Here is a 66,408-nt window from a genome sequence, read left to right as displayed (position 1 = left end):
ACACAAAGCAAGGAAGGATTTGGGGGATGTATTAGATTAGCAGTGTCACAAAGGGTCGGTTTCATGGACACGGATTAAGCGGAGTTGTTAGTCCTTGAGTTTTGTATGGAGAATCTCCATTCAAAGAATGTTGTCCACGGCTACTGACTGCAAAAAGTGTTTCACAAAAGGGACTGGTTGGAAAAGCAGTCAAGAAAAAAATCTTGTAGAAAAAAATAATTATCTCGACTCACTATTGCTATGGCTTTTTTATGAGATTTTGCCATTTAATAGCGCACTGGGCTACTCGGTGCACAACAAGCAGTTATAGCACATGTGACTTCATTGTTATTGAATTCATTTCACAGCCACTATTAAAAGCAAGTGTGTGAACAATGCCAGCATGTGGGACAGGCAGATCCACTCACCGAATCTTACAGCAAACATGGCAGTGTCCACCAGGTAAGGTCTTCACTTACCTGGTGGACACTGCTCATCTTCTGTCAGCAACTCATGACTAGTAGTAGTAGTTTAAATGGAGTACAGACACTGCAGGAATTATGTAAGGAAGCGGTTCTCAACATCCGGTCCTGCCCATGTAATCCCATAACTTTAGCATTCATTTTGAGATGGATTATTTACCCTCTTAAAACGCATTAAGTCAGAAATGGTTATGCATGCCGCAGGAATAAAAATGCCATGTTCACATTGTGCTCATTGAGCTATATTGCGAATTATGAGAATGCCGGTTTTCATAGTCCTCTTGTACCTCTGCATCTGTAACTCAGTTATGTTTCACAGCTGAAGGCCATGTACCAGTCTGAGTGGTAGGAAATGTAATAAGCTGTTCATGCTGTGCAGAGTTGCTCAGATATCACAGGGTATCACAGGATAGTAGGTTACACCACGGTTCCCAGACTCCATCCTGAGTCCCCCTGTGTATGTTCATTTCAGCCACAATTGCAATCCTAGATTTTAAAAAGAGTTTTCATTTTCTTAATCCCTCTAAACATGAAAAACATCAAATTATGTGCCGCCTTAAGCCACAATAAGTAAGAAATCACTATGCATGCAATGAAGATTTAAATTCTCATGTTCCCATGTTATTCCGCAATATTGCACATAATTACATAAAAAATGTTTTTAACTGATCAAAGCTTCTGATATTGGTGAAAGTGTGGAACCCTGGCCACAAAATCAATCATCTGGAAGATTGATGAATTCAAGAGCCAAAACTGCATTGTGTTGATAAAATCACAAGAAGAAATTTGAAAGAAATTACAATTATTTCAAATTCTAAATACATATTCAACAAAATTATTAGGAGCTTATTTATTGACCTCAGTATTTCATTTGATCCAAAAAATGTACCTCTTATGTAATTGTTTGCAATACAGCAAAATATGAACAATGGAACATAATTTATGGCATATATATCTGACACAATGTGGCTTCAGAGGGCAAATAAGCCCTCTTAACATGAAAAGCAACCAATTAAGAAAAATTAATTAGTTTGTTAAAATTCTGAGATTGCAATTGGTTGGTTTGAAAGCCAAGGGGGCCCCAGGAGTTTGGGAAGCACTGTGTTATACAATAAATTAGATCCCCCCCTCCCCCACTGCACACACTGTTCTTAAATCCTGATTATCCTTATTATGTTGTTACTATTCTTAGAATGCTTACTTATCTTTTCTTTGTTTTGTGACCTTTCTGTTCTGTTCTCCATATATGAGTGTTTTATTTTTAAGTTTTTTACCTTTGGTAAGACACACACCACATGTTAGATGGTGCTAAATAAAAGGTACTACTTAATGTGTTTGTTGTAATTTGGTTTAAATTGTGGTTGGAGTATCACTTGACAGGTTTCTGTTTAGTTACCTAGATTTGTGCAAAAAAAAAGAATTTAAATAGGCACAAATGCAAATTTCATGCAACTAAGTGAACCGATGAAACAAACATAATAGAATACGGGACAGTGTCACCAATTAAGAAGTTTGCTTTTGAAAAAAGCACACCTGTAACCTTCAGGGAGGCCTGCGCTTATGTCCACCATTAAGTACCTTATACAGATGGACTAATGCATTCTGGGAATTCTTCAACTCGCTCCCCCACCACATTCCCCAGGGCCTCTCACCTCCACACAGGCAGTCCTGAAGTGTCCGTGGTTCTTAGCCTTCATCTGGGGCAGGAAGGCCTTTGTCACCTATGCAGACACAGGGAAAAGAGAGGTGAGCTCGGATAAAGGGACTGCAGACAAAGCAATCAATGTGACCTACAACTAATACCAGCTGTTCAAAATAAGCCTGGAGAGCTCTGTTCCCAATAGGGGTTATTAAGAACTATATCATAATGTGCAATTTTTACTTGTTAAAGCACATTTTTTGCTATTTTGTTACTACAAGAGAATCAATATTAAACATTAATTAGCTGTTAGGATCAATAACAGCTCATGGAAATTTAGATTAAACTAATGACTTGGGTCAGCCACAGTTGTACTAGTGTCGGTGTGATATTTTTAAGGCCTGTTGTAATTGATGATGTTTAGCACAACACAGAAAATGCTATGAGGTGTTGTTCATTGAAAAAAGAAACCTGTTATAATGGGATGAATGCCTGGCTTCCTTCTTGGTTAAGCCAGTCTGCACACAGGGGAAATCTTTCTACAGTAAGAGGATCGGGGGAAATCACGTTCCCCTATAATTTGTTCTTTGAGATGCACGGTCGTCTGCCAGTCAGAGAGTTACCAGTTCGATCCCCTGCCCTGGGTGTGTCCCTGAGAATGACAACCCCCAACGAGATGGTTGGTACCTTGCATGGCAGCCAGTTGCCGTTGGTATGTGAGTGTGTGTGTGTGTGTGTGTGTGTGTGTGTGTGTGTGTGTGTGTGAATGGGTGAATGCGAGGAATCAATTGTAAAGTGCAATATAAATGCAGCCCATTTCCCAAGAGGGTCAATTTGTCATGTGTCTTTATGACTATTAATCCCTCAACCATAACCCTTACTTATTGGAGTCATCATAGTTTCAGAATTTAAGAATTTGCTTCAAATAAATCTGAATAGACACTGCATTCTCTGTCATGTTCCAAATTTAGCTGAAACATAATTTGTTTCAAGAGTGAGCCATAAAATCACATCATCTTTAGTTTGTGTCATCTAATTTATAATGCACATCATGCAACATTGTGACCTATTGCACCCACACTTTATTATATGTACTTAATCATATCTCTTCACTCCACTGAATGAACCAAAGTCAATTTTTAAGTCAACGTCTGAATGACAAATTGGCATCATGTTTGCCAGTCTGCCATAGCAAACCTGCTATTGGACCGAATGCAGTGACCTCACCCAGAAAAGGCGCGGCAGTTGATGAGCAGGGTCCTCTCCAGCAGGTCACCGGGTCACTCCGCCGTCCCGCTACCACGCCGGTTACATCACGGCCCTCCTCGCTCCTCACCCACTCGCCGGTCTTGTAGATTGCGGTGCGGTTCTCCAGGTCACCCGTGTAAGTATGGGCCTTCAGTCCCATCTCCCTCACAAGCTTGGCTGTCTGCTCATTGGCGGCCGAGTTGCAGTCTCTGCGCCGCATTTTAAGAACTCCAGGGCAAACAGACACCCCAGTACCCCGGCGATGAGCACCAGCTCGACCTCCATTAGCCGGGGTGTCAGCAGGATACACAGCATGGAGCACAGGACGTAGTACACAGCAGCATCACAGAGGTCAACCAACACCATCATTGTGCTCACATTTCAGAAGGCTGCATTTTACCTATTTGACTACTTTCCCAGTATGAGTGTCTATGAGAAGCACCTCCAAGAATCCAGCCAGCTAAACTGGTTTTCTCCATCCAAGTCTGGGGCAAAGTCTTTCTGAATTCATGCACTCTTAGCTGACTGGATTAGTGGAAATTACTTTGAATAACCAATAGGAATCCACCTGTCAGATTAATGTGAGAACAGTTATCCAATAATCATTGGTCACAAAGTAAAAAAAGAATGTTTTAGTAATAATGTTTTTTAATATTTCAGTATTAAGGATAAATATGTCTCTACAATTTAAATGCTATGACATTCAGAAAATACTGTGGTAGATCATTAACTGCTTCTAAACACATGGAGATTTTGGTGATACTATAACTGACTGCAACAATTTACTATAAAATTACTTCAAATCCATGCTCAAATTATGAGAGTGTTTACTAATTTCTCACTGGAGAACTGAATAAAGAGTCTGAATATACAGTAATTACACTGTTTTTGCAGCAAAATATTTCAGTACCCCGCAGGCATGTTGTAAAATGTTCCCACATTTAGTACCACTGAAACTGCGATAATTAACAGAAAACACAATCTACTGCATATCTAATTACGTATTTTTTTGCTAATAGGATATAGGGATCACATGGACTATGTGTTTTTTAATCCAGCTTTTCAATTTGCATGGATTTACATCATAATGCCAATGAGACTAAATCCCGGGATTCAGCTGAGATTAGTGGGTAAACTATTACACAGATGGGAAGCCTACCCCTCTACATCAAAGTCTGGATGTTACTAAACCTTTACTTCATTTTCACATTCCAGGTGGCCACTGGATTCAGTTAGTTCCTCAAAGCTAGACTCACACCCCCACTGAGGGTTATTGAGTGATATAGGGTCAGTTTCACAGACAGTAAGATTAGTCCTGGACTTTTGTATGGAGAATTTCCATTCAAAATAAAATTTGGTTTAGGATTAGGCTTAATTTATGTCTGTTAGTCTAGGATTAGGTTTAATCTTTGTCTGTTAGTCTAGTATTAGGTTTAATCTATATCAGTGAAGCTGGCCCAGTGGCTGCAATGGGGATGTTAAATATTGCCTCTACAAGGACAAATATCACATTGTGTGGCAGTATTTATGCTAAAAGATAAGATGAAATGCATTTATTTTCTTAGAAAAATGATAGTACTGCTTCCTTTTCTAACAATATGTCTATGTAGTTTGTTACTTTTTTATTTATTATGCACAGACAATAGAAGTATCAAAACAATCCAACATTCTTGAAATTTTGTTATTGGCCCTGCATTTGTTAATTTTATATTACTTGGACAATGAGTTATCATCGCTAATAAAGCCAGGGACTTCTTAGCTCTTCTATAGCTTTTCAACTCTGCAATAATATGGTTCATTATTTATTGTAGATCAATAAATGTTAATTATGAGTCATTATATGTCTAAACAGCTTGCAAAATCATTCTTTTAACTTGGCTACCAACAATTTATTTACCGCAATTCACATTCCACATAGATAAATATTTTAGCCGATGAAATTTATAAACTATTTTAAAGTATGAATACAAACTAGCTCTCTTTGTTAGCAAAGATTGCCTTTGTCATGTTACCTTTTCTAAGCAGTACTATTCTGATCTAAATCTTGATCAGATTAAAAAGTTTATCTTTTATAATACTGTGTACCGTGATGGAATTAGTTGTTTTAGCTAGTTATGGGTTAATACAGTGCACACTGAGGATAGAAAATTATAAAAATATGCTGTGCTTCCCAAGACCTGGGCTGATGGGACTCCACTAAGAGGCAGCTAAGATCTGGAGACAGATCTTCCTAATTAACTTCCCTCTGTGCGAGAGGCCTCCTCTTAATCTTCTTTCATAAGAATAGCAAGAAAGCCAAGAACAAGAGAGGTGAATTCTCAAAAACATAACGGATAATTAGTGAGATGACTCTGGAGCTAAAAATCTTAGGGACAGCACTGCTAAGAAAAAGGATTTGTGCATCTGTAAATTCACTTGCTTCTAAATTCACTGATACTTGAATAAACACTGCTTGCTTTGTTGTGCCATCATCTTAAACATCTCATATGGAGGTTCTGTGCTTGTTATTTAAGCTCCAGAGAGGAGAAACTGAAATAAGCTCTGCCAATGCAGGTATACAAGGAATTATAATGTTTTGTTGTATTCTTAAAATAACAGATAAATATGTCTCAAAGAAATCCACTGTATGTCTCGATGTCTTTGAATGGTGGTGTCATCCGACATTGTGATGTGTTATTTAAGCATAAATATTAATATTTTAAAAATTCACAACTCATATCACCCCTTGGCGGGTTTATTTTGATTGTCAGCTGCTAAGAGGCCTGGCCATTGTAATTTATTTGTGCCTGCCAAATTATTTGATCCACAGTAGAGAGTGTGATGTACAGCTCCCAAGAATAACTAAGGATGAAATTATTTATATTTGATGGACAGACATAAAGAGTAACATATTTCATATAATTAAACATGTCAAGATATGAATGTGTTGGCTGGACCATAATTTGTTTGCAGATTTGAAGTCTTGCTCAGAATTAAACCTGAATGAAACAAATACTATTGGCAGATTGTGTTGAGCCATCAGATTTGCTGCAACAGGACAGGGTTTGAAATACTTTGGCCTGAATACAATTTGGCAAGTTTTCATGATGGCTAAGCTGACTATACTATTTTTAAGTGAAAAACAAATGCTTCAGATCAAAAGGTTCACATTTTAGTTGAATCTATACCCTCCTTTTACAGAATCTCTTTAAGACAATCACTGGCAAATACTGACGGTTATAAGAATGGTAGTTGGTGACTACAGTGCAGTTCCAGCAGATTGCAGTAGAAGGTGCTGTTAACACACTTCACGCATTTCAATAAAGCCCACGATGTGCGTGTGAAGCCATGGAGCAGACTGCAGTCTGACAGGTATGACTTCATACTTTTCCAAAGGTTGTTAATCTGATGATCCTTTCCTCTGAATTCAACCTTTCTATTGTCTGAGGGCAAACGTTACTTTTTGTTCATTTGCCATATAATGTATTAAATATAATTAAATATAATTAAATGTAATTTAAACCATATTAACAATATATGAAAAGCTATGCTATTTTTAGTTAAGGTAAATGAATGACTGATAATTACCCTTCAGTATAGTTCATAAATCTGAGCAAGGACAGTGACCATGAATCTGGCATTGTGGAATCAGATTTATGGTAATTAAAGCCATAATTGCGGCCCCTGATCCATAGGTCATTGCCAATGCAACTTTACACAATGAAAAGGAATGAAAGGAACCGGATATAACACAGCAAAGTGAAAACTAAACTAATTCAAGGAGGTTCTCCCTGCGCTAAGAGACATCTGCAATGTTATGAAATATAATACAGTCTAGAACAGGGGAATTATGTTTCTGTCAGGGAATAGAGGTGCCATCCTTCATTGAGTAAAGATTTCCCATCATCCTCCTGATGCCTGCCAGGATGCCAGGCAGACAGTGGAGCGGAAGAGCCTGGGATAACCTTCACGTTCAGCCCCAGCTGGCTCAGCCCAAACCAGAGCACCCTTACACAAGAACACATCTTAGTATCAACCCTGCCATTTGTAGCTAGGCAGTCCAAATGCAATCTCCAGTAGCATAACGCATCTGCCTGCAGCAGCTTGAATTAAAAGCAGCCCATCATATCATTCCCACTCCGTCACACACAGTAAGGGCAGGAGCATGGAAAAAATACAGTCAAATTCAGCAGGGATAGACATGCTATGGTAGCATTTAGCCATGCACCCAGTTTTACAAATCACAAATCACAGCACAAATCAAAAAAAAAAAAAAAAAAATGCCTGCCATTTACAGCAAAGCAGAATTCCTGATAGAAAATTGTCATATGACATTACATTACAGTAATGGCATTTGTCAGACACTCTTATCCAGAACAATGTACAGTTGATTAGACTAAGCAGGAGAAAATCCTCTCCTGGAGCAATGCAGGGTTAAGGGCCTTGCCCGAGGGCTGTGTGGATCTTATTGTGGCTCCAGTGGGGATCGAACCACCGACCTTGCGTGTCCCAGGCCTGTACCTTAACCACTACACTACATACACATGCACACACTACCCTAGGAAGGGTATGTGTGTGCATGTGTATGTGTATGTGTGTTGTAGGGACTACAACTTCCACATTCCCACAGGAAAATTCTGCGACGTCCACCACGAATGACGTCTAACTTGGTTCAGCCAATCCCGTAATGGCGGGAGCAATAAACGGTCCCGTATAAGAGCAAGACACGTTCTTGGGATCTCTCTTCTGGCTCTCTTCTGCTTTTTCTGCCTCTTCTGCTTCTTCTCTTCGACGCACCCTTTTTGGCCATTCGCTTCAGCTCATCTGCTCCGAGACTCGGACAGAGGCTGAATGCTGCACAGCGCACTACCAGGCCTACGGACACACCCCGTTACCTCGCGGTAACTTCGTGGCCTATAGCCAGTGGAAACTGGTGTACGCGGAACGCTACATCAGTTTACTCCTGCAAAGCTCACAACAACGAAACAGCAACGAACTTTTACACCTGGAAAAGGACCAGCGGATCAGACGACAACGCGCTGCTAAGACGGGAACACCCCAGCCTGCGCATCTCTCCCGGACACCATTCACAGCACCATCGCCTCTTCTACAAGGACAGCATGTCTTTTGGATCCAGCAATGCGTATGGACTCAGTAAGAAAACAAACATTCAGGCATAGCCAGTGTTTAGTTTAGTCTTAACTGTTTTTGTGAATCTGTGTTTCAATATTTACCATCCAACCATTGTAATGTGTTTGGTTAGCTACATTTATATGTACGTGAATTGATTCGCCGTCTTTTGCGCATATATAGAGTAAAACTACGCAAGTAGTCCCTTCTCACAGCTAACCCCAACTCATTACCACACCCAGAACTCTAGCGACACGCGCGCTTGCGCGCGCCACACACACGCACACACACATACCCAACTAAATTTCCTTACTAACTTCCCGTTAGTTTATCTGTTATGTGTTTGTATGTTTGTTTAATAAATATATTTTATTAAACCCCGGTGTCCGTTTTGGAATCGCATAGACATGAGAGCCGAGTTAAAGCAGTCTTTCGAAGAACTTCCAACCTTCAGGTTATCGGTATGTTTAATCATTAATATTGGTTATTTTAATTATTAATTAAAATACTAAATTTGTGGTTAGATATTCTGATAATAGTAATTTTATGAGACTGATTACTTTTTGCAGTTATACTGCTACACAACGTTTAACTGGCGCCCCGGTTTCGTAGAGAGTAAAATCCCTGCGTTATTTGGCGGCCCGTGCGAGGACCCTACATAATTTGGAGTCCCGTGCGAGGACCCCTACATATTTTGGTGCCCCGTGTGAGGAAGACTAGCTTTGGCTCAAATTTCATGTCTTGTGACTTCATAACGAATTCCCCATCCTAATTTGGAGCTCTGCGTGAGAAAGACGAGCTTTGGCTCATGTCACGTGCCTCCAGAACGAATTCTCGGCATTCTTTCTCAGCTAAATTGCCACCAGTGCAATCTTTTGAAAATACCGCTAGATGTCACCCTTGTACCATTTTTGAAAGCCTGCATGAGCCGCTTTCTCAATATACTGCCCCCTCGTGTAACATTGTGGCATTACATTCGTAATCTTACACGGTAGTTTGTTGATTGGCATTTACCTTCCGGTATAATACGTATTATCAATAATAGTATTATTAGCCGCACTGTATTATTAATTATAATTACTTGGTCAAAGTAATTTTAATAATTAATTGAATTTGACATTTAAATCCAAATTTAATTGTAATTTCAACCAATCACATTCTGGTATTTAGGATTAATGTGATCAGCATCACAGTTCCTATTTTACGGTCTGAATATCCGCCATATGTTTGTTCATTTTGCTGTTGTTGCATTGCAGTACCGCTAGTGCAACTCGAGTCCCTGTGTGATGCTATAGCTACCTTGTACTATAGTTATAGAGAATATTCAAAGAGCGTTTTAAATTCTTTATCCTTCATCACAACTTGTATGTTGGATTGTGATATTGGGAAACAATTCATTGCCAACTGTTAGGAGCTCAAGGCCCTTGTCAAATTGTTAACTTCAAGAGTACCCTCTTAAGTTACTGATTTTAGCTTTTAGCTTTATCTGGCTTGAGATATGGAACCCATATCTATTGATGAGTACCTTTCCTTTTTAGCCCAAGGTTTAGCACCTGGCTACATAGCTTTCCTGAATCAGATGAACCTCACTGATTGTAGGAAAGAAATGTTCTCATTAATCAACGAGAAAGGTCACTCCCCCAACCATTCAAAAGACCCAATTCTAAGTTGTCTGGTCTTGAATTTTGCCAGACAGATTAGTCTTGCTCTTCAGAGCAACAAAAACTTAGACTCAGAGATGGCATACCTCAGAGGACAACACACCAGTGTTTTACTTGAGCTTCAAACTGTTGGCAAGAAAGCAGTACAATACTTGCGTGATCTGCATTCAGCCGAATCAGATCTTTGTTCCTACAGAGAGGAATTATTTCAGTTGAAGAGTGGATGCCACAAGCTACCACATCCACTCTCTTCTGTAAGCCTGCTTTCTCAGGCTTGCCCAACTCCAGCTTCTCCTGCTTCCTCCTTACACCACAAGGCGGGGGAAGGGGGGTCACAAATTGATTCGGGTTTGTCAGATCCCGGTTCCACAGCTTGCTCTGATGGAGACTCGTCAGTCTCCTCAGATTGCAGTGCTGTTGACCACCCATGCAATGGTTTGCCCACCTCTTCCCTGGAGAGGGAAAGGGGGGACTCCATCCCAACGGTGGTCCATCTCCGCAAGGGAGAAACAGTCAGGCAAGTACAGGACTGCACCTTCCATGCCCACCCCTCTCGTGAGGAGGTCAGGGAACCCTCCCGTGGACACGGTAGAGGAGATCTAACATTATTAATTGGGCACACAAAAAGCAACGCTAATCCCGCTAGCTTTCCCTTTATAACTGAGAGGATAGGTGACAGCTCTGTACAGTACACTGACAGCGACAATTCATCTTCTGCCAACCATTGTGAGAATGACAGTTTTGTAGCTCCACCCTCTAAACCAAACCGAGGACGTCGAGCTCCGCATGAAACGCATTCACATTCAAATGTGATTTCAGGCTCTCCTTCTCCAAACAGGCAGACTAGTGCAACTTCACATGGTCTTCGCTTTGAGGAGCTAGAGGCCATGGCGAAGTATGTCCACACATTTGACCCCAAGGACTCTGAATTTAACATTCAGAGTTACTTGAGAGAAGTTGACTACTGTCTCTCGGATCTGCCCAGGGCAACCGATCGAGAAAAGGTACGACTTGTATGGAAAACCTCTACCAGAGAGATCCATACATTTATGGAACAACTTCCACCACAGGTTCGTTCCAGCTATCCCAAGGTTTGTGAAGCGTTGGTAGCTGAGTACCTGCCACGGTTTGATCAGGCCACAGCCATGATCAAATCTGTGGAGGTTAAACATAGCCGTACAGAACGACCAAAAGACTTTTACCAACGACTTAAACATGCATTTTTCCAGGGCAGAAACGGACCAGGCTTAGATGAAGATCAAGTCTTCAAATCCCTTTTTGTGCACAACCTGCACCCCTGCGTCCGAACTCATGTTTCACTGTTTTCAAGGGGCCAACACTCAGCCCTTGAATTAAGAAATGAAGCCCAAATGGTCTGGGACACTTTCAGGATTGTGCCCAGGAACGAGGTATTGGAAACAGCTAAGCACGTTGTTCCAACCAAGCCCGCCGGCACTTCCCAAGTGGCCCCATTAAAGTCTAATGGCTCAAAACAACGGCATGTGAGTAAGTTCCCGGTTAAGAGCCACCGTGGTCGCTTCTCACACTCTGATTCCAGCCGGAATTGGAGAGAAGACCGACCCGGTAGGCCCAAGCCTCAGAGTCACCAGCATGACTCTGATAGGGAAGATACCTTGTCTGAAGAGAGCTTCTTCAGTTCCTCTGAGGACAACTAAAGCCTCTAACCTTTGTTCAGTAGTGTGTATGCCTTGAGTAACCACTCCAAAGAGCTATCTGGTCTTGTTCAACCTCCATCAAAAGACTGAATAAGACTGATCTATAGCCGTGGTCTCCTCACAGGCAGACTCCCAGCTGAAGCTTTGACCACTTTCTTTTGCACACCTTTCCTACCAAAGGGGGGTGGCAAAATAAACAGGTAGTTTATAGCAGCCACTTAGATTTGCATGTAGCAGCAGCAAACGCAGATCGCAAGTAGGTGCTGTAGAATCAAATCCGACACCTGTTATAACTCGTAAACGTTCATTGCTTCATTCTACACCTACTGCACCATCGTAAAGTATTGCATGTAGAAGCTACAGTGTAATCTTTACAAGTATATTGCCACACCCCAGTGTGCCTTACTCCACCTCTTCCCCAAGCAAGACAAGACCACTTGTGAGCTTACCACATCATTTAGAAATGAGACCACCTCTCCATTTCCTTCCTGATTACACAGCCATAAGGTTGGCTGGACACCATCCAATAACTAACAAAACACCTGAACTAACAAAACGACTAACCCTTTCACCAAGGTTTCTCATGTTTTGTGACAATGTATTCACTGTTCGACCTTAGTGTTTCACATTGTTTGTATCATGTGTTTTAGACCAGTTTAGTTAATTGTTGATAAATGCCTGGATGTTTGTCAGTCAATTGTGAACTGTGTTACCGACCCAATGTACTTGACCTGTGGACTGTGAACTGACTTTTGTGCTCTCGAGGAACACTGGCTTCAGCCGCATCCTGAGACCACAGGGGGGATGTAGGGACTACAACTTCCACATTCCCACAGGAAAATTCTGCGACGTCCACCACGAATGACGTCTAACTTGGTTCAGCCAATCCCGTAATGGCGGGAGCAATAAACGGTCCCGTATAAGAGCAAGACACGTTCTTGGGATCTCTCTTCTGGCTCTCTTCTGCTTTTTCTGCCTCTTCTGCTTCTTCTCTTCGACGCACCCTTTTTGGCCATTCGCTTCAGCTCATCTGCTCCGAGACTCGGACAGAGGCTGAATGCTGCACAGCGCACTACCAGGCCTACGGACACACCCCGTTACCTCGCGGTAACTTCGTGGCCTATAGCCAGTGGAAACTGGTGTACGCGGAACGCTACATCAGTTTACTCCTGCAAAGCTCACAACAACGAAACAGCAACGAACTTTTACACCTGGAAAAGGACCAGCGGATCAGACGACAACGCGCTGCTAAGACGGGAACACCCCAGCCTGCGCATCTCTCCCGGACACCATTCACAGCACCATCGCCTCTTCTACAAGGACAGCATGTCTTTTGGATCCAGCAATGCGTATGGACTCAGTAAGAAAACAAACATTCAGGCATAGCCAGTGTTTAGTTTAGTCTTAACTGTTTTTGTGAATCTGTGTTTCAATATTTACCATCCAACCATTGTAATGTGTTTGGTTAGCTACATTTATATGTACGTGAATTGATTCGCCGTCTTTTGCGCATATATAGAGTAAAACTACGCAAGTAGTCCCTTCTCACAGCTAACCCCAACTCATTACCACACCCAGAACTCTAGCGACACGCGCGCTTGCGCGCGCCACACACACGCACACACACATACCCAACTAAATTTCCTTACTAACTTCCCGTTAGTTTATCTGTTATGTGTTTGTATGTTTGTTTAATAAATATATTTTATTAAACCCCGGTGTCCGTTTTGGAATCGCATAGACATGAGAGCCGAGTTAAAGCAGTCTTTCGAAGAACTTCCAACCTTCAGGTTATCGGTATGTTTAATCATTAATATTGGTTATTTTAATTATTAATTAAAATACTAAATTTGTGGTTAGATATTCTGATAATAGTAATTTTATGAGACTGATTACTTTTTGCAGTTATACTGCTACACAACGTTTAACTGGCGCCCCGGTTTCGTAGAGAGTAAAATCCCTGCGTTATTTGGCGGCCCGTGCGAGGACCCTACATAATTTGGAGTCCCGTGCGAGGACCCCTACAGTGTGTAGTGAAGGGCTATTTTTACATCCTTAATTAAGTATGTAAGATGTAACAATAGCCTTGTGTCAGCATTAATGTGAATCCATTGTGTCCTTATATGGTCATGCTGAACAATAAGAGCCAGCACAGTGGCCAATCACAGTGGCCATTGACAAACGAGCTGGTTCCCATAGCAACGTATGCTGTTGACTGAGCAAATTGGTCAAATTGTTTCAGCTCCTTACAGAATATGTGCACGAGTTGAGTGTGTGCCTCTGCACCAAAGTCTATTAATAATCTTCTGTTCACATCCAGCTGTACTGTCACCATGTCTTCTCTTGACAAATACAAAAGGAATACATGAAATAGGAATAGGTGTTTGACTGTTAAGCAATGTACTGCTTGTCTTGTTTTTCATAGTTAAAATTGGGGTGAACAAGTGATAGCATCATAATGCTAGGCAGCAGCCTATTTATATGTAGCCACATGCTTTCTGGAACAGCTCCAGGTAATTAAGCAGTATATGCAATTGCTATGGGTTAGTTAGCAGCACACCAGGTGTTGAGTTCATGACCCTTCAATCATGATTCCAACACCAAGCACAATCCCCTACACTGTGTCCCAAATTCAAAGCATTAGTGTCACCTGTCAATTTGCAGCAATGTAAGCAATATTTCTTTACTCCGACCAACAACTATTCATCTCCATTTCAAGCTCTCAGTCAGTATTTTGTTGTATCATTGCTTCGAATGTTAAACTATTTTTAGCAGCAATTCCACGAGGGAAAAAGGATACTTTATACTGTTTATGATTTCTTTATATGTGTATCAATTACACTTAGGTTTGCAATATACAGTATTTCTGTGCAGTGGATTGAACGTGTCTATATAATAATTAATAATAATTTGTTATTTAGCTGATGCTTTTATCCAAAGTGATTAAGTTGATTAGACTAAGCAGGGGACAAGCCCCCTGAAGCAATGCAGGGCTAAAAAGCCTTTCTCAAGGGCCCAACAGCTGTGCGCATCGTACTGTGGCTACACTGGGGCTTGAGCCACCAACCTTCCGGGTCCTAGTCATGTACCTTACCCACTAGGCTACAAGCTAGTAGTCTGTAACCTTTATTACACATGAATAATTACACATTATTCATGTGTAATTAAATAAAGCTGTGTACAAGTAAACCACAGCTGTGCTTGACAATTGTAACCTCAGTGTAAGTTCATTAGAGTATTGTCAGGGATGTTTGGACCCAAATCTTTCACATCCAGATCTGAAGCTTACACAGTGCATTGTGGGACAGGCTAAAATCAGCATACTGTATGTTCTTCTCGGTTTCATTATAGGCTCTGATTTCAAGACTTCCAAGTTTTACAAAATCAGTGCTAATACTGGCCAAAAAAATATTGAAATTGATCTGTATTGATCTGGTTAGGTGATCTTGGAACCTAGAGAGAAAGCTGAGGATGAAGAAGAAGGCACCCAGACCCCCCTCCTTCAGGTATTGATGAGCAGTTGGGATAGTGTCAGTAAGTGTAGTCCTGGGGGATTGTGGGAATGTGTTATCCCCTTACGAGAGTTACATTTCCACATGTTAACAGGTAGTAACTGGATTTGATGGTGGTTGGGTCCCAACTAGCACCAGGGCTAGCCTGTCATACATATGGATGTGAAAAACAATAAGCCCCAATATCAACTTCAATTATTTAACACAATACATACGCAATGTTGCCTATGCTTGGGCACTCAGGGGCTGCCCATATGAGTAATTCTGCTTCTGGTCCCAGCACTGTGGGAATGGTGAATGCTGATAGTGTTCACCGAAGGCCATGAGGCAGCAGAGCCTTCTCAGTGGACAGTACAGTGTGTCTGTGTTGTGGAGGTTGGCCGGTCGTGTCAGGGCCTGGGAATCTGTTGAATGGCCATTCCTGCAGCTACACTGCGCTGTATTGTTGTTTCTGCATGAATAGTTGTGAGCAGGAATTAAATTAATCCACCCTTTTCACATATTTGGACACAAATGGGCAGTCAAGCCGGCTGCTTAAACCAACCCAGTTAAAAGGGAAGGGCCAAGTAAAGCAAACAGTCCATAGAAACGTGTATTAATTCAGCAGGCAAAAATGAACGTGTGGCCCCTCTGTGTGGACCATGGTCCTGACAATGCTAGACAGGGTTTAGAAAAACACTCCAGTGGGTGAGAGGCCTCTTCAACTAGACTGGAAATCTGCACACATATACACACATACTCACATACACACACGTGCACATACAGGACACTACTACACATATGCGTGAATGTATGTACGTTCACATGCACTCACACACTGTATCTAATTAGAGTTCATTGTTGTTATGAGCAAATGTTTTATAAGATTATTTAGCAGTCAGAAAAAATGCTATATTGCAGTTAAATGCACAATTTCTGTTGTCTTGGTTGTACTGCTTCTAATCCAGCACATTGAATATTAAATAAAATACTATCATATACAGACTATCAGCTTTCATTATTTTGTTTTTACATCCATATCGGGTAATCACAGTAGGAATTACAGTAGACCTACAGGCCGTCTATGGGCAGGTGACATATATGGGTCACAGAGTTCAGGCAGTCATCTGATGCAAAGGATTTTTAACCAACTATTAAATATGAATACTTTATTACAAATGAGTGATTAACTTGGTAAATTCCACTCTTTGTGCCTGAAAATCTTTTAAGTTAAAGTAATCTGATTTATGATGAGGTTGATACAAAATGTATGAAACTTTCTTAAAATGAATAAAGATTCCAAAACTATCTCAAATTGGATCTAGAGCTTGGACACCTATTTACAACATATTTACAAGAAAAAAATATGTATATAAGCCTTCTGTATGACATTCATGTTCTCAAAAGTTCACTTTCATCTTCACTTCAAACATCAATTTTGTCAATTTTAAATGAAATCTAAAACACAATAAAGTTTCCAAAATGTGCAGGGCTCTGAATACTGTAAGCTCCAGACACCTTTGAGAACATGAATGCTATGTCATTACATTACATTACATTACATTATTGGCATTTGGCAGACGCTCTTATCCAGAGCGACGTACAACAAAGTGCATACCCATAACCAGGGATAAGTTCGCTGAAAGACCCTAGAGGTAAGTACAATTTCAACTGCAATGTCATGCAGAAGGCTTTGACATTTTTTGACATTTTGTCAATATATTGTAAATAGATGTCCGCTCTAGATGTGACGAGGGATAGTTTGGCATAAGACTAATTCGATGTCAAATTAACCTATCATATCAACATAACGTTTGTTGATAGAACCGAAACCGGCGGATAAATGCGCTGTCTCTTTAAGAGAGATATGGCGTTATAATTGACAAGCGATGTGGGAAAGGTTGGCACTTTGTCCTTCTGGGGTCCAGAAAGGTGGGGTGTGGAACTACTCGAGTGAATGAACTAAGCTACTCGCTGACCGTTTGCCACGCAAGTCCTGCAATGTTTTTTGTCCTGGATTTTAGATTTATGTTGAACAAAAACCTCAAAAACTGAATTATACACTTGTTTCGATTAAGATAATACCAAAGCAACTTGAACGGCAGTAATGTATTTAATTAATTTGCGCCAGTTACGTTTGGGTATGTGAGCGCCGTTCAACAGGTCTGCACGATATTTTTCGGAGGTGAAGTGCTCCGCTTTTAGTTACGGCTATGGCCTTACTCAGGTGTGCCTGGCTGCTGTGTTTGGTCGAGCTGTCTCTTCTGCTGGGGAGAAGCATTGGAGGGTGTCAAGACTTGGGGTTGTGCTGTAGTGGACGGGACTCCTCGTGTGTTAGCAAGGGATGGAAACCCGACCGTTCGTACGGCACCTGCTACTGTGACCAGGCGTGTACTTCTGCACTCGACTGCTGTCACGATTACCAACAAGCTTGCCCAGGTATAGTTTTGAAGCATAACGGATTGAAAGACATGTGCAAAATACTTTCGGTGAATTATGGACTACATGGGGAGACTTATGTGTCTTTAAAATCGCTTAAAAACGTGTTTTGCGATGTAAGACCTCTTTGAACATTTGTACTATTTATATTATTTGAAACACTTGACAGGTTTGAAACACTTCCACTAGTACATGTTGTAATGAAAACATGGAATATTGCGATTACTCCTATGTACTTATCGACTAACTGTTTAAACCTGCGAGTATTTCCTAAAATGTCAATTAAATACATTGTAATGCCACGTTTCAGATATTTTAAATATTTAAACACATTGAGTAATTTCTAAACATATTCTGAAACACATTAAAATATTGAATCTTCTTGCATTTGTAAATGATGTATGTTAGAATATTTTTTATGAAAGTAATTTAAATACTTTAACGATTTTTAGTTAGATCTGACTATTACTAAACAAGAGAAAATACAATAAAAAGGAAAGTTGACACCTAAACCTTTGTGCAAAGTGTTATATTTGCAAAAATTATGTGAAAAGACCAGCTGAAAGTAGCTAGGTAAAGTCATAGCAATTCATGAATGCTTATAGATTAAGCTTGAATCCAGTCACATGGAACAAAACTGTGTTCAGAATCACCTGTATAATATTGGATACGTCCTCAGAAATATTTTGTATGACAGAGATTTGCCTCAGATTGCACACATAATCACATCTTGTAGCTATTTCTGCTCTATAGCACGTAATATTTTTTATTTATTTGTTGTAAATGGATCTGACGAATCCGCTTTGTTGAACCAAGGCATGAGTTGCAGGTGCTAGTCTTCCCTCTCCCCCATGCCCCAGCTGAGCCGTGTGTGGTGAGCGAGTGGGGCCGGTGGTCCGGCTGTGCCGAGCCGTGCCGGGCGGCGGTCCGTGTGCGGAGCCGGGAGGTGCTGCGGGAAGCTCGGAACGCCGGGAAGCCTTGTCCCCCAGTGCAGGAGTCCGCTGGCTGTGCCGAGTACCGGGACCAGCACAGGCAGTGTCGCAACTCTCTGGGTGAGATCCGCTCAAGATCAAGCTCAAGTCCAAGCCACCTTTACTGGCATGACACACTTCTGTTACCTGAAATCGAATTTACACATGCTGAAAGAACTGTTCTTCACTGGATGAACCTAAAATGTTTTACTTCAGTTTGTTACACCTAATATTAATCTGTATGAGCTGACAGTGTAGCACAGTACTTAGGAAACTGAACTTGTATTTGGCTGTACATAGGGTAGATTCTCATGTGGGGAACTGGCATTGTTCCTTTGTGAAAGGTACTGAACCTGAACTGCCTGAGTGAATGTCCAGTTGTATACATTTATTGTATACAAGAATGTATATTGTGTAAGTCACTCAGGATAAGGACTCTGCCAATGCCAAAGGTCAGTCATTGCTGTGGGGGCAGTCTGGTGATGTCATCTTGGAGATCACTTTTGAGATGACTTTACTTTCCCTTCAGAAGCTTGTAGTGTTGTGGGGGTATGGGAATGTGTTGACAGTTGAATTCTTTCTGCTCGTAGTTCCTGCCCTCATCACCACAGGTGGCTATGGCAATGCCAGAAAGAAGAGGGATATCTCCAGTAGCTCTGATGTCATTGGGTGAGGGGTCATGGAGATATCTTTTTCTGAATTGCCTCCTGTACATAACTGTATTTATTTATTGAACACACCTGGCTGATTTATATCATCTACATAACTGAATGTGTATATTTTCTGTATAACTGACAACCTTTTTATATCGGTCACACCTAACTGTATTTACCTTTTGAACACATTACTTTTCCTTTGCACACGCCTAACTGCATTTATCTCAAGAGCACACCTGACTCTATTTATTTATGTACCTGGCTTTCTGAACTTTAAATCCATATCCTGGCTTACTGCCCCCAGCATAGGCTGTCAGCTCTGAGAGTGTTCCTACCTGTGAACACGCGGTCTTACATTACAGCAGTGCGACTCAACCCCATGTCCTGTGGGCTCCCACCGTGCACTACACCACCTGATTTCACTTATTACTTCACTTCCTTGGTTCAGTAAGTAAGCTCATTAGTGAACGCGGGTGGTGTAGTGCACAGTTGGAGCGCAGGCCTGCAGACACTGTGGCAGGCAGAACCAGCGTTTGAGCAGCCCTGCGTTACAGTATTTATACCGCAGGTGCAGAGCACTGTGACTAATGGCCCACCGTGTGGCTGCAGGTACTGTGTGGAGTTCCAGCTGACCTCTCTGACTGCTGGCTGTCTGCGGAGCTCCCAGCCGCACACGCAGTGGATGCAGTACCTGCGTGAGGGCCACAGGGTGTGTGTGGAGTGCCAGCCCCCTGCCCTGGCTGCCGGACATCAGCACTGCTCTGGTGACGGGGAGGATGATGAGGAAGACAGGTGAAGATTGACTCCAGGTTTGGGGAGGGGACATGCAGTACAAGGTCTGATAGAGCTAGAAGGGAGGGGACAAACACATACAGGGAATGGGACAGACATGGGAGGGCATAGTTTGGGTTTAGGGAGGGATTGGAGAGGGGACAGACATAGGAGGGCATAGTTTGGGTTTAGGGAGGGATTGGAGAGGGGACAGGGCAAACGGCTGAGGCCTGTGATTTAACATTATATTTTTGGCAGGATCTGATATCGAGACCAGAGAGTTGTAGAAACCTGATGTGCTATAATCTGTGCTGTATTTTCCACAAAAACTACAGCAAATCAGCCACCATTTTTTAATCGGATCTTCTGATAATTGCTTATAGACAGAAATGCATGACACAAGTCTAAAGTAACTCACTCATCAGCATTAGATCTGTTGTTTTGTATATAGTAAAATTATGTCCTTTGTTCTAGTTTTAAATATGAATCGATTGGGTTTGAATATGATTGAGGCCAGTGGCTCTCAATGGTTCATCTGTGTTGTCAGGATGAAAGGAAAATCAATGTTTTTCTGAGGTCATTTGGCCATTTCCTTGAGGAAGAGCGAGACTAAAGCCTTTAATCAATAATGTATTAATGTATCATACTTTCAGTGCTGTGGTGATTGCACTCAATCTGGACATTCGCTATCTCAATGTGTGCTAAGCATTTTACAATGCTATAAGACTTTTTCATATTTTTGTCATTTTGGTTGATCTCAGTGTTGGAGAAATGACAGGAAAATCATTTTTAGGGTAATTAAAAAACAATATTTTGTGACTTTTCTGACATCACTTACAATGTTCTCTATTTCGGTGCACTTGAAAGATTTGAAGGCGGAGGATTATGAGTGAAAAACTGTCTATCACATTCTTTTCACACAGTGCAATTACTTTATTTATTAGATTATAGAAGATACACTAAAGGTTGAGCAAGATTGGGTTCATCTGTAAAAATTTAACACCAATGACATTTCACTGACCCTTGTCATTTCCAATATGCATACATATCTTTAGCAAGGAATGGTTCATATTGCCAGACTGATCATAATTAGAGATAAAGCACTACACTGCTTACCTTAGTGATTTTGTTCAGATGTACCAAGTCTTGTTCTGTTGTTGGAAATGTTTTGTTGTTGAGAATTTATAATGAAAGAATATTTGTTTTGACAAAGTATCCAGAGCCCATATTTTGGCAATGGAATTGTGAGCACTAGGGGGCGCTGTTACACCAGCTGAGTTTGGCTCGCCCATCCAATCTTCTGCTGTGCTGAACTGACTTAGACAAGATGGACAAACAGCAGGCCACACATGACATGTTGGCTGAAGAGTTTTCACAGGCTCTCTCTCTCTCTCTCTCTCTCTCTCTCTGTCTCTCTCTCTCCCTCCCATTCATAGGAAGCTGTCTCTTCAGTGGCAGGCAGTGGGGAACCCAAAGTGCAGGGGGGGCTGGAGGCGTGTTCGGCGACTGGACTCTTGCTCCTGCCCCACTGTCCACAGCTTTCTCTTCATTTGAAGGCATTTCCCTCAGGACCCAGGGTGCCTCAGTGTACGCAGTCACATGCTAGCACACAGGCACACGCCACACACTCTGACTGTCCTCTCAGAATGATGGATTACATGGACTCAGATATGGGACTCCGGGGATGAATGTGATGGAATGGAAGAAAAGCTCTCTGGAGATGAAAAGATGAGGAGCTTCTCTACAGTGATTGGCAGGGAGCATGTGGTTCTTCTCTACAGTTCAGGATTTCTGTTGGTCATATTATTGTGTTCCATAGTAATTGAATATACTTTGTAATTGTATACCAGGCTTTACACTCCTATGTGCTGCATTATCCCATCAACAATAGTCTGTGTGTGGAGGACCACGCATGTGAAAGCTGCATAAAGTTCCATGAAGCTGAAATGTGTGAAATATAATTACATATTTATTTGAATCGGTCACTGAATTTAACAGTTTTTTCTATATAAGCTGTACATTTTCGCAACATCCAACAGTTTGTGCAAAAAAAGTCACTTTATGGGGAAACATAAACATTCCTTCAGTCTTGAATCAGAGATGCCTTGAGAGATGCATCGCTGACAGCTGATACTCGATGCTGTTAATAATGCCTTAATAAAATGGAGGGACTGTGTTCACTATCCTGGTTTCCAGATACAATGAGTGTCATGTACAGTAAGTGGCTTTTCTCTGGGAGTTGTCAGTGTCAGTTTGATCAGCACCGCGTTTTCTCAATCACAATTAGGAAAGCCAGTAAGCTCAGTTGCGAGATATCAATAATTCATGTAATTTATTTCATTTTAATTTGACCATGGGGAAATGTTGCTTTAAAAAGAAATAAAAATATATTTTAAACATTTAGACACATTTTTTTCCCACAAGACAGGTACAGAGTCTGTGTTTCACGTACAGTCACGGCTCCATAGTACAACATGCATCGAATGACAGAACGCCATACAGAAACGACGGCATAGAAAGTCAACAGGTAGAAACTTTACAAAACAAACAGCCTCGAGACCTACAAACAACGTCATAGAAGGGCAGGACGATGCAAATAGTGATTTATTTTAAAATTCCCTGGAGATAGAAGGATGTTGGTTTACAGTGGGTCTGGGGACATATTTATTCATTTACATTGCATTTGGCTGCACCCTTATTAGTATAATTTTTTTTGGCATTTTGTAATTTATGTATAAAAAAAAGAAAAACATAACAAACCAAATGAACAAGTCACTTGTTTGTGCTTTCTGTTTGAAACATGACATTTACAAACCCTCTATTTGACATTTACAAACCCTCTTTGAAAAAACAAAATACTTGTTAAAGCTCTTTGTACTAATAAACGTGAAGCTCAGTATCGCTAATCGTGCTTTGAGGAGGAAAGTGAGATATTTCAGATTCATATAAAGTGCCCTTAAAGAAATCAAACAGACTGACACACAACAGCAGCAAAAAAGGTTCAGATTAGTTGTCTGCGGCCACAAAATCATCACAGTTTGTTGAAAAACAAGAACAAGTTTTTTCCTCACCAGGGGGAAAACAGCCTCAAACTGTAGGTCATTGCGCATATTTTTGAAAGTATTGTAAATACATTGTAATTAGACTAGACTATGTAAGAGTTGTCACCTATAGGACTGATTGCTCACACACATTACTCTTGGAATGAGAAGATTGGAAATAGTCCTGCATCCGGCATGTTCCGTGGAGCCACAGGCAGGTGGAGGTGATCACAGGGACATCCTCCCGCCAGTGCCAACCCCCACGCCCAGTGTACAGTGTTGACCGTCTTCAGTTAGATGACTACATATTTAGAAAATTAACGAATAAAAATAATTCAAGGAAAGACGGTTTGATTGTCATTTCTATTTCTAGGTTGCTGTGAAACAACGTTCATGAACAGCCAGGTACCATGGTGTGTTTAGTGACAGATAAATCCAGAATTACATCTGAAATAAACTAATCAAACAGCATGGAGAACATGTAATGTGGATAATCCAGCATGTGATATCCAGGACAGCATTGAGAATTCAGGGAGATGAATGAAGAAAGGACCATGACAATCCTCAGTTAATTTATTCAAATAGGTTCTTGATGTTATTGATGAGATTTTATTTGTTTTGTCACCAGAACTTGAATTCAATTCTCACAATAGACATGGTGAGCTAAGGTATTATATGCAACTGTCTTGAAATTATATCTGAGAAAGCGTTCTTGTAGGGATTTGATTCAAGTACACATACAGCCTTGACTGTATCTCCCTACCTTTTTCAGGCTGACATGAAGAAAATCATTCAGAGGAAGCTAACACTGTTTCAGTTTAAGTTAATGATAATGTCACACTTATCTGCACTTTTGGGTATTGGTGGAGTCAGATCATATGTTTTCTGTAGTCTGTTGATTGGGCCGAGAGTCACCTCAGAAATGAAAACCCTCACATGTAAACCTGTTCAGGGGTCTGAGCTTTCAGTTGCTTCTGAATTTAATGGAGTGGTTCCCCCCCAGCCAGCTGGTTAGCACTGTCACATATATTATTAGAAGCCTAACTGGATGGTGAGCTCCATATTCTTAACCTTGAACATTCTTCTGTCTCCCTTCCATTAATTCCAGTACATTCCAATTTCATGCATCTTCTGAAAATTTGTGTCCAAGTACAATCCAGTTTTTTTTTTTTACTCCTGAACCGGAGCCAGCCTGTTAGTAGATGACTCATGCTTATGCAGAGTTAATCTTCTGGTTAGTCCACAGTAATATGTGTGGTACCGAGGTTGAGGGGCTTTGTGGGTAGACTCAGCTATGAGTTTGTGCTGGAGCACCTCCCCTGCATGATGTCTCCTCTCTCATCCTCCCATCCCTGCCTCTTCTGCCCTCCTTCCCCTGCGTGGTGTCTCCTCTCTCATCCTCCCGCCCCTGCCTCCTCCGCCCCCCTTCCCCTTCATGCTGGGCCATCTGAGAAAGTTTTCAAGAACTCTGGGACACGAGCTGCCAAAGGCACAGCTGAAACCGAGCCCATCTGGGAGGGCTGCCGCTTCCTCCAGGCAGCCCGGGCCACTATTTATAGTCCCAGAGCCGTATCAATAGAGTCTGAGATACACCCAAAACCCGCTTTAACCTCTCTGCAAGTGGTGCATTGTGGAGGCTCTGAAGAAGCCTGGTATGACTGCACATAAGCATGCAGACACACATCTGCAACAGAAGCACAGACACATGTTAGAACGCATGAGCGTTCACGCATACCTTCATATGCATACACCCACACGCACACACACACACCTAAACTTGGAGGCACACAGACACACACACACACACATACAAACTTGGAATGTGCTTTTGTATGCACACAAATACAGTGCAGAGAGAAAGACCTCCATAGTACCCCCAGATACTGAAATTTGAACATTTGTAATGTGCTCTATTATCTAAGTATTTGCCCGTTTACATAATGAGGAATGGGCAGGTTTCAGTGAAGACTGGGCTTGGAACAGGGAAAAGGAAAATACTTTAAATGCACTCTGTCTTAAGTCGTTAACAGCTGGATACAGCAGCTTTTGTCTTTTGTCCTTATCAGATCCTGCCTTCTTCCTGTCAGATATTCCCTATGAAACAAACTTTCAAGTGAAGTTCCAGGTTAACACCTGAAACAGTCTCCCCCAAGGCAAGGAAATTAAGTGGGGAAAAGTCTTACCTGAGCCCTGAGCACTGCCAGCAGTGGAAACCATTAGTATCCTATACTTTCCGAATCAGTTTTGATTATTATATTGTTTTGTCATTGTATGGCATTGGGAACTGACCCCTGCTTCTGTCTCTACTGCACATCCAGACACCCCCCCCCCCCCCCCCGCCAACCCACCTGATTTACAGTCATTAGCCAGCGAGAGCACGGTGCTAATCAACAGCAAACCGCAGAGTTGCACAGGCAAACCCTCCCACAGTCATTGCTATTCTCTCCACTCCCCGGCTCTGCACGCTCACATCCAGCTGAGACTGGAATGCACCCCACACTGTCCACCCCAGAGACACACAATCCTATCCCAACACGTCTAGAGCAGCATCCCTGTGTTTGAATGCAGATTTCTTGTGTGCGTGGGTGTCTGTGTGTATGCGCACAACACGGAGAACATACATACATGTGCATACATTTCCTGTGAATGTGTTTACGTCTGTGTGAGACAGAGCATAGCTGTCTATTCCTCAAGAGAAAGAGAGGAAGATAGTGTGTGAATGTATGAGTGTGTAAATGTGGGTATGCATGTGTACGTGTGTGTGCGACTGGAAATGTCAGTCAACCCCCCCCCACACACACACTCCTCCTCAATTAGACCAGCACTTGCTGCCAGAGCATCAGAATGGGGCTGCTGTCACCATGGAAACTGGCTGTAGTATGGCTTGAAGACACTGTCCTCTGTACCTGTGTGCATGTTATCCTCTGTGCATACATGGGTTTCTCTGCCGACCTGTTAATCTCACATAGCACCACCAACATTTTTCTCTTAATATGTTTTTGTGTGCATTCATTTGCAGTTAATGACAGGTCTTCCAAAGCATAAAAGATAATCACAAGTAAATGAGTAAAGGCACATAAAATTAGCTTATACACTGTATGCCATTGAATACGTATACTGACCATGTAAAGAGCCAAAAATATAGAAAATAAAACAGCTAATTCCTACAGCTAATGCTTTTCTCTGCCTTTCAATGTTGTTTCATTCTGTGCATTGAATATGCTTGTACTGTATATGCGCAAGAAAGAAGTAATCTGTGACCTGTGATCTGATAAAGTGCTTGAGGACAGCAGACATAAAATTACTAAAATTAGAGTAAAGTGTAAAATTAGTAATGGATGTGCTCTAAAACAGTCAGACTAGCACCTGCCCTGCTAGCACCGACAGTGTGACACTGCTCATGATGCAGAAAGGACTCTGTGTGTGTTTGTGTGTGTGTGTGTGTGTGTGTGTGTGTGTGTGTGCTATGTGTGTGTGGATAGACTGTATGTGTGTGTGCGTGTGTATGTGTGTGTGTATGAGTGTGTGTGTGTGTATATGCGTGTATGCGTGTATGTGTGTGTATATGTGTGTGTGTGTGTTTGTGTATGTGTGTGTGTATATGTGTGTGTGTATGTGTGTGTGTGTGTATATGTGTGTGTGTGTGTGTGTGTGTGTATGTGTGTGTGTGTGTGTGTGTGTATATGTGTGTATGTGTGTGCGTACAAGGTAGGAAGGATGTGCTGGACCGCCATTCTCTCAAACACTGCCGGTTAGCGGCCAGCAAAATCATGAATAATTCAGTCTCTGTGAAATAAAGTGCAGATTTCGGTGCTCCCTGTCTCTTCCTGTTCCCCCTATTTCTCGGACTGATGTGTCTCCTCGCCCACCCACCTCCCATCTAACTCCCCAGAGAGCACGGCTATGCACCCTCCCCTCCCTTTGTTGCCCACCCACTGCTGTTCTGTGGAGTACATTGTGCGCGGAAATGACCACAGAGGTTCAACACTGTGGATGAATGTGGGTGTGGCATTTGCAATCCCCTCGCCATGGGCCTGTGCTTACACTGCATACCCCAGCCAGCTGAAAGAATAGTCTTTGGCTCTTCACACAGAACAAAAAATGATGCAGCAGGGATGTCGGCAACATACATTGGGATAATGGCCAACAATATCATTCCCTCACAACAAACTCTGGTACATATAATCATTTACAATAAAACTATGTATGGAAATGCAAAACTATGAGATATTTTGCTTATTTCCTAGAAAAATCTTAAAAATATACATCTCTAGTCTATTTTTGTCATTCTCTATTTTTGTCTTTGTCATTCTGGCTTTCAGTGTGACCCCTCATATGTGTGTGAGTTTTGTGGGAATTAATATGGAATAATATCTGATACACCAGAGGACAAGTGACTCACTTGTATGCATTTAAAAATTCCAGGTGATGTTGTTTCTCATTCTGATACACTTCTAGTGGTATATGACACCTTTAAAACTCCATTAAAACATCGAACAAAACAGAACAACAACCAATAAGAAAAAACTAAACACAATTGAACAATAGCAAAAATAAAATAAAATCAAATAAATAAAGACACCATGTTGTACACTCTGTACATACCAGGAGCTGAACATGATTGAGATGAAAATAATACATTTTGACAGACAGCAAATTATAGTGACTATGTTTCCCACTGCTTCATCTCTGCTTCAGAAGCTTCTCTGTCTACTGTCAGGATCTGATGACATTGAGTGATAGTTAATTCAAGAGACATGGAAGGAAAATAAAATAAATATCTATAGATACTTTGTTGTTTAAAAAATCAATTAATTAATAAAAAATATGTACACATTTGGAGTGCTTATATGTGTACATTTCACTGTGTTTCATACATACACACAAAATATGTATGTACATACTTGCATATAATTAGGGTCATGAGTGTCTTGTGACCTGTTTTCCTATTTACATTTTCATTCACCACCTCATGCTGATCAACACAACATTTGATTATTTTCCATTTCTACAACTCGGCTCATTTGAGATCTGGAAGAAACTTAATGAAGCTGTTAATTGACTCCAGCTTGACAACAGATTGTCAGGTTTTGGTCATCTACATGATGGGGCATTAAAGAGAGCACTTGTCTCTGCTTCAGAACCACCCAGGACCTATTTGGGGATAGCAATTGGATAATTTCCTTAATAATTCTAATAAATAATAAAATACAGTTCCCTAATTATGTTTAAGACCCTGCCATTCCATTTCTGCCTAGAAAATTGATTGTCTTAGTATGAACTAACATTAAGCAATAACACCTTCAAGATAAGAAGCTGCAGTTTCTACGCTTCATTCAGTAAATGACAGCATATGCAGAGACGTCACATTGCCCACTTAAAGTTTCAGTGATCAAATGCGCAGGGCAGCAGAGCTTTCAGAAATCTATATGCTGAATGGGGAATTAGAAAATTAAAACAATGCACCGTCAAATATACACTGCATGTGCAGATTATTCTGCAGAATACTGGTCTTTGGGTTCTGTGTGTACTTAATGTAAATATGTCAGTTTCATCCAAAACGTGCTTTAATATGACTCTCCAACTCAATGTAACTTTTAAATATCTGGAGGATATAATCATCCTTACTTAGGCATCAGGATTTACATAGATGATTAATCTATAGCAGTTATAGGGTTCAGAGTTTAAGTAATACCTGTTAAGTCAAATACAGTACCATGGCTATAGACAGGCCTGGTGGATAACTTGCAGGTTGCATCTTGAGAAACAAGGTTAAGGACAACTCATGACCCTAATATAACTAAGGCCAGTTATGAGGAAAGCAAAAACTAGGCAGTAACCCTCAAACTTGAAACCTGCCTCTAACTCAATGTGTTTCTGTAATGCTTAAACTACAGTGAGTGATCATACTCGATACAGCAGCAGTCAACCCCTTTCCTCAAGGGGTGGGGTGGGGCTTATGCTGTCTCTTTTGCGTTACTTTAAGCTTTCCATTCTCTGTCTCCCCTGACCGGCTCTGTTTACTTGGTTCCTTCTATCTCTCCTGCACAAGTCCCGCCCCGACCCCGCCTCTCCCTGGCCTCCTACACCACTGCGGAGCTGCATTCTGGCACAGCCCCGCCCTGGGCCGGGCCCTGTTTAATGGGTGGGGGAAATGGAGGGAGGGGAGAAGTGGTTCCTTCTCAGCAAACACTTCTTCAGTAGCCATCTTCAGCAACACCTTGCATGTAAAAAAAACCCCATTAGATATAACTTGGATCCTTATTGTGTTTGTGCCATTGGCTTAGTCAGGCCATTCTCTATACCGATTGTTTTTTCAGTGCACTGGTGTTACTCTTTCACCCCTCCCTCCTGTCCCAGCTCCCCCTCCAGTCAGCAGGCCCTCCTGGTTCAGATGTTCTCTTCATAGTTGCTGGAGCGACCCCTCTCACCCTGAGGCATACGCAGATCTTGGGTCACGTGATTCTCCTGCCCGTTCCCTGGTCGGACCTCCAGAGGGAATAAGCAGTTCTGACCCAGCATTCTCTGAGACACCTCCAGGTGGTTGTTCCCCCGCTGATAGCCAGCATTGATGTTAAATCTGGGGCTATTGTTGTCGAGTAGGCGCTTGGAGGGGCTGGAGTTGGAACCGTCATGCAAGTGGTCCTCATCATCCGTGTCAGCATCGATGTACTTGCTGATGGACGCGTCATGGAAGGTGAAGATGGCCGGCATCAAGCTCAGGCTCTCAGGAGACTTGGGGGGCGTCTTACTGCTGGCCGTGGTGTAGATGGACACCTCGGGGCTCAGGAGTGAGCGGTCAGAGAAGGCGGAGCTGTCGGAGAGCGGGCCAGTGCCCATGTGCACAGCGGCAGTGGCGGAAGAGGTGGAGGTGCCTGACTCCCTTCCCCGGAAGTTGACTTTGAGTGAGTGTGACTTGAGTGGGTTGCTAAGGCGCAGACCACGTGGACTATCAGCGAAGAAGCTGTGTCTGGAACCTTCCGGGTTGGAGCTGATCTCCAGGATGGAGCCCTGCCCATGTGGCCTGATGGCTCCATGGGGGGTCAGCATGGGCTCATGCTCCAGGGTGGTCTGCAGGCCTGGGTTTGCGCTGACCCTCCCTGGAAGGCTCACGATCGGGCTGTGGGAGAAGCGGGAGCTCTCTGGGAAGTCGGTGGCGCAGCTGATGTAGCTGTCAATGCTGGACAGGCTCTTCATATCAATGATGCCATCGTGGGTAGACAGCAGGGGATCCACAGGTCCCGGGATGCTACCCATCTCAATCTCGTCCCTGTGCTTTGCTTTTGAAGACAGTCCCCTTTCTTTGGTGTTCAAGTTGGGCTGGGACTGTGTCTTTGCCATTTTGCTGTACATCTCCTCCAGCTTCTGCACGTTGAGGTGCTGGGGGCTGGAAGCCCGGGCCTTCTCAGGAGAGCCCTGCTCGTTCTCATTGAAGGACTTGTTAGAGCTCGTCTCTGAGGCTATGTGCTTGGGTGTCCATTTCCATCGGTTTGGGGAAAGATGGTTGACCTGCACCTTCTCCTTCCTCTCTCCATCCTTTTCCACCACCACGTCCATCAGCTCCACGCTGCGAGCAAAGGCGTCCTTCATGTTCATGGACACAATGCTGCCATTCCTCTTGGCCCTCTCAAGGGCCTCCCGCCTCTTGATGGCCTTCTCCTGCCTCTTCTGCTCCTTGTAGAACTCGGAGAAGTTGTTGACGATGATGGGGATGGGCAGAGCGATCACCAGCACACCAGCGATGCAGCACAGCCCCCCTACAATCTTCCCCAGCAGGGTCTTGGGGTAAATGTCCCCGTAGCCCACTGTTGTCATAGTGATGGTGGCCCACCAGAAGGAAGCCGGAATACTCTTGAACTTGGTGTCCTCCTCATCCTTCTCGGCGAAGAAGACCAGGCTGGAGAAGATCATGATGCCCATGGCCAGGAAGAGGATGAGCAGGCCCAGCTCGTTGTAGCTGCGCCGCAGGGTGAACCCCAGCGACTGCAGGCCCGTGGAGTGGCGGGCCAGCTTGAGGATACGCAGTATACGCATGATGCGGAAGATCTGCACCACCCGACGCACGTTCTGGAACTGCAGCACGCTCTTGTTGGACTCGGTTAGGAAGATGGTGACATAGTAGGGCAGGATGGCCAGCAGGTCGATGACATTCAGGGGGCCCTTGAAGAACTTCCACTTGTTGGGCGAGGAGAGGAAGCGCAGAAGGTACTCCATGGTGAACCAGGCAATGCACACTGCCTCCACGTGGGCTAGCTGGGGGTTGTCTGCGGTGTGTCCAAACTCGTCGATGGCCTGCAGCTCTGGGAGGGTGTTCAGGGACAAGGCAATGGTCGACAGAACAATGAAGAGGATGGAGATGATCGCCAGGATCTGCAAGAGAGACATGGACACATAAGGTGATAAGTCTTTCCCAGTAACTACTGCTGTTTCATTCATGACCTGTACATAATAATAGTAGCGAACGTTTTGATTGAACAATACTTCAGCTTGGCTGCTAATGGCTTGGGATTGTCATTAATTCATGACCCATTTATCTGACCACAAAAGCTTCCGCTCTCAGTGGGAAAACTAGTGCTAACTTGGCAGTATTGTCAGAACTGACATTTAATACAATAAAAGGGTCAAACTATCTGAGACAGCAGTGCGTTCACAGAAATGACTGACCCTTGAAGGATTTTTGCAACAGATTTTTATTTTAGAAAGCTCAGTAAAATTTGATTATAATTTTAATAGAATATATTTAGTATGCACTTGCTTCATGTCTACAAACAGGAACAGTCACAGGCAACCCCCCTACATTTATCCAGTCAGCACTACGTTTCACATATTTACCCAGACAACCAAAGTTCAAATAATTACGCAGACAACCAAACTAATGAAGTGATAAAAATGAACATGCTCTGTGGATAACTTCCAGTCCCATTTAGTCTCAGCTGATGAGAATGTAGCAAGTACACTGTACAGAACCATTTATAATATATGTATATGTACTTCTGACACCACAGTCAATGCACGTAGGTCAAGTGGTACATGATAATGATATATCCTTAAGAAGCATTTAGTATCAGTGAAGCAGTGTATGGCAGGAAATGCAGCAGAGTTGGACATCGGTGGAACAAAGGCATTTCAAAGTATTACATTTATACTGTCTCGCAATCCATGTAGGGAGGAGGGGATGTGATAATGGCACAGTTCATTGAAATGTAAGAGTGTGAGAGAGCCCTGGACATCAGCCTGTGCAGAACTTTACAGGAAGTACAGGTAAGGTGGTGCAGGTGTCTATGTCCGGCCCTCCCCATCCCTCCAGTGACTACCTTTGTACTTGAGAACATATTGTATCCATGGTAACCTGGCTGCAGTGCAAAGAGCTCTGCTTGGGACTGAATGGAGATGTGTGGCTGTGTGTGTTTGTACTGTAAGAGAAAAGGGTGATGTTAGCTCTCTTTGTTGACACAAATGACCTCCTTGCAAGCTCAGACATGCTGCATCCCAGAGAAATCTGCTCTCCAGCCATAACTCTTTTCACTTCTTCTTTCTGTTTATTACCAAATAATGTCCATCAGGCCTGACCAAAAAAAGGCTGAATTGTCTCTGCCTCCCCCTCTCTCTCTTGTTCTCTTTCACTCTCTCCCCCTCACTCTCGCCTTCTCTCTCACCATGAACACAAAAATACTGTCTCTCACAATCCTGGGGCAGAACATAAAATAGGAATACTGTCTCTATCAACACTGAGGTAGAATACAAAATAAAAATACAGTCTCTATCAACACTGAGGTGGAATCCAAAATAAAAATACAGTCTCTATCAACTCTGAGGTGGAATACAAAATAAAAATACAGTCTCTATCAACTCTGAGGTAGAACACAAAATAAGAAAAACATCTCTATCAGCACTGAGGCAGAACCCGACATAAAAATACAGTCTCTATCAATACTGAGGTCGAACACAATGAAAATATACTGTCACAATGAACCCTGAGAGAAAACTCTGGAAAAGGAATTACATGCAAAACTCTTTGAAATGAAATTCTTCTTTCATAAAAAATGCTGTCCCTTTGGTCCCAAGGCAGAACATCATGTGCAGTGTGTATATCCACTGAGATACAGTAGCGTGCATTGTAAAAGTGTTGCCCATCATCCACACGGCAAGCAAGCCAGACCCTGGTCAAAGAGGGTGGGAGTATCTGTTCATAATGAATATTAGAACATCAGATGGGCAACGTGCCACAATGACAGCATAAATACAGACTGCATATCCGGATGGGCTGCAATACTTTTGTATCTTTGCTTACAGAAGATGGGTCCATCCAGCTAGTGCAAGGTCGCAGAAGACTCTGTGTCCCTGCTCAATTCAGTATTCAAGATTATTTCCTGGACACCACTCAGCGTTCATTAGCTTTAATTAATCCTGGAATGTCCCTAACAAGACCTGCCATGACATTTAAGACCAGAGACCAGAGACTAGCCTCTAGACCTATGGCGCAAAGTGAAAATAAAAAGGTTGAATGGCACAAAAATAGTAAATATTAGGAAATACTAGAGTATGATAAAACCCATTACTTGGGAGAAACCCATAGGTTTGGTGGTGCACTGGTTAGCACTGCAGCCTTGCGAGGAGGTTCTGGGTTTGATCAGATCCTCCCACACCAAAAGACATGCATGTCAGGTTAGGTGTACTCCTGCTGTTGCCCTTGACCAAGGCGCTGGCCTCAGAACTGGAGTTGGTCCAGTTGGCTGCCTACTGCTCCTATATAATGAGAACGGGTCAAATGCAGAGGGCAAATTGCCCTATGGCGTTCAATAAAATTATAAGTATGTTTTACACACAGATCAGTTCTCCTCACACCACACCACTGTGCAGAACCAGGAATCGACAGCAGAGGTCTGTGGATCTGTCTTACAGTACAGCAAATCAATGTGCAATATTTAGCACTCAATTATGATTGTTATGATGTTCCCTGGACAGACGAGTATGCTAGATATGCTAATACACCCTTAACAGGAGCTTCATTCACAGAATACTGCATGTCGTAAACCACACTTGCCACCCTCACCCTCAGCATCAGTACAGCAGGTAGAGCCAGGACTGCAGGGGGACCAGGACAGGGTTTTAGTCTGTGTATATATGTGTGTGTGTTTGTGTGTGTCTGTATAGCTTCCTCTTCTGCATAGCATCCTGTCCTGCATTGCTTTCTGTCCTGTATAACTTCCTGTCCCATATAGTTTTCTGTCATGCATAGCTCCCTGTCCTGCTCTATTTAAATGAGCGAAGTGTCCTTACACCATGCCAGGTGCTAATTAAGCGATGGGGCATTGAAGGCATGCTGCGCACTCTACTGCCCCGAAGCCTCCCTCCACCCCCTCCTCCTCTCTCCTCTTCCTCCACCCTGTCCTGGTGGTTTGGTAATTAGTCCAGAGCTCCTCCCCTGCTGCCAAAAGCCACCTGAATATTTAACGTCCCGCCGCTGAGCACTGTGAGGAGTGATACAGAGCATGATAAGGCTGGAGGCAGGCTGGCTTCCTCCCCCCCCTCCACCACCTGCACAAGACCATCCACGAGGCAGGACTGTGGGCCAAGCCCCCCCCCCCCGCACCCACCCCTGCCAGCCAGCCAGAGCCGTCTGTTGTCTGTCCCCCCCTCGGAGAGAGAAAGGGAGGGAGGGAGAAGGAGCCCGCTGTTGCCATAGCATCGTGGCAGACGTGAGGCACGGTCCATATCTACTCGACTATCTCGCCGCGCTGCTTCATCCCCATCCACGGGCTCTGAAATCTCACAACAGGATCAGTGTCCCAGTCCAAGCCTCATAACCGGGAGGGAGATTCAGAATGAGGAATGAAGCAGGCAATAAGGAGAGCCTATTTACCAGAAGGAGCCTGTACACAGACCAAGTGCTCCATTTAGTGCAGCTCTCTGGGGCACAGGAAGGAATCTGTGTCAACAGCCTCCTTGTTTGTGCTGTCTACAGCAGCACAAAGACACGGACAAGTTTACACTGATCTTGCCCACCAAGAACCAGAGACTGAGGGGAAGGTTGGGAGTGTGTGTGTGTGTGTGTGTGTGTGTGTATGTGAGACAGAGAGAGATGGAGAGGAGGAGGAGGAGAGAGAGAGAGAGAGAGAGAGAGAGAGATAGAAGAGGTAGAAATTAGACCCAGGAAGCATGACAGTCTCCAGCAAGCTGAGGACAACAGAGGAGAAGTATAATGGGATTGTACATCTATATAAAGCTAAGACAGGAAGTGGTTCTGCGGCCCTGTACCACTACGACTACATTCCCTCACAAACCCCCTCATGCTCCGCCTGCAACTTGCCTCCGTGGCTCTGATCCGGCAGGGAATTCCTCCATTCTCTCCCGCCAACAACTACAATGCCCTGACAGAAGGGTAAGGGTGGAGGGGTGTGAATAATCCTGTTATGTGTAGCAGAGCTGTATTCGTCTGATAAACCATTTCCATTTTCCTTCTTTTCTGCACCCGACCCGTCTTTGTTGCCCTTAGTCTGCACTGCTTGTTGTTAAGAGGTCATAAATGTCATAGTGAAACTTACTAAACTTTTACTTCTGAAAGGGAAAAACCACAGGTCTCACACAAGGGTGTGGCAATTCGGTACGACACAACAATCTTTTATGTTGAGCTGCAGCCGACAGAAAGCCCAAGGGTAGTGGTGATAAAACAGTCTGCTTAAAAATAGCACCTTTGCCTGCAGTGGTCTCAGAGTAAACAGAGGCAGGCTGTTGCTGTAATGGCGGTTTTCTGTTGGGAACACACTACGAAACACCCCTCCCTTCCTCCTCCCCCCCATCCCTTCCCTGTCTGCTGTATGATGTCAGCGTTCAAACCTGTGATGCACCGGACAGCCTTTTAACACCAGCGCAGACAACCGCAGCAGTTCTGAGAGAGGGTCAGCAGATACAATGGTGTGCTCTATACATCTGCTAATGACGACCCGGCTGATTGGCCTCACGTATGCATTCCCCCGCCCCACCTCACTCCTTCCGCAGTCAGAAATGAAGCTGTTATTTTCAGAGGCTTTCCAACTCTTTTGCAAGTATGCTGGATGTTAGGCAGTCCACCCAGCCACAGGCTGTCACTATAGCTTGTTGCGTCTTGTACGGCCTCACAAACAGGCACTCCATCAAAACCTGACAGTTTAATATGAATTAGAAACTGTGCGTTCTCACCAAAGCCTCTAATTCAATATGGCCACAATTTGTCACATTTCACAGCTATTGTTTCCGGGTACAGCAATAAAATCTCGACAAATCATGTTGTATGCAAATCATGTCTTATATACGACATTGATTTAACTGGGGGCTGTTTTTAGGGAAGAGAGAACAAGAGCAAGAGAGAGGGAGAGAGAAGTGGGGGATGAGAGAAAGGAATAGAGGAGGGGGATGAGAGAAAGAGGAAGAAAGAAAGCCAGTTTGAGCGACAAAGATGGAGGGCCGTTCCCCTTTAGCTTTAACATCGACGGAGCAGGAGGATGATTTGGTCCTGAAATACCAGGGTGACAGTACCAAGCACACAGACAGCACACACTTCAAGCTAATTTCCGAAGGCACAAACCGCTAAAATGTTACACAACTCAGGCCATTCTTAGCCTTCATGTTGATCAAGGTTGTTTGAAGAATGGCAGTGCCGTTTGAATTAAGAAAATGCAGTCAAGAGCCAATCAAAAATGTACACTTACAGAAGGATTGTTCACAATTGTCCTCTATTGACTAATATCTTTATTTGCATTTAATTCTTCAATTGTCTTTAATTGGAAACATTATTTGTGCAAAATCTTTTAGGACGAAAAAGTATTTGTAATAATGTTTTACTTTGGGTTCTTTTACGTAATGCCTTTTTCCAATTCTAAATATAAAACCAGGGAGGAAGAGACATTGCCTTGTTATCGCAATTTTCTTTTCTTCCTGGATTTCAGAATGCTTTCTGTCTTCTTTGTCTTGTTCAATGAACGGCTTTCCAGAACAATCCGCCATTAATCTCACAGTTGTGTGCTGCTGTCAGGACAGCTGGCTATGATCTCTTTCTCAAACAGGAGCATAGACACCGCACGCAGAGCCTGCCTCCCTGTTCTAGGGTCTTCATAGACCTCATGTCTCAGGCGTCAGATGAGAGGCTCAGGTGTTGAGGACCAAAACCCAGCTTACATGCCCAGCTCCATACATATTATGTATTTCAAGAAAGTCCTGTTTTTTCTGGAATATTGTTAGGTGTTTCTGTCGTTTTGTGCGACTCCCGTACATGTACATAATAGATAAGCATATGTATTCTTCCCCTTGATAAACATAAAAAGGGAATAATGAATTCAGTGGAGAAATCCAAGTGTGAAGGATCCTTTTCACAAGAACACCATATTGTAACATTGCTAACTAGAGCAGCAGCAAACATTTCACAAACAACTGCTTGCTATTATATTACGCCATTTGGGCAATTTGGCTGTACGATATCTTTCCATTGCATTGGAATACAAGTTGCACTTTAACCTCAGAGTCAGACTGCTGGCGCCATAGTGAAGACACTGCAGGCACGCACCCAAACTCAGTGGATACCAGACGTTCAAGCCGCAGTGATGCAGCACACTGAGGCATGCCATCCAGCAGCGTATCCCAGGTGGCTGTGCAAGAACTCTCAGAGTCACACGGTTCTATTCTCCCGGGGAAACGTCATTAACAGGTACTGCGGGGTGTGCCAGTCTGGCTGATCCTACACTCAGATGCTCCCTCCAAGACGAGACCAGCCTGGCCCCTCAGGATAGCTGTTCGCAGGTAGAATTGTCTCTGGGGGAGTCTGCCAGGTGATAATATGTATCACTTTATTTACTTATCCCAAGGAAGGAGCTGATTAAAATGGCTTACAATGCTTGCAGCTTCATTGCACACTTTAAACGTAGCCACCCTGAATGCATGTTGGTTTTCTTACAAAGGAAAGTAAAACACATTATTTAAGGGTACATGGTGATTTCTAGCTATATGAGAATGTTCTCTGAATGAATGTGGCATCTCAGGGGCATCTACTATCATCTGTATTGGGGTGGTGGGATCTGTGTGGCTTTCTACTGCTTGGTGAATTTCTGCAAATATGTTTGTATGGGATAGAGTTGATTTTCTGTTTTTTTTTTTTTTTGCTGTTCTCGTTAGCAAGGTTATATGAGATTAATGCACACCCATGTGGCATGTCTCGCCCAATCAGAATGCTGTATTTGGCTAAAGCGGTCAGTTATTTTTCAATGCAGTGGTAAAAGTTATATTATTCTGTTTGTGGCTTTATGCTAATGAAGCTTCCCCTTAGTAAATCAAGGGGGGCAGCTAGTGAACTGTCCTTCAAATATGTCCCACTGAAATAATTTGTAGGAAATTCATCAGTTTGATCATTGATTTCATATGTGGTTAGAATTGGGAGTGGTTAGGCTGATCTTGGACCAGTGATTTGAGGTCATTGTCCCTAAAGAACACGACAAGAATGCTGTGACAAAGGCCAGGTCACAGGAACAGCTTAAGAGAGTGAAAAGCATGGTGTCATGGAGAGACTAAATTATTATTAAATAATGAAACTAGCCAAGTCACATTATCATGGCCAGCGCCACATTATACTCAGAAGTAGATATAGCACATTCTGGTTTTGTGAAGTGACATTCACACACAGAATGGAATAAGCTGATATCAAGGTTCAGAGAGCACTGTTTCAGCGCAGGATCTGAATTACTGATGGCAGCCTCCACAATGAGCCTGTCTCTGAGACAGCAAACACCCTAATCCCCTCGTTTAGATTTAGAGTTTGAACTAGAAAAGATACCTCTTAATAAAAACAAATACATGATGCTAAACCATGAGTAACACCTTTCGTTCACAAATTTAATTTAGCTTCCTCTATATTCACACACCGGAGGACATTTAGCACTGGAATTATGAATTGTGTTTACTAACCCAATTCTTTATGGCAGATTGTCAAAGAACGTGGCCAGCACACTAGCTACAACAGAAAAATAGTCTAAAATTCTCTTGTCCATGACTGTTTGATGAGTTTAATAAAGAGACAACACAAATTACTCATATTGTCATTGAGTGATGTGATTGAACAATAAAAGTAATGTTATGAACGATGAATTATTTATCTTTTTTATGGGCTGAGAAAAGACCCATTCATAAGTTTCCTCTGCATGCATAGTATGGATAAACTATGAATTATTGGCTTGATAAATTTAAACTTTAACATTAAGGAAAATTAATAAAATAAAATTGAATCTAAAATAAATTTTTGAACAATCAACACAATGAACAATTTTCTCAATCCATAGCAGTCCTGGATTCTCAGCAGTTTGTGCTAATACTCACGTGCTAGTGCTGTTCATGAAGATATTGTGCATTCATCCCAGGCACCTTGCTGCATTTATTTCATTCACTTCACTGACATCACAGAATGGTTTCCATTTATGAAAACACTGTGTAAGGGGGGAGCCAATCTCAAATGCATGCACTCAGTCGCACAGAGAATGAGGTGAGGACATCATGCATGTAAAAAGCCCTATTTCTACACCCTTTCAATATATTTCCCTCTGCTGGGGAATTAAATGCAGCTCAGTCTTCCCTGTGACATGTTCCCCAGCTATCTGCTGAAAACAGATTGAGACATTTCAAGCACAAACACTTAAATTTGTACCTCTACTCAGGGAGAAAGAGACCTTCGTATGGAGGTCCCTAATCCTTTGTGGAATTATGAATAATATATATAAAAAAGAAAAAACATACTTTGATGCATTTGTTCACTGTATTTCCATCTGTGATCAATGGCAGTTTGCCATGGTCAACAGCAGATGAGTGAGACAAACAGTGAGGAAAAAAGCAGATGCAGGATTGGTGAACATCATAGCCACACCCAGGCTAGAATAATGGAAAAGGAGTCACAATGTCAGAAACGGATCCTCTACAATTGCATCTAATATTCAAGCAGGTCCAGTGGAACTGATACACACACCAACAACATATCTTAAATCGGTTCCCAACAAAATATGATTCATATTTCATTTCTTTCAGTTGACAGATTATTCAACTGGGTTTTAATGAACATTTTCCTTCACCACTGCAGATTGTGAAATTTGTGGTTTAAGACCAACTTGTATAGGGTCAACCAGTTTACTGCAATGAAAAACTGGTCTTGGGGGTTGCTCAAAGATTTGTATTGGAAGATATACAAAAACAGTTAATGGCGTCAGAGGCATACTTTTACATTACATTATCGGCATTTGGCAGACACTCTTATCCAGAGCAACGTACAGTTGATTAGACTAAGCAGGAGACAATCCTCCCCTGGAGCAATGCAGGGTCAAGGGCCCAATGGCTGTGCGGATCTTATTGTGGCTACACCGGGATTAGAACCACCGACCTTGCGTGTCCCAGTCATTTACCTTAACCACTACGCTACAGGCTGCCTTTTAAAGAATAACCAGTACTGAAATTATAAACAACTGATAGCAGGTTCTTTTACAATGCTTTTTCTAAAGTTATCTCTGCATGCAGACACAAGTAACACTGCATTTTAATAACACATCCTGATGACTCCACCACAGTGAAGGGCTCAGTTGTTTCAAGCATAAAACATATTCCATGAAAAGGAGCATTTTGATGAAGAAGGTCTGTTTTTAAAACACCTGTGACATAGAAGCAATTGAAATTCGCAGGACGGACTCTTAAAAGTGTAATTACATTATCTGTATGTTGTCCGTTGCCCAATCCGTGGTTAAGCTAGCATGAGCTTTCAGGGGCTCCTTCGTTCACATTGTTGTCCCCTGTGATTTTCTCAGCTCGGGGCTCACTTTCACATTCAGTTACATGCGGCTGAAGGAACTGAGGACTGAGTATCTTAAAGAGGCATGTCTGCATGTGGCTGTGAGCCCTGCAGTTAGAACAAACATGGTGGTAGTGCGATCTCCCTTTGTGGAATTAAGATAAATGGAGACTCTGAAATGTTTCACAGAAAAGTTCATTTTGATGCAGTGGGCTGCTGCCACTGGCATGGTGAAGGAATGGCCTTGTGCCAGTGTGGGTACCGATGCCTTTCCATGGAACAGATATGTAAACCAACATGCCTTGTACGATCATATACACTCACTGAGCACCTTATTAGATATACCCACTTATCTATGTGATTATCTAATCAACCAATTGTGTGGTAGCAGTGCAATGCATACAGTCATGCAGACAAGAAGGTGACAGTAAAGCAAATAACCACACATTACAACAGTGGTATGCAGAAGAGCATCTCTGAACACACAACGCAACAAACCTCTAAGTGGATAGGCTACAGCAGCAGAAGACTTAATCAGTCTAAAAAATAAGTCTCATAATTTCTTAATAAAGTGCTCACTGAGTGTAGATAGCTTTGAGAGAAAACAAATTCAAGTGGCTGTATTAGTTACGGTCATTTTAAGTCAATGACAAATCAAGTCTTGAAGGTCTGTGGAGGTTTCTGTGGTTTAATTTCAATAGGCAAAGGAGTCAGACAGGGGCCTAACCACAGTGTCAGGTGAATACTCGGTTAAGACTGATTTTTTCTCATGATGGTTCTCTACAGTTTTGGAGGTCAGAACCTTGCATATCTTAGGGATGAGCTTTAGCACACCCTGACAATCTGCAACCTATTGCAACATCATTCAGTAGTCACCACTGCCAACATACCATGCTGCTGCATCCCCTTTAGATGAGCATATTTCTGCAGTCAAGCTTCCTCACCAAAGCACTCAATGAAAACCGTGGAAGGGAGGGAAAACCAATATTAATGTGCTGCATGCCTTAATTCTGAAAACTGGAAGTTTCTGATTTATTTTCATATGAGTAAAAAAAAGAGCAAAAACCCTGCCTGAAGACTTCAGAAGGTACGGTGACCTTGATTGTTATTCAGCAAATTGGCAAGAAAAACATTAAATCACCCAGGAAAATTCAGGGTAATGGAAGACACCATATTCTTATGTTCTATTATGCATTGTCATGTTTTATTGAAATCAAGATGATTTTACTGTTTGCACATTGTGCAGTAACTGAACACCTCTGTTATATTGAAATATCCTGAAAGGTTCTGCTTCCCCCAAGACATATTAATGTCTCCTGGCTGTCTGACTGAGACACATTCAATGCTTACTTACTGCAACGAAGCTATTTCATTGCATTGTAATGTCACAGTTAACTATTCATGGAAAATAGCATTTTTGCAGTGACAACACTAGTAGAATACATTTCCACACAAGTGCATCCACAGTGATGAGATTTGAATGGTTTAGTGCACAACTGGAAATACTAAACTCCAAGTCGAATTTATGTACAGCCAGCAAGACATGAGCTTTCAGGGCTACTCAGTATTTACTTAAACAGGGAAGATATTTTTAATTTAGTCAGATGATGAGCTGAAGCTTGATGTTGGCAATGCCAGGCTGGAGCACAGAAATGAGGGCCTTGAAACCTTGACACCACAACCTGAATGCCCCATTTCTCGTTAATGAACATAGGCCATTCATTTGAACTTGTTCCTCATCATGCGCTCTTTAGAAATGGCCAGGATGTTGTCCGGTTTAAAAGAGGCAATGTCCCTGGCTTTACTTGCCTCTTGCTGCCTCCAGGAGAAACCTGCCCCGCAGAAGGACAGACCGCTGTTCCATGGAGTGACCCACTGGGTTTTTTTAGCCTGAAATTGGAGCAGTGTTCCCACGCCACTGTTAGCCTCCTGTCTTTGGTGTGACTTTGCTTTGATGACTTTGGCATGCTTTGAAGAAGGCTGAACTATGCTATGGGGATTTACCCAAGAGCGATTCCTCATGAGGCATGGGCTGTCTGACTGAAACATACTACACAACTGAGGTGTAGTGTAATGCATCTCGAGATGCACTGCTATCAGAGAAACAACCGTTGATGAAACCACAAGGGCACCGTCAGCACTTTCCCACGGCCTCACACGCTGGCTTGGGATTGGTGAACTCTGATCTCTCATGGTCCAATCTTCCATTCTATGACTGTGAATGTTGCAATGTCAAACATGTATTTTGTGCTTCAGTTGCCACTGTGCTGTCGTCATGGCAACCCCTTTTCTGGAAAATCAAGTGGTGTTCATGTGGAGTTTCCTGTCCAGAATATGTCTAACAGTCTCCATTCTTTCTTCTCTCTTCCTGTTATTTATCCTCAACATCCCCCCTCTCTCTCCTCCCTATGTTTATTGAAGCCTTGTTTTAACATTGAATACTTGTTTGCTTTGAAAGAACAATTATTTAATTACTACTCAGATGATACTATGTTGTAAATTGAGTATGTAACTGATATGTAATAGAAGTCTGTTCAAGCCAATTTCTGTTTTGACCTGCAAGAGTAACACTGACCTGCACCCTAGGTACCCATTGACCCCAGGCTTATACTTGCTATAAGGCCAAACTACTTTCCAGACAAAGATGTACGTATGTCAATGCACTCACTGATACCTGCATACACTCACTGAACCACTTATTAATGCAATTATCTAATCAGCCATTTGTTTGGCAGCAGTGCACTGCATACAATCATGCAGATGTGATCTAAGTGACTCTGACTGTGGAATGATTGTTGGTGCCAGACTGGGTGGTTTGAGGATCTCAGAAACTGCTGATCTTCTGGAATTTTCACATACAACAGTCTCTAGAGTTTGCAGAGAGTGGTGCGAAAAACTAAAAACATCCAGTGAGCAGCAGCCTTGTTAATGAGAGAGGTCCAAGGAGAATGGTCAGACTGGTCAAAGCTGACAGGAAGGTGACATTAATGCGAATAACCATGCATTACAACAGTAGTATGCAGAAGAGCATCTCTGAACACACAACGTGTCAAACCTCTAAGTGGATAGGCTACAGCAGCAGAAGACCAATAAGTCTATATATTGTGGAACACTCTAACAAAGCATAGCGCACCAGCCTGTTTGCCACTCTGAAAGGAAGGAGGTTACCATGGTGATGGGAGGCAACCTCCATGTTCCACTCTCTCTGTGATTCAGAGCATGTACACACACGCACACACATGCACATATGCACACCAGCACACTTTATACCTCCATTTATAGATGCATACCCACAGGGTGTGCACACACATACCCATACACACAAACACACACACACACACACACACACACACACCAAGGAATACTGTTATCATATTACAATAGCACTTACTGTCACATTACTGATACAGGCTGTGAAGAGATTGTCTTTGCAGTACCAAGGGGCTTCTTTCATGAATCAAGTGAGCCTGGGAGCTGTGCTGCTGAACAGTACCACCCCTTGGGCTGAATGGGAAATAGCTGTGACCAGGACAACAGGGACCATCACAGCAGAGACTATATTCACAGCAGCAGAGGTGGGATCTGAAGGCAATATATTAGGGACCAGAGATTATAATATCATATAATTATATTATATATTTTTTTTCATTCCAGCATTCAGCCCACATAAATGAATGCAATAACGATCAGAACAAAATGTAAAAAACAATTAATACTGATGATGTCACAATGGCATCTAAACAAGGAAAGTGCTACATAACTGTGATAAACCTTGTACATAGTGTTGTCATAGCAACAGTACACGTGCTTGGACCCAGGGACTGGGATTTCCCATTAATTTTAATACCTTTACAAAGCTTATTATTATAAGCAACCTAATCACCCAACTGTGAGACTATCATTTTTCTCAACATTTAGTTCATCTCTAGAAACCCATGCTAGTAATGCTATAACTTATTTTTATTTTATGATTTAATTGCCCTTTTCTGCCGGTGTAAAATAAGGAACTACTGTACATTTCCATATACAGTGGCTTCAGAAAGTATTCAGATCCCTTCACATTTTGCACAATTTATTGTGTTTTAGATTTAATTGCTATTTTTGTCCACCAATCTACACCCAATAACGGATAATGACAGTGAAAACATGTTTTTAGACATTTTTTCAAATGCACTAAAAATAAAAAGCTGAACTCTCTCATTTACATAAGTATTCAGACCCTTTGTCTGAATACTCAAGGGAGGTGACCAAGAACCAAACGGTCACTCTAACAGAGCTTCAGCAGTCCTCTGCAGCACTCCATCAATCAGGCCTTTATGGTAGAGTGGCTAGACGGAAGCCACTCTTGAGTAAAAGTCATATGACAGTCCAGGTGGAGTTTGCCAAATGGCATTCAAAAAAACACAGAGCAATATGTCTGGCAAACACCAGTCACTGCTCATCACCAGGCTAATATCATCCCTAAAGTGAAGCATGGTGCTGGCGGCATCATGCTATGTGGGTTCTTCTCAGAGGCAGGGACAGACTGGTCAGAATTGAGGGAAGGATGAAAGCAGACAAATCCAGAGAGGTCCTTGAAGAAAATCTGCTCTAGAGAGCACGCGACCTCAGGCTGAGGTGCCGGTTCACCTTTCAGGACGACAATGATCCAGTCAAACAACATTGGACTGGCTTCGGGACAAGTCTCTGACTGTCCTCGAGTGGCCTAGCCAAAGCCCAGACTTAAACCCCATTGACCATCTGTGGAGAGACCTGAAGATGGCAGTTCACAGATGCTTCCCATCCAGTCTGACAGTGCCTGAGAGGATCTGCCAGGAAGAATGGGATAAACTGCCCAATTCCAGGTGTGCAAAGCTTGTAGAGACTTACCCAAGAAAACTCAAAGGTGTAATTGCTGCCAAAGGGGCTTCTACAAAGTACTGAATTAAGGGTCTGAATACATATATAAATGAAAGATTTTAGTTTTTGATTTTTAATAAATAACTGCATTTATACAAGAGATAGCCGGTGCCTGCATGCTGGGGCCAGCCCATCACATTGCTGATTTTATCTCTCTGTCACAGGCAACTTCCTCCAGCTTGTAATGAGGAAGATTAACCCATGCCGGCTAAACAAACCCAGCTAAAGAGGTCTCGTAGTGTGGCCTAGCTGCTGACCAGCAGACTGATTATCACTCTGTCCCTCCCTCCCTCTCCTCCCTCTGAAGCCAGCTGCACAGATACACTGACAGCATGTCACAAAGCAAACCAGCCACACACACTGACAGCATATCAGGAAAAAACAGCCAATTGCACGCGTAGTCTGAATATTTCATCTTCAGAAAGACGTGCATCTCATCTCATCTTGCCACCCTTCTCACTTCAATTATTCATGTGCTGGAGATAATAGCAGAGGAGAATCCAGGCTCGGTGGCTATATTTAACTCCCAGCCTGCCTATCAGAGCTATGAATAGTACAGCGAGGGTCTCTCTCCTGGGTGAACTTGATCTAATGGTGAAGCCAATTACCCCACTGCTTGTACCAACATCATTGTCTCTATCTATGAATAAGGTCAAAGGTCAGAGAAGAAAGAAACACAAGCAGGAAGGAATCCTGGGAAGGGGAAGCAGTGCAGTACAAACACGGTAATGCTAAACTCTGCCAGATCTTTTAGTATTTACACAATGCTGGCTGACTTTTCAGCTGTGGTGTATTACAAGCTTTACTTTGATGAGATCACATTCTCTTAAACCTTAACTGAACATTGTGAATGAGATGCCTGATTGTGTGCCAGGAATAACCACAATGTTCTTCGGTTTCAGACACGCCACAAACGGGCAGACCTGTCTCGACTTCCTACCCCTGTTCTGAGAGGAGAGCTGCAGGTTTGAGCCTTGTCCCCCAGTCCATACAGTGTATGACTAAATGTGAAAGTGAGGACTTGTGTACAAAGGGGCATGTGTGTGTGAGTCTGTATGTGTATTTGCGTGTGTGTATGTGCGTGTGCATGTGTGTGTTTGTGTGGGTCTGTGTGTGTGTTTGAGTGTGTGTGCGTGTGTGTGTGGGGGGGGGGGTCTGTATGTGCGTGTGCATGTGTGTGTTTGTGTGGGTCTGTGTGTGTGTTTGAGTGTGTGTGCGTGTGTGTGTGTGGGGGGGTCTGTATGTGCGTGTGTGTGTGTGCGTGCGTGTGTGTGGGGGGGTCTGTATGTGCGTGTGTGTGTGTGTGTGTGTGTGCGCGCTCACAGCTGGCCACAGAGGAGCTGGTGTCAGTGCCAGCCCTACAGCCTTGAGGAAGAGACTGTGCTCAGGAGGGAGGGAGACAAATGCAGCCTTTAGAACTGACCTATTTTTCTCTATGAAAGATTTTACAAGCTGTTTTATTTTTAAATTGCAGTTGACTAAAGACAAGAAAAAAGGAAATTCCTAAAAACCCAAATTTACTGAAGAAGCTCTTTAATGCTTTAGCTATAGCAGCAGGAGGCTTGTATGGTCCAAAATGAGAAACAGAAAAGAGCAACAACAATGGCCACCATTAGCATATGACATTGCAAGTGAGTGAAATAAGCTTTAAGAACAGGCAGGATGTTCTGTGCTAAGACAGAAACTAAAGTATCTAAAGTGATTGTGTTTTTTCATTGAGGAAATTGTTAACAGTAAAGACTAGTTAAAGACTAAAACCAGGTTTTCTATTGATAGTCCAGAACAGCATAAGGTGAAGGGGTGAGAAAGATATGCAAAGTGTCAGACAGATGCCTGTAGGCCTACAGTTGGCAGACTGGTGTTCAGCAGAGCAATGTCAGTGGAACAGCTTGACAAAGCTACGTTGCTACATTGCATTAATGTAAGGCCACATGTCCACTTGCCCAGGTGAATATTGCATACTGGGAAGTCTTTTTCTATTTGTTTTACTTCTTATTCATGTGACAAAGCTTTTTGCATCAATTCCCGAGGTAAAGCAATTGGCTAAGTGCACATATACAGTGCCATGAAAAGGTATTTGCCCCCTTTTCTTTGGACAGAACGTAAAATTTGAAAAAGAGAACCTGAGTAAACACAAAACATAATACTCTTTCTCTGTATCTGTTACCACACGCACGCACACACACACACGCACACACACAGCTAAAGATGAGCAGACACAAACACATCTTTGAAAAGACGTCTATGATGTCCACACATCACAGAGCTGACGGTTGCCATGGAGACGGCAGGCTTTTTTTGCATTGCATTGCGGAGACAGCAGGGAAAGGGGAACGAAGGCAATCAGAAAAACAAAAACATGAAGAGGAGAGCGGAGAGAGTCGCCTGCAGAAGAGCCGGAGAGGAGGCTGTGTGCCTTTCATATGGCCGTCACGGAAATGTGACATGCGTGAATGTTCATTCTGCTGCTTCTGTTAGGTCAGAGATGTAGAAACGTTGCCTGATGGGAGGTCTCTGGGCCACTAGACCTCCTTACAGAGTTAGTGGGTGATTAAAACCAGGAGCAGGTTAAAATGGGGGGGATTTGATTCTTCATCTTCAACAATGTCTCAGATTGAATAATTGATATTGGTCCCCGAGCCAAGGGGACACACCCCGCTAGATCACAGCCCTGAAAGTTTATCAGCCGACACGATGAGTAGCATTTTCATCATGCCGGAAATTCAGGGGTTTGATGAATCACTCATTGCTAATACATGAGAGGATGCGGCACTGTCACTGTGGCCAATACGGCATTAGGGCAATGGAGAAATGTTGGGCGTAGAGAAAGTGTGAGTGGTGTAGGGGGGTTTGGGAAGGGAATGACCATTGACATCTAATGAGCAGCAGTTTTGCGGGCAAAAATGCTTTGTTAATGAGAGAGGTCAGTGGAGAAGGGCCAGACTGGTCAAAGCTGACAGGAAGGTGACAGTAATGCAAATAACCACACATAACAACAGAGCATCTCTGAACAAACCTCTAAGTGGATAGGCAACAGCAGCAGAAGACCAATAAGTCTAAAAAATAAGTTTAATAAATACCTGAGTGTAAATGACAAGACAGAATGTGAGTGGAGTAGAGGATTTTGGGAAGGGAATGACTGTTGTCATGCATTAATGCCTAAATATAATTCCAGAATACCCGCCCACATGCAGAAAGACACGAGGGAAAGAGTAAGCTGCAGTCGGTGTAAATCCCTCACTCGTTTACTGCTTCACAGACCTCTCTCTAACCCGGCTCATGCCTCTCCTGCCCTTCACCCTGCACAAAGCGCCCGGTTGCTCACACCCCCTCCCCTCGCTAGCACGCACCGCCCAGTAAAGCGGTTTACCGTCCTAATGAGGAAGCAATCACTGACCGGCGAGAGAGCGGACAGCGCGATTTATAAAGCAAATCAATCAGGACTCTTTTCATCCGGGCCTGTTGTTTCATCTGCAGTCCCTCCGGACAGAGACCCGCAATTCCCCTGTCTGGCTCCATCAGACACCAGCATCCCCGGTGTGCTCGCAGCCCCTGCACAGAGTGGATGTGCACTGAAGAAATCTGGCTGCATTCAAATGGATTACGTGCTTTGTATACAGACACTGGTCTAAAAATGGATTCATACCTCCATTGTCTTTACTGTAGAAGTGACCCCCTTGACCGTGTCTACCAATATCCTGCACCGTCATATCGTGAGAAATGTCTACATCAGTTAATAATTCTGCATTTATCGCATCGATCACCTGGCTGTGTGGCATTTAAAAGTACTGAGAGGAAGAGCAGCACCCGAACCAACCATAAAATCACAGGTTTGGAATATTGCTAGAGACATTATTCTTGTGTATTTCTAAAAAGACAGATTTCTGTTCAGACAAAAGAGGTTTAAAGTATTGTGTACATATTGTATGTATCTAGATTTGCTCATTCAAAAAAGGATGCATCAGTAGGACATTATGTTTTATTTATGTATTTTTGTTACTTAAGGGGAGCAGACTGTCTTCCCCTTTATGAATTTGGAAAGCAAAGAGTGTCACATAGGGATGGGCTCAAAGTGGAGCGTGCCTTTGCAGGGAATCAGGAGGCCACAGAGGGGATTTGTGTAAGGGGTGAGATGGACTGTGCTGCACACTCTCCTCAGGATATTGTTAGCAGAACATATGCCACATCCATACTGCCATTTTCCCTGTACAGTAGTGTGGAAGTGAATGTTCATTTGGGAACAGATTGTTTCTGTATGGGAATGCCTGGAGGGGTGGCATCCATGACAACTTTCCCAAACTGCTATCAGTGTTACATCTATTGCTTTGTGAAGTCTGCGTGCCTGTGCTTGGGTCTTCCAGATGATGCTGATTGAGGACCTGATTGCAGAAGATGTCCACCTGAGACCAAAAAGAAGAAAGGCTTGAAGACTCTTCAGAGAGTTTACCTTTTTGCCCCCCTTTCCACATTGAGAATCCCTGTTTGCCCCTTTCCCATTTGAAATTCTGTTTTTGGCTCTCTATTTCAAGGCTTTTTTTGAGACTCTGCTTGGCACTTTGATTATGTTTTGCCATGCGTTTTGCTTTCAGTTTGAGTTTTGTGTTTAGTCTATTTTTCTGTTGTAGGTTTCAGGTGGTCAGGCAGTTTCTTCATTTCTTTTGAACACTTTTTTAGTTAGGTCAGAGTATAGAAGATATCTACAAGAAGACTCATTCCTCTTGATTTCCCCCAGATGTGAGGGATTTGTTTTTAGGTATGGAGTTGAGCTTCATTCTGGCCTGACTTCTAAATGTGCTTTTCTTTAGTTTCATTTGTATTATTTGTATCATTTTTGGTTATATTTAATTTTGTGATGATGTTGACTCATCTTCTGTTTGGTAGCTTTTGTTTTGTGTTTTGGTCCTTGGCAGTCGTAGGTGACTTCAGGGATATAACATAATGGGGGGCTCGTCCGGGATATAAATATTCATAAGCAGTCGTCTGCCAGTCGGAGGGTTGCCGGTTCGATCCCCCGCCCGGGCTGTGTCGAAGTGTCCCTGAGCAAGACACATGCCTTGCATGGCAGCCGATCGCCGTTGGTGTGTGAATGTGTGTATGAATGGGTGAATGAGAAGCATCAATTGTACAGCGCTTTGGATAAAGGCGCTATACAAATGCCAACCATTTGTTCTAGCCTTTTGCCGGTTTTGAACATTTTTCAGTTCTCTGGGAACTGGATGTTGGTTGCTTGCCTTTTATGGATCGCTTTGATCCCTGTAGCGTGTGCAGATCCCTGAAGCGTGTGCAGATCACTGCTGCAGCGTCCTTAAGTAGGACTTGTTTTGCACTCTGTTATGGGCTTGCTTTAGTCCGGCATTAGAAACAGGACTTCAATGACAAAAATCCCTTTGTAATATTGCAACTCGTCCTCCTGGATAATACATGCTGGCCTGTCTGAACATCCATGATGAATGCAGTAGTATCCCATGTTCAGAACTAAATGATAAGACATCTATTTGCCTCACTCCATTCAATCCTTGCTTGGCTACAAGACTTAAATCTAAGTAGAACCGAAATAGAATCACGACTTGACATGTATTTCTGTAGAATTATAGTAACAAGACATTTTGCTGGATAAGGTTTTGTTCAATTTCTCATAGAATGTTACAAATAATTCTGCTCATGCCATCATTTGTTTGATGAATGAGCCTCTTCAGGATGTTTTCCATGTGTGACTGCAGTCTGTAGTCCTGTCAAAGCCAGTCAAAGACAGATTTAATCAAGCTCCACTGGGAATGGGCTGAAAGCCACAGGCAGAAAGAGCCTTTTGCTCCGTGTGCGTTATCATTCATTCCTGATTGTGGATTGTGTTGGTATCGATCGCGCCGGCCCCTTAGGAGAGTCCTGTGGAAGACCACCCGTCGCCATGACGATGATACACGTGTGCCACCAACATCAAGGAGGGATGACCCAGGGGGGATCCTCGGATCTTAACGAGACATGATGTAGACTGATCCCATCTACCTTCCCTGTCCCTCAAGCCCCTTTCTCTGGCCCAGGAGCAGAGAGTGTCTGCCAACCTCATCAACAGCTGCCATTCTTCCAAAGCTGTAAGGGCATGGGGAGAGGGGGGGTTTGGGAGGAGGCAGACCTGGAAACATCCAATCACAGGGACCTTCAGCCTCCAGTGCACGCGGAGTCTGTCTCCTTTTCCTCACCATGCACTCTGATTTCAGCGACGCTCCACTTCCTGTGCAACCCAGCCCCCAGAGGCTCTCCATCCCGCTCCTCATTCCTGCACTCCAGCTGTCAGACTGCAGGCCTTCCCTCCGCCCCCTGCATTATTCAGCCTCCAATAGGGTCAAATGGTGGAGAGGAGGTAATGATAAAGACAGGATGGAACTCTCCGGAGTAGCTGCCCAAACGCAATGTGGCACCCGTGAAAGGCCAAAGACCATTCAGAGAAGTTGTGGAGAATCTGACGACATGTTACAGTACGAATGTTGTAACCGCGACGGACTCCAATAGAAACTTTGATACTTTCAATCAGCGGACACATTTCTTAAGGCTGTTACAGTGTGCAGACCACAAGCAGGTCTGCACCCTTGCTGGACAAAACTCCTTCTGGACTTGACTCCCAGGACTTCACAAAGTCATCAATTAAATAATAATTTTCACATGAAGCAGCATTAAAATGCAAGAAAGAGGCACACACATTACATTTTTCTGCAAATGTGGACTGCAAATAAAACAGAACGTGTCTGTTCCAACCAAATCTGTCAATGCAAAAGGCACCTTTTCATATTGAAAACTTACACCGACCATTGTTAAGCAATGGCAGAGGCTACTATCCCCAGTCATTGCAATGTTCAACCAAACAAATCCAGACTGTAAATTAAATGACTGCATATTAAGGAATGATGAAAACCAATAGAGCTTTTTCCAGAATTATTGGCACCCTTGATAAACATACACAAAAATACTGCAAACTAATACATTGTATTGTATTGTATTAAAATAATACAGCTATTGGCATATGCTTTATTTTCTAACACGTCTTAAGTACAGTGCTTTATTGTTTATTCAATACTACATAAAAAAAAAAACTATGTATTTCCCTAAAAAATAGACTTCACAATGATAGGCGCCCATGGTTTAATGCTTTGGGAAAACATCCCTGGCAAGGATGACAGCCATGAGCCTTTTCCTACAATCTCAAACTTTTCCTTCTTAAGTTAAGTAATGGAGAAAGTCATACTTAACCTAACATTTGACTAAGCTAATCTGTCTGATAATGACATTCTTAAGAACCATCGTATTAAAACTGCTTTAGTGAAAGTTCTAGATGACCTGAGATTGATTGCAAATGCTGGGAGGGTTTCCGTTTATTAGGAACACCTGTACACCTGCTTATTCATGCGATTTTCTAATCAGCCAATCTGGTCCGATGAGTCTGGATTTCTGCTGAGGCATACAGATGGAAGGGTCAGAATTTGGCAGCAACAGCATGAATCCATGGACCCAACTGGCCTTGTGTCAACCGTCCAGGCCGGTGGCGGTGGTGTAATGGTGTGGGAAATGTGTTCTTGGCACACTTTGGGCCTGTTAATGCCAATCAATCATTGCTTGAATGCCACAGCCAATTGTTGTTGACCATGTGCATCCCTTCATGGCCACAATGTATCCATCTTATAATGGCCACTTCCAGTATGATAATGCACCATGTCACAAAGCAACAAAGTCACCTCAAACTGGTTTCATGAACATGATAATGAGTTCAATGTTCTTCAGTGGCCTTCCCAGTCACTGGATCTGGATCCACTAGAACACCTTTGGGATGTGCTGGAATGGGAGATTCACAGAATGACAAATCAGCAGAAATTGCATGTCAACATGGAACATAATCTCAAAGGAATGTTTTCAACATCTTGTGGAATCCATGCCACAAAGAACTGAGGCTGTTTTGAGAGCAAAGGGAGGCCCTACCCAGTATTGTTGGGGCTACATGGCTCAGGCAGTAAGAGCAGTCGTCTGGCAGTTGGAGGGTTGCTGGTTCGATCCCCCGTCCGGGCTGTGTCGAAGTGTCCCTGAGCAAGACACCTAACCCCTAAATGCTCCTGACGAGCTGGTCGGCGCCTTGCATGGCAGCCAATCACCGTCGGTGTGTGAGTGTTTGTATGAATGGGTGAATGAGAAGCATCAATTGTACAGCGCATTGGATAAAGGCACTATATAAATGCTAACCATTTACCATTTATTAGTATAGTGTTCCTAATAAAGAGCTCAGTGAGTGTATATCAAAAGGAACACAGCAGAACACTATAAAATATGCTACTGCCACATGTCTGTGTTTCTAATAACCCCACTGAATGTAGTCAGTGTAGGAGCATTGCTGTCAAAGGTGATAATATCAACACAGAGGATTGAAAGGTGTAATATGGCAATTGCCTAACATATGAAACACTCATGTGAGGGATGACTGAAATTCAGGTGAGAACACTACTTTTTTTAAAATGCTGATCATGGTTATGATGAAGTTGGGGTGGATGGAAGGGATTTTACATAGGAAGTTCTCAAAATGGGATGAAGGATGTTCTTTGCACAATTCATTTTTGACTATGAAGAACATTAATATAAAATAGGTCGGGAACATTCATATTTCTACTGCACCTTGCCACTAGTTCTACAAAGCCAGCTACTACAGCTTCATAAAGGCTGTATAAAAGATATAGACAAATATGAAACATTTAAAGGGGAAAGACAAAAAAGCTAAACAAGTGCTGTTTAGCTTTCTATTTTCTTTGCTTTGAACAGCTTGTCTTTGACTGAACCACCCTTAAATATACAGTATACACAATAATACAGTAGATGTATTATTTAAAACCTAATCAGCTGGTTATGCTGCGCACATTCACCTTCTGTAACTTGTATTGCAATGCTTTCAGTTGGCTAACGTTAAGTCATGCAATGTATTGCTACCCAATGTTAGATCGGAACACTGGGGAGAATGTAGCCTTTTTTTAATGACGTTGATAAAACACCACTGGCAAGGCTTGCTGTCTTCATGCAGTAGCCTAGCTAAAGTTAGCTCATAGCATTACACACAAAATAACAGTGCACAGTGCAGGCGTCATAATTTCCAAGATTGTACAAAGCTCGTTATTGTTGGCCTCCTTTGATTCATCACTGCTTTGTCAGAGACAATGACCTTTTTGTGTTCAACTAGAAAAGCTATAGAGAAATGCGGTACATTTCAAGCGTATGAAAGGCTATAAATTGCAGTAGATGAAAACTCAGGGCCCCACTCGTAAAACCAGTGTAGCAGGGCCCCTGAACATACTGCAAAGGTTCGCTCACCCCTGGAATTAACATGGGAATGATTTGTCGCCTCATTTGTAGCAGGAGGAATTTTTTGCTGAAAGTTTAATAGCATGGTTGGAAGGGCTGTGGTTTGATAACTGCGTGTACCATGCCTAGTGTGTGAGAATTGTATAGATAATCATTAAATAGCTTGAATACTACTAGTGATAAGATGGAAATATTGGCAATGAGTTAAGTCAGTTTGACTCATTTGAATATTTGTCAATGGAATAAGAAAATTTCACTTGTCGAGCAAACATTAAGTTAGAAAATATATCTTTAGTCTCAAGACTAAAATGCTTGTTGCAGTGTAGGTATATGTATATCAGACATTGTTTTGTCATAATATATGGTTAATATATCAGATATCCTTGTAAACAACACTTATTCATGTTTACATTCATAGTCCAGTTAGGCCTAATACTACATTGAGTGTTGGTCTGTCAAGGTCAGTGTCATTTACACAGCATCAGTTGAATGCCACCTTCATTAAAATATTCCCTATTTCTTTTTGGAGAAAAAAACAACCAGGACCTGATGATATTATGAGTCAGTATGACTAAAATAGCTGAATTTATATATATATTTATATAAAACAACCATTTCATTCACCATTTTGTCACAACATTTTACAGACATGCAGGCATGCATGCACACACACACACACACACACACAGAGCTTGTGATGCAGATGAATGTCACTCCCTACCGATAGATCCATCTCTCAAATCATCCATTTGGCCACTCAGACACGCCACCCGAAACAGATGCATCATGCCCATGTATGCTCTCCTAAACTCACATTTCATCGATCACAACGCCCTATAAAATTATACTTCCTGTTTGGTACATGTCTCTATATGCGCATACATACGTGTGTGTGTGTGTGTTCTCACAGAAGCCTCAAGGGAGAACATGTCAAAGTACAAACAAACACTGCAATATCTCAGGTAGGCAACCATGCAGAGGTGTTGAGTAAAATTACACACAACATCAGTTGAATGCTGCATCTATTATAATATTCCCTATTTCTTTACCATACAGAAAGCTTTTAATCCTTTAGTAAAAACTGACACGATGTGCAATGCCATTCGGAGACTTCCACTGATGACACATTTTTTTCTTCTGCTGATGGCACCACGTTTCTCGGGATCCGGTACTCCCTTTTTTCCCGACGGGTTCACACCAACATATAAGTGAAGCCAGGAAATGGAAACTATTCTGCAGTGCACTTTGACTCATCCGACTGTTACTTCCACACAGGCAAGCAGAGCATCACCCTGGAAACGTTTGTTCGTCAGTCTCTATGGCAACTACTGCTCTGCCTCTTGTCTGTGGAGGTGAATGGGAACGGAGTGATCAATAGGAGGATCTCTCACACGCCCGTTAGCATCTGGCGCTGACATGCGGTTTGCCGCCACGCTGGCATTTAGAAGAAACACCAAGAACCGAACTGAGAAATGACTAAGACTTGCACCTGCCCGTAATGAGGGGAAAAGCAGTTCTCATGATCCACTGCACAGAGCCAGTGCTGGTGTGTGCGCCGCATTCAGGAGGCTGGTTTGGAATGGTGGCTTTACTGGCAGCAGACCGCAGAAACGTATCTGTCTCATGAGGTAGTGTACTGTACTTACATCACCTGTATCCTTTTTCAGCCACAACACTGTTATTCTCCACCGTGCTCTCTGTAAACCGACACGGCCTAGCCCACCCTCTCCTCCAGTGGCCTTCCTGCCTGGGTTTCTGGTGATTACCCTCTGCTTGTTTGTTTTAGCTCTGTTTATACAAGAACAGAAGCCACAGTGAGCACCCACCTGGGCAGCTGTGTGCACAACTCTCAGACCCCACTCTTCAGTCTGCAATCTCTACACCTTCTTTAACCATTACTCTGATTTCTATTGTGTGAATCATGGTATCGAGTTCCTGCATTAAAACCAAGGAAGTATGTTGTTTTGTTGTCATCATTGATGGCACTACGATAAAAATAAAAAAAGCCTATGTGGTAAATATTTCAATCTGTTGGTTGAACTACCAAACTTGCCCCTCAAGGGATAGTTTGAATGAAGTACTGTATCAACTGACAAATACTAACTAAAGTGGATACAAAACAACAATATATATATAGCTAATAAAATGTGTTTAAAAGTATAAACGGATTGGAGCAATACAATAAATCCAATAGGTGATATATATTTATAGCGCTAATAGTTGCTTTTAACATACACTAGATACTATTTATTTACCATCTTTAAATTTTGGTATGGTGTCATTTCTATCGCGATTTGTCTCTAATGTGTCCACAGGTTGGTGTGAGGGAGTCTTTTTAATACAATCAAATGTTTTGTGCAGAGTTTGCCATGGTTATTTCCTGTTGCTTTCAGCTCAAGAATATATATGTATACACAGCTGTTTCTGCCATGGGGACTGACCAGGGCCAGATAAGGAAGCGTTAGACAATATGGACACAAGGCTGACACACATCATGTGATGTTATATGTTTAGATGTGTGTCACTCCAATGCCTCCAACACCAGACTAAAATGGAAGGATAAGTGAGGGACACAATAACAAGCACTTGCCAAGAACAGAGTAGCCATGGATTACACGTCACAGGAAATGTGCTGGAAAATGTTAATCCATTTGATCCCATTATCCTGAAATATGAAAGCACACTGAGCGTCACTGCGGTGTTTCTGGAGTAGGTTGTGATGCTCTATATTAATCTCTCACACTTCCCTCTCACCAGATGCTACCGCCTCCGATTTCACTTTTAAACCAATACATACCACCTATATGTCAGCTTAAGCAATTAATAAGAAAGCCAAAGGTTTTCCCAGTGCGTTTTATTCTTAGTTCGTAACAGAAATAGGTGGATGACAAGTCACTTTGGATTATGTGCAGAAACGTGTTTGGAGTCTGTGAGGGCCTTTTTTCTAAATAGAGGGCTGGATAAATGCAGGGATCTCCCTGGCATGCTGCCACAGCCTCCTGCTACAGCGCTGAACTCTTCCTCACCCCGCGCTCTGCCTCACCCTCTGTCTGCCTCACCTGTGGCCCCTCTTACCCTCAGCTCTCCTCACTCACAACCTCACATAATAGCCGTGATGACCTGGTATCTTCCCTCCACCACTGCCAGATGAAGCATCTGCTCTTTGCTCTGAGTAACTGGACATTGTGCTTCAGATTGCGCAAGCAGCACTTTCAATAGCTACCGCCAATTGAATCCAAACTTTGACTCGACTGCAAGAGAATTTTCCAGAAGGGACTCTGGCCACCAATCCTCTTTGGCCTGGATGCATGGGATAGGTGGTATATACTGTACCGGAATACAGGTCCTCTGTTAATAATTAATGAATGAGGAGCACTTCGACCTCTGCCTCCTCACCACTGGTCCCTCACCTGCTTAACTGTCACCTTAGAGTTCTTCAAATATGTAAATGGTCAGGCATAGTGTCCCCCTTGTCCAGCCAAGAACAATGATGGTGGTAACTGAGACCCTGCCCACCACCCCGGGGAATGAATAATGTATGGGAGTTTTGGGGTATGGGGTAAGATATCCTTCACTTCAATAATAGGCTCTCCACCACCAAAATGTAATGGTGAGCCACAAGTGACTCATGGCCATTCTATGCATTGTCTCTGCAAAGCTGGGTCTTAAATAAGTTAGAGATAAGAAATGGGTCAGGCTATGGAAGTTTACCATTGCTTACATGAAACCTGCCCCTGTGGGAGGGAAAGAATGGAGAAGAAGAGACCACACTCACATGTTGTCATGACTTTTTTCATCTGTGTATATGCGTGTGTGTGTGTGTGTTTGTGTACGTGTGTACATTGTGTGTAGTAGGTGTGTCTGTGTGAGCATCTTAGAAGGATGTTCTAAGGATGTTCTTTTAATATCCCCCTCATTCCCGCTTTTAAATACATACAACTACCATAGGCTTACATTATCCAACCTGTGTTTCCAGTAAAATCACATGAATGTTCTCGCAAATACACCAGCTGCTGTTTGAGATTGGACTACAAAAAAGCTGCACTTTAGTGCAGAACTCCACATACGTCTGTGTGAACCTCTGGTTGGGATTGAAATTGTAGTTTTTTCCTGCCCTAGTTACATTATCAGGGTTCTTCTCCAAGTAATGAGTTTATGATGGTCACACATGTTCCCTAGCAACAAGAACAGACCACTGTGCTCTCCCTCAGTTGCCAAGTCCTATTCTCGTGATTTAACACCGCCCACGGTGGAAGGACAAACTTAGCTCTTGAAAGGCCATTCTGGACACTGTGTTTTTGTCTCAGACAGTTTTAAGTGGCTGAAATGGACTGACTAAAATGTATTTAATCATTGCTTAAAGGTTCAATCCTTGTTTTATTTCAATTGCAGACTTCATCAAAATAATTATGCAGGCAGTTTTACACAATTAAGCTAATTAAACATCAGCCAGTTTTTCACACACCTGTAATGAAACATATTGAATCTGAGCTATCCACGAAATCACTAAAATGCAGTATGAAGTTGTGCTTTAAAAAAATTATTGTTGTTTTAACATGTTTATGTCTCCGGTTTATATTTTCTGTTGCGCAAGAACATGATCTATTTATAGGAACAGTACTGTTGATTGTATTATATACAGCCTCTGAAGGACCACAGGGAGAATAGTCCCTTCAGCACTACATGCAAATGCTACAGAAATTAGCACTTGGGTGGTGGGCAGGAGGATTCATGTGTAATAACTGAATTAATGAGGTTGACCTCCAAAGTGGGGGTGGGGTGGGGGTGGTGGTTGGATTAAAAAAAACAAATTATATAGAAAAAGATTTCCCCAAAGATTTCTCAATCTGGCTGCAGTGAACTTTGTTCTTTGCCCTTCAAGATTGCATAATGAAAGATGTCATTTCTATATCACTTAAATTTATGAAACTATTTTTTTATTAATTGAAATATTTTGAGAAACGTACCAATTTGACATTTCTATTTCAGATAAAACAAGTTAGATTAAATAGAAACCCCTGGTAGCACCCTCAGTGAACATACTTTCAAATGATGCTGCTTGTATGGTATCATTCATGTGAGAATATTACACTAAAGGTTTCCTTAGGATCAATAAGGATATCTCTCAGGAATTAGACCTTGAGCTAAATTAAGTTAACACACCAGATACTTAGACACACCAGATACACCTGTACATTTCCCTGTAGCTGAAACATTACAATTACTTACTGTAGATCTGCTGAAAAGGATGATGAACAGAGACAATGCTATTGCCGTTCAGCACCAGAAATACCTGTTATCAAACAGATACTCCAGTCATTCAGAAGTACACAAAACCGAAAGAATGCCGCAGTTGACCGTCTGGTTAGTTTACAGATTCTGTGCTGATATTGAAACAGAAGGTACTGTATACTGTAGCTTGCCTGTCAAGCATATATCATGAAGCACCTTGTCAACATAGAAGACTGAAAGGACTTGAGAAATACGATTTCATAATTTGATTTCATGTCTGATTTGTTGGCCATCCAGGCCAAGACAAATCTAAAAAGCAAAATGTACCAAACGGGGAACACATCTCTGTGCTAGTGGAGAAAGTAGCCCTCAGTCACATAGGTCAAATAGAACATTTTCTACTGGCAGGTTACTGCCCAGTAGGAGAGAGTATATCTGTGCCACATAGGCTAGAAACTGGCAGTGACTATGGTGGTAAATTATATTTTACCCCTCAAGCATATGCTCATTGTATATTCAGCCAACACTGTCCGAGAAACCATTAGAGGAAGCTATGCCTTCATGGTGGAGATTTCAGCAGAGAACTCAGCCTTGGAGTACGTTTTCAATTTAAGCAAGTTCGTATTGTCTCTCATTGACTGTGGTAGCTCAGTCAGCAGGCAAACAGCTCTTGGTGCAGTCATTCCACCTATTTACATGTTATATCCTGGAGGTCAGCTCAGGGGTTCTACGAGGACAGCAAGCGACACACAGTATTTTCTATGTAATGTTCCCCATAATGCGGAGATAAGAAGGGCATGGGTGATTGGCCAGCGCATATTTCTGAACTGTTATTTGCCCAAGAAAATCAAAGCAAACACAAAGGAAATCCTGAGAGATGAATTAGGATTGAGAGAGCAAGAGAGAGACGGGAGGAGGAAAGACCATCATTCTTCCAAATAGCTTGCTCTTAAAACCTGTCTGGAGAAATATGCCGATTGAATCAGCAAGGTAACAGAAAGGTTGTCCCAGGATTTACTGCATAGGTGGTTAGAGTGAACTGATGACATGCAAATAGAGCTTGTACTCATATGCCGAACAAAATTACAGCTTGAAGTAAGTATTAGTTCTGTGTGATGTTACCATTGCTAGATATCTTTCCAGAAGCTGGTTGTGAAAATGACAATGCATTGCTCAACAAAACATATTACTTGAAAAAAACACAGCAAAATTAAACATAAAACAGGCACCGTGTTTGTGGTATGGCCAGACAGTACTGTTTAACCATTGAAAATACTCAGTCATCTTTTTTCTGGAATATTCCATAAAATGAATGACAGTGTGTGAGAACTGTAGGAATGAATGACAGTTCATGTGAAAAAGAATATGCTGTAGCCATTTGCTTGAATAAGGTTATCTGATAAGCATATGAATAATGTAATATAATGAATAAATCACACACACACACACACACACACACACATACACACAACCGTATACATTGTTACCTCTACTCTGAGAGCAGGGCATGCGATTTTCACAGGCTATTTTCTGCATTCCATTATTTAAAATGCATGACAGGCCATCTGGCCATGTTTACATTGAGGATTCAGCATACTGGAAATGTATGAGATATGATCAGCATTTAAGTCTGCTGTCTGAATGCAAGGAATTGTAGCCAGGGAAACTAGTGCTGTGCTCCTGAACGATGTTCTTTGTTCCAGTAATAATGTTCATAGATAAATTACAATTAATGGTATTTCAATATTCACCAGCTGAAGTGAGGTCACTTGATGTCATTTTAAATGTTATAATTATTTGTTACAGCACATGAAAACAGAGTTCCACACAGCTATAAGAAATACTGTACTGTATGTATGTCCAGAATGTGTGTGAATGTGTGTGTGTGTGTGTGTGTGTGTACATATCTGTGTGTCTGGATTTGTGTGTAAAATGCTCTTGGAGAAGTGTTACAGACAGCAATTTACCAATGTACTTTTCAGTCAGAAATAATCTCATCACTGAATGCTGTAAACCTAAATCTAATTTGGGAAGGAGACAGAGTGGCTTCTCACTGAAAATGTGGGGTCTGAGGGAAGGACCAAGCCAGTCCCAGAGTCTCATCTAGAATAATTAATGTGACATTTCCCTGACATTTAGCTGAAGGTGTTGGGACCAGCCTTAGAGGGAACCAAAGTCCATGTGAATGAACCACACTCAGAGATAAAGATGACAGCAGGGTAATATCAGCAGTTATCTTCAGCTAGTTCCCCACACACAACTGCATAAACATGCGTGCAAACACACGTATGTACACTCAGTGAGCACTTTATTCGGTATTTATGGACTTTGACTTATTTGGATCAACTGCTGCTGTAGCTTATCCACTTAGATATTTGACATATTGTGTGTTCAGTGATGTTCGTCTGCATACCACTGTTGTAACGTTTGGTTATTTGTGTTACTATCACCTTCCTCACACAAAAAATTCATGCATATGTACATGTGCATGTACAAACATGTACGAACATGCCCAGACATGCAGATGCATATACACACATGCACGCTCAGATAAATGTTATTTGTGCTACCCTTTTAAAAATAATAATATCCCTGTTTTCAAGTAACAGTTTACTTCAATCCGTGTTCCACCAGTACCCTTCTATTCACAGCTCCTCAGAGCCAGAATCAACATGTCTGGTGTGGACTGCTGGACCAGGTGACATGGCAAATCACACCTGCTTTGGATACAATCTGGTTAGAGCGGGACAGGCACTCTACCGGAGAAGCTCATTGTTAGCGATGCGTCATACAAGATTTATGAAGACGAGATTGTGGGAGTGTCACTTACAATAAGGTTTAACCTTATAGGTCCCTTTATTACCCTGTCAACATGTCTGAACTGCTAAATCTCCTGAAGCTCTTATGAATGACAATTTGCTAAAGAACGTGAACCAGATGTGTCCTGATGTGGCCCACTGAATACTAGCCGCAGTAATATGTTTATTCTAGAAGATACAAATGCAGTTCACAACTTTATTTTACATAGCTACTTACATGCTCTATGGATAAATCAGCCTTCGTGATTATGTAGAACTCAGCTTGGCACTGAAAGCATTCACCAAAAGAACGGTTTGGTGTACAGTTTGCATCTTGTTAGCAAAGCACTTTTTTATAATCATACTAAAATTGTGAGAAACTCACCACCACTGCCCTGTTGTGCAGCTAATCAAAAACTAGAACAAGCCACTTATGAATGAAAGCACAACATACTGACAACCATAGACACTGCAGTTTCTGATCAAAACAAACTTTCACATTTTCACAAAATGGAGCGAGAACATTGATAGGAAGTGAGTGAATTTCTAAGTACCGACATCAAGGGTATGGCTCAGGGAGTGGAACTGCGAGTACAGCAGACAACAATATTAAAGCTTCATTCAAAGCCATAATCCTCCATTAACATAAAGAGCGCAATATGTATTGATTTTACTTCTCATGGCTAAAACGCTTGAGTGGATTACGCTAAAACACCCTGCTTCACTGCTCTCGGCTGCGGGTGAAAGAGGAGCGGATAAGTACTGATTTGGCTGGAGGGACTGAACTTGCGGAAAGGTGGCCACAATTAATACAGTCGGAGTGAATAACATCAGGCCTTTACCACACGTGGGGATTACTTTAAGAATGTGTACATTCTGAAGCCGTGTATGCCCTTGTATCCCACAGACCTTCCTGAATACGATGTGTCTGAAAGGATGCGTGCCTCTCTGGGGTGTAAATTTCTCTGGCTTCCGCTACAAGAACAATTAAAAGAATGTTCCGTTCTCAGTACTTCCGCCTGGTTGTGTTGAGGTCATAATTCTCCAGTCGGCACAAAGGCAGCCTGACTAGTGCTGTTCATGTAGAATTGTCAACACAACCATCTGCTCCTCAGCAAACAGGAGCACATGCCCCTGTTTCGTACATGCTTGGGTTTGCATTCTGATTTACCCTCACACAACATCTGTCTGCTTCCTATGGATGTACAGCTCTAATTGAGAAAGTCACTTCAATCATATACTGTTAACAACTGGATGTAGTCTGTAACAATCATGGGCATGACAAACATCCAACATGCTTCAGTGAGAAATGCTACTGTACATATTCCTTTCTGCAGTCATCCATTTGGTCGAGGTAAATATTATAATGTACAGTAGGCTACCACTCCATGTTATGAACCTTATATTTTTAAAACACTGGTCAGATATTTGACATATAGCAAGGGGTTAAATCCTAAAATCTAACTGGGTGTTTTCTGACAAATGTAAACAATCACTAATTCATCACTAATTAATGTTAAAATGAAACCAAATAGGTCGCTAAGGAAGGAAGATTTACTGGCAGTCATGTTTGAAATTATACGTGTTGAATCAGCTGTGGTGCTGGACCTTACTGAAGCAACTGTCCGTGCAATATCTAAATATTATATCCCTAATCAAACCTTTCCTGAAACATCCATTTTGTTGGACTTGCCGCCTGCCTTAAAATGTCTGGATTAGCGCCCAATTGGAAATGTGTGGCTAACGCCGACCTGGAGACGCGAACAACAGAAGGGTGAGATAACCTTATGAGGGTAAATGTTTGATCTCATAGCTAACCGATTTTTGTGGCCGTCTTGGAACATGCGACAGCATTCAATCGATCAAGACTTCCAAAACTTTTGAACTGCATCAACAAATGGTAATTGCATTACAGCAGAGTAACTTATTATCTATAGCACTAATAATAATGATAATTATAGTTGCATATAGTCGTCGTCGTCGTCGCCCCCCGCCTTCATATTTTGTATACAGACGGAAGTGCAATGAGTAGTGGTACCCAAAGCCAAGATCTGAACACTGGGTTACACAGGGACCTGCCAAAAGTAGGCCTACACTGCAAGGTGACTTCCCAGAAAGGCCTTTCATTTTTACTACAGTTTTACCATTTATATAAAAAACATCACATAAACAGCTTGTATTGACATATTCTGAATGACCAATGATGTTAACCTAAGTAACTGGATCAATTTAAGTGTTCAGCATTAATTAAGGAATGAATGCTTGACTAAACGCTATCGAATGACATGTCACGATGCAAACCCTGACGTCAAATATCTCATCAAAGTATGCATGATTTCTTATGCCAAGTCAATATATATTTTTTAATCTGGCTTAGAGTGCATCAGAAGACGGACTATACCTTGGCTGCAACTGACGAACTCGGCTTTTCCAGAAGATCCCAAAGCTTCTTTCTTTTTTCTGCACAACACGTGTTATCAAATTCCTCGCCTTCTCTCTCCTTCATATTATCAGCTTCACGTTTAAGCTCCTCGTTCATTTGTTCCTTTTTCTGGTGGTACCGAGCTTGGCAACATGACTCCAGGTAAATCTCATCGACACCCCAATAGTCCAGTTCTTGACTGAAAGATAACGCACACATCTCCTCCATCATGTGCAACTTACCAGTGCGGTAAAAATTCAGTATTGAAGTGAACGCCCCAGGATGTCTGTCAAAAAAGTACTCGTTTTCTTCTAAATTGTAGTCGTCACAAATGTCCATTAGTGACTCGTGTGTGTTGCAATCTCTTAATTTCCCCAATCTTGTGCGAGGTAACCTGTCCAATGTTCTCCACAGGACTTCGTGTGGAAGACCCCCGACATTGAGTCTCACTCGGCGGTAGCACGCCTTGCTTCGGATGATCTCCACCGGCTCGGGAGGCAGCGAGGATGTCGATCGGAAGTCCGATTTATTCATCCCTACGGATGATTTTTCCATTTCTGAATAAATAAGGCCAGAGTTCCACTGAATTCAGTAGATCCAATAGACTGAATGTCTGGGATAAGTTAGGGTCTATCTTTGTGTTTTCTTTCCTCCATACCTGCTGCTGTGTGGAAAAAGAACAGAAAGAATGTCAGAATCACTCTCTAAAATGGAGACCAAACCCAGATGACCTACAACACTGGATATTTCTCACGCAGTGTCAGGTTATCCACTAAACA

The 66,408-nt window shown here is 42.5% G+C and overlaps 2 protein-coding genes across 2 annotated transcripts; one reads left to right on the top strand and one right to left on the bottom strand.

The window, feature by feature from the left end:
• Positions 1 to 17,186: 17,186 nt before the first annotated feature.
• On the top strand, positions 17,187 to 22,629 carry si:dkey-7k24.5 (somatomedin-B and thrombospondin type-1 domain-containing protein). Its single transcript, XM_061258240.1, has 5 exons — positions 17,187 to 17,724; positions 18,585 to 18,776; positions 19,286 to 19,364; positions 19,961 to 20,143; positions 21,559 to 22,629. Exons 1-5 carry the CDS (start codon positions 17,499 to 17,501, stop codon positions 21,674 to 21,676), a joined length of 798 nt encoding a protein of 265 aa, XP_061114224.1. The 5' UTR covers positions 17,187 to 17,498; the 3' UTR covers positions 21,677 to 22,629.
• Positions 22,630 to 29,553: 6,924 nt separating this feature from the next.
• kcnb1 (potassium voltage-gated channel, Shab-related subfamily, member 1) lies at positions 29,554 to 66,184 on the bottom strand. Its single transcript, XM_061258213.1, has 2 exons — positions 65,609 to 66,184; positions 29,554 to 31,533 (listed from the first exon to the last, which is right to left on the bottom strand). The coding sequence occupies exons 1-2, from the start codon at positions 66,182 to 66,184 to the stop codon at positions 29,554 to 29,556; spliced, it is 2,556 nt and encodes an 851-aa protein (XP_061114197.1).
• Between the last annotated feature and the right edge of the window lie 224 nt (positions 66,185 to 66,408).

The sequence above is a fragment of the Conger conger genome, chromosome 10 (genome assembly GCF_963514075.1).
Source record: "Conger conger chromosome 10, fConCon1.1, whole genome shotgun sequence".
Classification (NCBI taxonomy): Eukaryota; Metazoa; Chordata; class Actinopteri; order Anguilliformes; family Congridae; genus Conger; species Conger conger.
Note: the sequence above shows the minus strand (reverse complement) of the source record. Positions and strands in the feature narration are given on the sequence as shown.

Coding starts and splice junctions, on each gene's coding strand:
- si:dkey-7k24.5 (XM_061258240.1), top strand. CDS start 17,499: ATGGCCTTACTCAGGTGTGCCTGGCTGCTGTGTTTGGTCGAGCTGTCT. Junction 17,725..18,584: donor TTACCAACAAGCTTGCCCAG/GTATAGTTTTGA, acceptor CCCATGCCCCAG/CTGAGCCGTGTGTGGTGAGC. Junction 20,144..21,558: donor GAGGATGATGAGGAAGACAG/GTGAAGATTGAC, acceptor TCCCATTCATAG/GAAGCTGTCTCTTCAGTGGC.
- kcnb1 (XM_061258213.1), bottom strand. CDS start 66,184: ATGGAAAAATCATCCGTAGGGATGAATAAATCGGACTTCCGATCGACA. Junction 31,534..65,608: donor GTTCGTCAGTTGCAGCCAAG/GTATAGTCCGTC, acceptor TCTCTCTTGCAG/ATCCTGGCGATCATCTCCAT.